General features: G+C 38.8%; 5 protein-coding genes across 5 annotated transcripts; 3 read left to right on the forward strand and 2 right to left on the reverse strand.

The window, feature by feature from the left end:
- The first annotated feature begins 258 nt into the window (after nucleotides 1–258).
- On the forward strand, nucleotides 259–4881 carry LOC122664248 (monocopper oxidase-like protein SKU5). Its single transcript, XM_043859994.1, has 9 exons — nucleotides 259–459; nucleotides 736–845; nucleotides 987–1257; nucleotides 1388–1526; nucleotides 2332–2698; nucleotides 2857–3222; nucleotides 3329–3407; nucleotides 4159–4362; nucleotides 4469–4881. The coding sequence occupies exons 1-8, from the start codon at nucleotides 319–321 to the stop codon at nucleotides 4360–4362; spliced, it is 1677 nt and encodes a 558-aa protein (XP_043715929.1). The 5' UTR covers nucleotides 259–318; the 3' UTR covers nucleotides 4469–4881.
- A 3998-nt stretch (nucleotides 4882–8879) lies between these two features.
- Nucleotides 8880–10478, forward strand: LOC122665995 (protein GRAVITROPIC IN THE LIGHT 1-like). The gene has a single exon (XM_043862112.1). It carries the CDS (start codon nucleotides 8880–8882, stop codon nucleotides 10476–10478), a length of 1599 nt encoding a protein of 532 aa, XP_043718047.1.
- Nucleotides 10479–13636: 3158 nt separating this feature from the next.
- LOC122665305 (protein YABBY 4-like) lies at nucleotides 13637–17904 on the reverse strand. Its single transcript, XM_043861421.1, has 8 exons — nucleotides 17616–17904; nucleotides 17234–17389; nucleotides 16989–17106; nucleotides 16740–16788; nucleotides 16536–16611; nucleotides 16299–16373; nucleotides 16120–16210; nucleotides 13637–13678 (listed from the first exon to the last, which is right to left on the reverse strand). The coding sequence occupies exons 1-7, from the start codon at nucleotides 17715–17717 to the stop codon at nucleotides 16142–16144; spliced, it is 645 nt and encodes a 214-aa protein (XP_043717356.1). The 5' UTR covers nucleotides 17718–17904; the 3' UTR covers nucleotides 13637–13678; nucleotides 16120–16141.
- Nucleotides 17905–34769: 16865 nt separating this feature from the next.
- Nucleotides 34770–47326, forward strand: LOC122665996. Its single transcript, XM_043862113.1, has 8 exons — nucleotides 34770–35169; nucleotides 35351–35489; nucleotides 37997–38088; nucleotides 38783–38885; nucleotides 43433–43638; nucleotides 45526–45792; nucleotides 46453–46718; nucleotides 46857–47326. Exons 1-8 carry the CDS (start codon nucleotides 34855–34857, stop codon nucleotides 47005–47007), a joined length of 1539 nt encoding a protein of 512 aa, XP_043718048.1. The 5' UTR covers nucleotides 34770–34854; the 3' UTR covers nucleotides 47008–47326.
- Nucleotides 47327–49313: 1987 nt separating this feature from the next.
- LOC122665312 (probable LRR receptor-like serine/threonine-protein kinase At1g63430) lies at nucleotides 49314–55698 on the reverse strand. Its single transcript, XM_043861429.1, has 13 exons — nucleotides 55441–55698; nucleotides 55083–55221; nucleotides 54314–54385; nucleotides 54071–54214; nucleotides 53833–53979; nucleotides 52800–52895; nucleotides 52607–52671; nucleotides 51922–52164; nucleotides 51618–51823; nucleotides 51356–51488; nucleotides 51087–51244; nucleotides 50318–50533; nucleotides 49314–49784 (listed from the first exon to the last, which is right to left on the reverse strand). Exons 1-13 carry the CDS (start codon nucleotides 55523–55525, stop codon nucleotides 49539–49541), a joined length of 1950 nt encoding a protein of 649 aa, XP_043717364.1. The 5' UTR covers nucleotides 55526–55698; the 3' UTR covers nucleotides 49314–49538.
- Nucleotides 55699–60456: the final 4758 nt, after the last annotated feature.

The raw sequence follows: 60456 nt of genomic DNA on the forward strand, positions 1-60456 counted from the left end.
AGACTCTCCCAGCTTAGAACCACCCTCTCCTGTCATAGATTATCTCTTTCTCTCTCTCTCTCTCTCTCTCTCTCTCTTCACAGTTTTGTATAGAGTTTTTAAGTAAAAGGAGAGAGTGTAATGTAGAGTGGTAAGAGTGCTAAACCGTTTAAGCTACACTCCCTCACTCCTCCTCTTCCACTGAAGCTGAGCTAGCTGTGTCTCCCATTCAGAAGTCAGATCATGTAAAAAACATAGATAGAAACGAGAAGCGCATTTCTTTGATTTTTTTGGGGAGGGCTCCAAATCCGTTGCTGAGATTCTCAAGATCTAATTTACATGGCTTCATTAAGGTTTTTCCCGTTGTTACTGGTCTACGTTTCTCCGTTTCTTAGCCTCTGTTTCGCCGGAGATCCTTTTGTTTCCTACGACTGGACGGTTTCTTACATCACCGCCGCACCATTAGGTGTTCAACAGCAGGTTTGCTCCTTAGATCTTTCTTTCCTTATTTTGTTTAGAGGTTTTAAGTTTTTTCCCCTTGTTGGAGCGAAATGTACTTTCACAATGTTCCGTTTCCACTTCACTCCGTTCTGGATCTGATGACTCTACTTACTCTGTGTTTGTTTTCTTGCTATGCTTTAATCATAAAATACGTTTTGAGTATTTTGAAGTTATCTGGATTCATATTTATTTGTAATTTCTTTCTGTTTTTTAACTCCTCTATTTCTGGTTCCCTGTATTTCTTTCTAACTGCAGGTGATAGCGATTAACGGAAAGTTTCCGGGTCCTATTGTTAATGTCACTACCAATAACAATGTTGTAGTTAATGTGCTCAACAGATTGGACGAAGATCTGCTCTATACTTGGTAGTAGCTGAACCCCGCTTTTATCTCTTCTTCGTTTATGCTTGCTGCTGCTGCTGCTGCTGTAGTGGCGGCGATATAGAAATATGGAACAACCCCTCTAAAGCTTTTTTAATGGTTGTGGACTTGTTTTTTTTGTAACAGGGATGGCATCCAACACCGTCGTAATTCTTGGCAAGATGGTGTTCTCGGCACTACTTGTCCTATCCCCAAGGATTATAACTGGACTTACCAGTTTCAGGTTAAGGATCAGATCGGGAGCTTCTTCTACTTCCCATCTCTCAATTTTCACAGAGCCGCGGGCGGCTATGGTGGCATTATTATTAATAACCGGAACATTATATCCCTTCCCTTCGCCACTCCGGATGGAGACATCACAATCTTGATCGGCGACTGGTACAACCGAAACCATACGGTTAGTCTCCCTGCAATGCATCTCATGCATGCTCCTTGGTCGCTTTTCTTTTGTAAAAATATTTACCATCAGGGGACTTGATTTAAGGCTAAGATATGATGTTTTGTTGCTCTTGCACTTTGGGTTTTAGGATCTGAGGAAGACCCTTGATGCTGGAAAGAGCCTTGGCATGCCAGATGGAGTTCTCATGAATGGGAAGGGTCCTTACAGATACAACACCACACTCGTCCCTGACGGCATTGACTATGAAACTTTCGAAGTAAAACCAGGTAATATTCATCACCCAATGTCAGGGTATATGTGTTCTGAGTTCTCTGCAATTTAGCCAAATTGGTTGGTCATCAAACAGCCATCCAGTACTTCATCATATATGCAAACAGTTTGTTCCTTGAATTCTGTTGGTGGCATCTTGAATGGGCCATGTTTTCAGAAAAAGCACTAACTACTACTAATGCATTTTCAATGAGCATTCTAATAATCAGTCAAACTTGGCTTTTGGATTTCAGTCTATCAAAGGGATATTTAGTATAGAGGTCATGCATTGAAAGCGGATACACTGCTTGGATACCTAGTACCCTAGTTTGTCATCAACCAAATGCATTGTATTCTTTAAAAGACATGCATCTGTTGTACTTTCTAAGGATTGGGGTCTCTTGCTGCGTGCACAGCTGCCCCAACTGCCCTGCTGCGCAGACATAACAAGACGCTAAATGACCGCCTTACCCCCAGCAGCCTTGCTGTGTCTGCGCAGCAGGGCAGTTGGGACAGCCGCGCAGTAGCCAATCCGGATCCATTTTTAAAGCACTGATATTTATATTTGGACACTCAATAATACCATGACTGATGGTTGTGAAAGCCAACTTGCATGCATCTCATGATTGGGATCATTTTAACTGAATTGAGACAGATGCTATAGAAGAGGTGACCAATTGGATGGTTGAAATTGATGATCTTGTGTTCTCTGTTTTATTTCAAAATCTTCCTTCTAAATATTATTTGCATATGCTTCTTTGGTTCACATTAAATATGTTTCTATTCTCAATTTAGAGTGTGCTTTGTTTGGTTTTGAGACAGGGAAAACTTACCGCCTTCGTGTCCATAATGTTGGAATCTCGACTAGTTTGAACTTCAGGATCCAGAACCATAACCTGCTTCTTGCAGAGACAGAGGGATCATACACAACGCAACAAAATTACACTAGCTTAGATATTCATGTTGGGCAGTCTTATTCTTTCTTGATAACCATGGATCAGAACGCAAGTACAGATTATTACATTGTAGCAAGTGCTAGGTTTGTGAATGAGTCTCTTTGGCAAAGAGTCACGGGTGTTGCCATCTTGCACTATACGAATTCCAAGGGTAAAGCCGGTGGCCCTCTCCCAGACCCACCAAATGATTTTTATGACAAGACATTTTCAATGAACCAGGCAAGATCTATCAGGTTCGTTCAAATTATCTTTTTGGTACTCATTTTCTTATTTCTATTTTTTTTCTGGGATGAATATTTTTCCTTTCTCTATAGAAAAAAAGGGATTCTTCCAAAAAATATGCATCTATTTTATCAACATGGTTTCTGAGTTGTGTTTCTGAAAATTTCAGGTGGAATGTGTCTGCTAGTGGTGCACGTCCAAACCCTCAAGGATCTTTTAGGTATGGCTCAATAAATGTGACTGATATATATGTGCTGGAGAACAAGCCATCCGTGATGATTAATGGGAATCGCCGGGCAACACTCAGCGGGATCTCATATGTTAATCCCACTACACCAATCAGGCTTGCTGATGATTACCATTTGAAGGGAGTATACAAGCTAGATTTCCCCAAAAGGCCACTTACTGGGTCACACCGGATGGAAACATCAGTAATTAATGGTACTTATAGGGGTTTTATGGAAGTCATATTACAGAACAATGACACAATAGTCCAGAGCTACCACATGGATGGTTATGCATTTTTTGTGGTTGGGTAAGCAACTTTTTCTCTTTGATGTCATTAATATCTATGAGTATGTGATTGCTTGCTTGTTATTTGTGTTTCTGTTCAGAGTCAGAATTTGATTGACTGATTGCAGGATGGATTATGGAGAATGGTCAGAGAACAGTAGGGGTACATATAATAAATGGGATGGAATTGCTCGAAGCACAATACAGGTATTCTGTGACAATTTCTTTTGTTCTTGTGTCAATCTATCAGAACTCTCACTAATTTGCTACAAACTGTTTATGTGGCTTTACTAATTCATGATCTAAGGGTGTTTGTTGATGTAAATGTTAAAGGTCTCTTTACCCATTGTCCATGGATGTAGTACTAGTCAACACTAGTTAATCTACCGTCTCTGCAGCACTCCCGTCTTTCAAATTGTTTTTGTAGTTTGGATTGATGCACAGGAAACAAGAAATTTTGATGCATAAATGTATGTCTCCAACTATATTGCTCTGTAGTGTCCATGAATTCAATTACATAGGGAGTTTTGACAGGTAACCCTGAAACCTTGACAAAAGCAAAAACTGTGTCAATTGTTTCATGGCTGACATGGGATTTTCCGACTGATGCATAAGTGATGCTTGGCCATCCGAACCAAGCCATTGTAATAATCATGAAATGTTTATTCGACACATTAAACAACAATGTAACCCATCATTAATTAGCCTGACTGCCTGGACCATTGACCAGTTGATCAGATTGCTGACCCACCTGTTTTTTAAAATATTGACCTGTTTGACAACTGTGAGGCTTAATCTGAAGAAGGTTTTGAATTGTGTTGTTGCTGGACATATTTAAAATTACATTAGATAAACAAGTTACGAAAATTTAGACAATAATAATGTGGAGCAAACAATATATTTGGTGGAAGTGTATATGTGTCAAGTAAATCTTAATGCTATTATTCTTGTCTTGTAGGTTTTCCCCGGAGCTTGGACAGCTATCTTAGTTTCCCTTGACAATGTTGGAGTTTGGAATCTGAGAACAGAAAACCTAGACTCGTGGTATCTTGGCCAAGAAACTTATGTCCGTATTGTCAATCCAGAGGCCAACAACAAGACTGAGTTGCCCAAGCCAGACAATGCCTTTTATTGTGGCCAACTATCGCATTTGATGACGTAGGAATCAAGTCCCTTCTAATGTTTAACTGTGCTTTATTTTTGTGCTGCAATTTGTACAACCATATATGAAGGATTAACATTCGTTCATTCACAACATGTTCAGGGCAAAAGCAAACCCGGCGTCTTTTGCGTCATCCATCAAAGTGGGAAGATCAAAGCTGCTAGTCACGCTGCAGATGTTCATCCTTGTTGCCATTTTTATTTTCCATTAACCTTCTCCTGTGGTGTTAGAATCTCTGATTATGACGGTTATGAGTTTTCTTCTTCGTGTTTCTTGTGGGAGAGATGCTGCTTGGAGGACTTTTTCATAGTTGTAAGTGTTTAGGTGTGCAAAACTAGCCTGTCAATATGAATTTTCGTGGTGATTTTGACCTGTATGTTTTTCGTCCATTCTATTTGTATGTCACCCCAGTTCCTTGTAAATTCAAGTTATTGGGGGATCTGTCATTCTTTTCTACCTTAAATTTGTGTACTGATGATCATTCACCAACTTTCAATACTAGCTAATGTTAATTGTTTCGGATACCAGAAAATGTCTTCTTTTTTTTTGGACAGTGTTTGTGTCACTCGTAAGATATTATGCATTCCATTGTTTGAAGCCCATGAACCCAGTTTGCTGTAATTTGCTGCCAAATGCCATATGTAAAGGCGAATGAGAATGTACCAATGTTGAGATGCTTTGTGGTCCATGCTGTTTTTGAATGTCTTTTGTTCTGTAATGTAGCAGTGTAGCTCTTTGTTCTTTCAGAAAAGCAATGCAACATTACAATATCTTTAGGAGTTGAATATCCAACCGAAATTAGATAAACAATTTCTTCTTCATCTGCAGCCATCTCAAACCCTCTCCCAACCCCAACCCCAACCCCTACCCCAAAAGGGAAAAAGTTGAGGCTTGTTTTGTTGCTATTTTCATTGTTACATCATCATACTTGCAAGATTCTGGATCGACCTACGTTTGTGTTTTTGATGGTGATTTTCCATTTCTGGGACCCCATGGGTATGGTATAATGTCTATTCAAAACTCTTATTGATCCTGGCCTTGTTCCTTTTATCATGTTGTTGTTGTTGTTGTTGTTGTAAGAGGGGTAAAGAAAAAGAAACTCAGAGGTCAAAGCCTGAAGCTGTACAAGGCAGAAAACAAAGTTGGTTTCATAATATTTTTTTTGGTGAAAAGAAATTTTATTGCAAAGGTGGGCAAGCAGTGCTTGAGACATCCTGATTACGAAGGCCAAGAAGCCAAGGAGAGGAAATTGGTCATTCTGTCTAGCTAGAGAGTGTGCAATGACATTTGTATCTCTAGAAATATAAGCAAAGGAACACAGGGACAACTTCGAGGCCATATGGCATATATCCTCCACTATATATACCAGCTTGTATTAATAATAGAGTCCGTTAATGTATGATGAAAGTAGTCTTTAGTCAAACAATGTAAATCAAACCAGGTAAGCAAGCTTGCTCTTGGATTAATAGCTTTAATTAATAGTTTTAACCTGAAGGCTATTAGACTAGCTACACAATTAACCGATACCCTCTTCATGCCATCCGAATGTCTTGGACTCTTGTTCAAGGTATTCTCCCCATAACCATGGCCGAAGGAATACCATCTTCAACAAACATTTGCAGTTCTGGAGCATTAGGCATGAGTCTGAGGGAGTGAAATAGTGATCTGCTTTGGCTGCACCTAATACATTTGTTAAGCCCAAACCAAAAATTTGTAAAGCTTTCATCTTCAACAAACATTATCAGTCCAGAAGTGTTTTCTTTCTTTTGGGGGAACTTTGAAGTTGACACTCCAAAAGGGAGTCGATTTTGGGTGGTCAACCACTGAAGCTATAACTTTGGCTGGACTGATAAGCCACAGAACTAACCTGATAGCCAAGCCCAGCCAAAGACAAAAAAGAGGACTGGGCCCATAGCCTCGGGAGGTTGACTTTGGGCTAGGTCTACTTTGCTTTACTAAGGATAACTGGACCCGCTTTTCCATCCCCTGCAACTCCTACGAGTTGGTGTTGGCACGTGAGAAGATTTTCTCTTCCCTCTTTCTAAAGTTCAAATGTTGTTGATCACGCCGCACGCGCTAAAAGAGGAGCATCACGAGTGTTACTCATTCCACTAGACGCAATCATTAACCAAAGCCTGTCTTGAGATAACATATTAACATGGGAGGGGTCCATGGGACATATCTTCCATTTAGAAGATGGAGTTATGAGTTATGACTTTGACTATGATCATAGGATCATAGGATGCCTCCCATGGTCCATTGTTGTGGGCCAGGCCAGGCCATGCCACTCCCCATCGTTCATCACCTTCACCTAGAACTTCTAACTGGGTTGGCCCATATTCTGGGTTTGAAATTCTACCCATTGGACTACAGTTACAAACGAAAAGTTACTAATTAATTACTATACGTTTGTTTTTGATAAAAACAAATGAAGATTGCTTGGCAACAAACATATAAAACACAAGTATATCTCAACTAACAACAATGGCCGATGTAAATCAAAATTATTTTATACCTGAAAAAGTCTTTAGTGGCCTACGTAAATGTGGACTGTGAGAGAGAGAGAGAGAGAGAGAGAGAGAGAGACAAAAGTTTATCTATTCTTCTACTCTAAGCACCAACTCTGCTTTATCTAACCTGCTCTCTTTTTCTCTCCCTCTTTCTCTCTCTCAATAGGGTGGTGTCCACTGCCCACCCTACTTTCCCTCAGATGTTAACAAATGGGCTTACTTCAAAATTGATTTGAAGATACATATGTAAGACAGACACACAGGAAAAAAGAGGAAACAAATTAAGTATGACCATATATGCGCTTTCATTCGTAGCTTTGAAGCGAAAAATGCCCCAACCCCACAATTTGCCCAATCCACTGCATCGTGTGGCTTTTGATGACCTAACCTGTCTTGAGGGACAGGTTCACATGCGTGGTGGTGGTGTACCTTTGAAAATTGAGGCTCGAGAGAGTGGTGTGGATTATTTGGGTGAAGTTAAATAGGTAGAGAGATCCTCTTTTAAGTATATGAAGGGGGACAGAACACCTGAACAAAACTGAGCGATTTTGTATAACCTTCAATAGCTCAACATTTTCCCTTACATGTAACTTGAGCGTAACTAGTAAGATAGAAAACATAGGGAAGAAGTTTTATCCTCTTCGGTTCTCTGTTCGGTACAATTGTCTGATGCCTCTAATAAGAGGGGGATGGACCTCACCCGAACAATGTGTTCGGGCAGGGGGTTAGGTCGTCATCTCCGCCCCCCTTATGAGAACCTGAGAGAATAAAGATCCCATAGAGAGGATAACAAAGAGATTTTGACTTTGATACTATATTGAGTGTCTAATCCAAAATTTTAAGGTATTCAAGGGAGAGAACTCCTCAAATATATGAAGACACAAGGATTAGAACATGTCGATGTAAAATTATGATTCTGTATAAAAGTGAGAAATAACTTTCAACATCTTAGGAGAGGCATTGAACTTCCATATCCAACCAAAATCATAGGATCAAAAGTAGAAAAGGAAAGGAGAACTAACTCTCATTTTATTCCTTTCTTGTGGCTTTCTAGTTTCCAGTACAATTATACCCTCACTTTTATGGATAACTTGGTGAACAGGCAGAAGAAATAAAAAACGATCTCCACTTGCTGCATTTAATTAAGTAATTAATCTTATATTATATTAGTATGAGGTGAACCATAAATATATATATATACTATTAAATGAAATCATTCATTTGTTCTAGTTAATTTTAATTAATTCCTGCGGTTGCTTAGCTGCATTTTTTTATTTATTTTACTAGGAGGTGCTCGAAAGAGGAAAAGTGCTCCAAAGAGAAAAAGAAAGAAAAAGAATCTGCAGAAAATTGGGATTGTGTTCCTGCACAAACCCAAATCCTCCTTAAGGAATAAAAAGGCTTCAACTGGTAATTTGCTTCCTAAGAAGATTCAGAAAGTCCAGCACAAGTAAACTGTAAAATGCAAACTTCCTTCATAGGATTTCTCGAGATCCTCCAGAGTCCAGAGACCCTTTGTAAAGGGCTTGTGAGTTGTGGTGGGCCTTTGTGGCCAGGCAAGAGGCCTTCCTTCCTTCGGCCTCTCTTCCTCAAACTTTCCAAACGCACAAAATCAATTCAAAAACATTCTCATTCTTTACTCCTAACACGTCCAAACCACAAGTAAACACACTTGACACCACACCTCATTGAGACAGAGACTCGCTAGCTCTTTACTTAAATAGTGGTGGCTACAGTCCCAATATAAAATTGAGAAACCAAATTAAAAGGCTGTTAAGTTTAATGGTCCTAATTCATTCAGTAAACCCAGAGTTCTCTCTCTCTCTCTCGCGAAAAGTCTACTCCTCGTTCCTTCCCCTATCTGCTTGGCGTTTATGCATCATTCGCTACCGTCTTCTCAGTTCTTAAAGAGGGAAAGACAGAGCAGTAAGAAGCTCTCCTCCTACTTCCCCTTTTCAAGCTTTTGGGTGTTGATTTTGAAGGGTCAAAACATTGAGAATGCCAGGGATGGATGGATCAGCGAAGCCTCCCCAAATCTCCGAAATGTTCCAGAAATTCGCACTGGCTTTCAAGACCAAAACCATCGAATTCTTCGCAGAAGAAGATGAAGACGACGATGCCGAAACCCTCTCCCTCCTCGACTCCACTGAAGAAATCATCACCGGCCAGCGTGTCGTCGTCCTTAAACCCGACTACCTCCCCAAACCAACCCCACCTACCCAACCCCAAACCCAACCTCAAGCTCAAGCACCACCACCGTCCCAAGCACAAGCACAGGCTCAACCACAACAACAACCACAATCACGATCAGAACAACAGGAACAGCAACATTTGGGTCATCCAAGTTCCAACGGCAATCACCAAGGCCAGACCCTCCAAGCCCTAATCCCTTCCCTGTTCGCTACCATTTCCAACTTTGAGGCTTCCTACTTGCACTTCCAGACAGCTCATGCCCCCTTCGATGTCGACAGCATCAAAGCCGCCGATAGAGCTGCAGTCTCACACCTTCAGAAGCTATCCGAACTCAAGCAATCCTACCGAAGCTTCCGTAAACACCCGACCCTCAACCCACATGGATTCCCTATGGTTTCTCCTCTGGAAGCGCAAGTGGAGGAGAATCAGAGCCTACTCCGTGGTCTCGAGATGGTCGTTAATAGGTTGCAGTCCGACATCGATGTCAAAGACACCGAGGTTTTCGCATTAAAGCAAAAGTTGGAGAGGATTCAGAAATCCAATTTGAGGTTGTCCAAGAGATTATCCAATTCCAATTCTGATTCGAAAACGAATCCCAATTCTTGGCCGGCGTCGTCTTTCGTTCCTGCTTCCCCCGAGGTCATGCTGTCCGTTGGAGTCTTCGATTCGGTGTTGCAGGACGCTTGTAGATCCTCGCATAGTTTTACCAAGCTCTTGATTGATTTGATGAACAAAGCTGGGTGGGATTTGGATTTGGCTGCGAATTCTCTTTATTCGGAAGTCAAGTACGCCAAGAGAGGGCACAACCGGTATGCTTTCCTCTCCTATGTCTGTTTATTGATGTTCGAAGGTTTCGATTTGGAGAGTTTTGGTTTGGGAACGGATGAGGATCGGTGCAACGGTGTTGAGTCGTCTACCATTCGGCGGAAAAAGTTTCTGAGGCAATTCGTCGAGCACGGAACAGGAGATGCAATGGAGCTTCTTGGTCGGGACCCTAGCAGCGATTTTGCAATATTTTGTGACAAGAAATACCAACAACTCGTCCACCCCACGATGGAATCCTCCCTCTTCAGAAACATGGAGGAAAACGAAGTGGTTTTGGATTCTTGGAGGTCATCCTCTGTTTTCTACGAGTCGTTTGTAACCATGGCTAGCTCAATTTGGATGCTTCATAAGCTGGCTTTTGCATTCGACCCTGTGGTTGAGATTTTTCAGGTTGAGAGAGGGGTTGATTTCTCCATGGTTTATATGGAGAATGTCACAAGGAAAGCTGTGTCGCCTGGTAAAACTCGACCCAAGGTGGAATTCACAGTGATTCCAGGTTTTCGAATTGGAAGAACAGCCATCCAGTGTCAGGTGTATCTAATTGACATGAGATGTGCAGAGCAAGTGATTCCCCATTCTACGGTGTAAAAAAACAAAGAGTTAGAGAAAACAACATTATATAAATATGGCTTTTCTATAGAGGAGGACCAAGTGGTGATCTGGATTGAACAATATTTGTTCCCTAACCTGCTTTTGGGCTTTGCAATTCGTTTGCATTGACAGCTCTGAAGAGCTCGTTTTGTTGGCCAACTAGACTGATTCCAGAATTTGGGAGAGGGTGTGGAATCCGGTGGATACCTCAGTTTGGTGCCAAGAAAGAATGCTATGAGATACGCATTACAAAAGGAGAATTAATTTTGGCCTTTTTCCCTCCATGCCGTTGCACTGTGAATCACTCTGTTCTGCAAGTTCTTAAGCCATCTTGTTCTCCTGGATGATTCTATTCGGTTTTCCCCTTACATCTTTCAATTGGGTTCCCTGGTGAGTTCCATGTAAAGCTGGTGTAAATCATAGTTACATAAATTTATTTTTTTTCAATCTTTTGTATTGGTTTTTGTCTGACACTAAAATAACTTACAGATATATATGTATCTAAATCCAAGTGATACCTCCAAAGAGAGTTATGGGTTCAGCTTATGAGTATTCCATGAGTGATTCTATTTGGTTTTTTGTTTTTTTTGGTCTATCTTTTTCTTGAGAAGTTTCTCTGTTAAAAGTAGTTTTATTTCCTATCAGTTCATTCATTGTTTAACACAATTGCCAGTTTCTTATCTGAATCAATTGACCAAAAATAAAAAGGAATAAGTAGTTTGTGACTATTATCAGTAATTGATCAGTAGCTTGAGCAATAAATACAAAACTAGGTTGGCATTTAGTATTATCAGTGTGCAACTTTAATTGATCATTTGGTTTTGGTTTTGGTTTTTTATGACTTTTTGGGTGTTGGGTGTCAATTTGTTTGATATGATTTTCATACTCTTTTTAATTTATATTTAGCATTATGAGCCTGTAGCTTTAATTAATCTTTTTGGTTTTGCTTTTTATGAGTTTAGATTTTGAGTGTCAAGTTCTTTTCCTACATGGGTGGAGTTGAGTCCATGTAGATTGAGGATTGGTAGGGGGACATGCATACTTGGAAGCTTTCTTTTCTGCATTGTTATGGTGTCTTAGTGGATGTTCTGATGAGGATCTTAGAGTTTTTCTGGGTTGGGACTTGGGAGCATCCAATGCATTCTTTTCTGTTATGCTTTCCTTATGGAGAGGTTTACATTGTACCTAACAGTTTGTGGGGTGGTGGACCTTTTCCTGTCAGTCAGTGTTCTATAGGCTGTCCAATTAAACTATTCATAGGACGAAAAGTTTCGGGGTCAAATTCCATCATTTAAGGGGTCTTATTTCATTTTCCTTTGTAAATCGATTCTGATCTCCTTATATAAGGGTTGTTTTAGACGAAATAAAATATCTTGAATTTTTTGAACGAAATTTCTTTGTTTGCTCTTCTTCCCTGTTGGAATTAGGGTTTTCTTTACTTTGAGGATTCAAGGGTTGTGAACGTTAGAACAAGATTTAACCCTCACACTTCCTATTGCATCACACATGGGGTCGGGCTTCACCTGTGGTGAATCATGAATGTGGACTCTGGTGTCCAACCTTTAAATTATTGTGAATTTGAAGCTCATGTCACGACTAAACAGAAAGCGCTGAGTTTGGCCTAACTTTTAGTAATAGCTGGAGTTAGGCTTGGAAAGTTTTGAACTACCCACAGACAATGCATGCAACTCAACTTGCTCTTAATTTTTGCCACCATTGCTTTAGCTTTGTGAACTGTCTTTTCGTGGCTTTTTATCAGTAATACAAATGATTATTACGGGACGGGTTCGTTCATAATAACACTTCAAAAGAATGTTGAAGAAGCCCAACGATTCAATTCCACAGTGACCGTAAAAAACATGTTTGTTTTGCCCAATGGATAAACAGAAGGGTCAGAGAATGCTAGAAATGACAACGAAAGTAGATTTTTTAATGATATTTTGAACGGCAATAAGGCCCAAAATGTCCATGAAATTTAGCCTAGAAGCTAATGTTGTATGCTACAGCATTCCAAAGTTCATACACATTAATAAAAGGCTTCTCGATGTCAAAAAAGATAAGTAATTAAAGTGGGAGAGTGGCAAAAAGGACTGTAAAGCCGCGTAGGACCAGTGACAACATAGTATTAGTATTAGAAAGACCACATAGTTGATGTTAGCCACTCAACCCATACCAGACTCTTGCTCCATTAATTAGCTGTAAATTTGTTGTTTCCTCTCTCTCTCTCTCTCTCCTACTTCTGTTAAATGTGGTGAGATCCATTCCATTGAGGCCCTTATATATTCAAGCTCAGAGCAAATTTGATTATGTTTCACTCTTTAAGACACAGGTTTTTGCCTCACTGTTAGTGGACCCCACAAGGCAGTAAACCGTAAGTTAGCACCTTTCGTGTCTATCTCTCTCTTCCTCCCTTTGAGAGGTAGTAAGAGAGTCATTTCAAAAGGAGGGGGGAGGGAAGAGAGAGATAGACACATAGGGTGCTAGTTTACGGTAAACCACTAGCATACCCATCTTTCTTCCATATATATATATATATAACTGAAGCGAACTCTACTTCTTTCTAGACGGAGAAACCCTTAATTTTCCTGCAAAAGAATAGTAGCTAGCTTTCGCCAAGAAATTTTCAAACCAAACCACACCCAATAAGACACTCAATATTCACGGGCTCGACGCTTTGGGAGTCTTAGAGCTATGGACTCAGCCCATTTTCAAGGCCCATTGATATGCCTTGTCCATTTCCATGTACTTTGGACCACGTAGCACGTAAGGCCCTTATTTATCTTAAAATCACCAAGAGATCTCCCTTAATTATTATTTAAAAAAAAAAAAAAACTATTTAAGACCTCATCAGAATCTATTAAAATTTTCATATTTGTCATCCTTGATTGCCTGTTATTAAAATTCTAAATGAGAAATTCAAACTTAGGAAATCAATATTAGTTCCATTGCTCTTTTTTAGACTTACAGTGTGTCCTTCTAGAGCCTAGCTAACACCTTCATCCAGAGGCCCTTTGTTATTTTTAGCATAAATAGGGTTTTCATGTGAGGGAAGTTAGGTCATTGCTAATATAGCCTAGTATTTTGAATATATATATATATATATATATATATATATATATAGAGAGAGAGAGAGAGAGAGAGAGAGAGAGAGAGAGAGAGAGAGAGAGAGAGAGAGAGAGAGAGAGAGAGAGAGAGAGGGCAATAAAGAGTGCTTCTCTTAGGAGTTAGGACAACCCCCCACTCCCAAAAAATTTTTTAAAAAAAAGGTTTTGATTCTTAATTTTACAGATATTATGAGATTGGGTTTTGGTAATAATTTCTTGTGTAATGGAACTGCTTCTTGAACATCTTCACCGCAAGAACATTAATCCATTTGGGTAATGTAGCGTTTTGCACATGCACTGCAAAATGCTGACAAGAGAATTCATGTGGGTTTTCCCAATTTTGATGGTAAACTTGACCCCGGCCGACACTTATGTTGGTTTGGTTGCTTCACTTGAAACTTTTATTAAGTAGAAAGAAATGACGAAGTTAAGAAAAGTTCTTTTTTTTTTTTTTTTTTTTTCCAGTTACCAAACTTAAAAGGCCATACACTACTTTGGTGGCAACAATATCAATAAAAGCGTGAACGGATAGAAAATCATCCCATTAGAACATGAGCGAAAATGAAATTAAAACGTATGAAAAATTTCTCCCGGATGATTATCCTTAAACCTTATACCATAAGTTTTGACATCTCCGTCAAAGAATGGTCAAATGTAAATGAATATACGGAGCAGTTTTATAAATATTTAAGTAGACTAACTTTGAAAGAAACTAATTAATAATCAAATGGTGGCTAGATACATTGGTAGTTTGAAACAAACTATTTTTCAAGATCATATTTTTATGCACCATGTCCAAGTATCTTGTCTTGACAAATCTTATTGGTTAACCTCTAAGGTCTTAGAAAAACTAATAAAAATATCACTTACTAGGTTTAATAAGTCTTCTTAAGGTGAGACTCTAAGGAAAGCAGGACTGTCATTCAACTCGCCCAGACCTAATTAAGCAGCTCAAATGACTTAAACATCCACTTCACATGAAAAGCCTAGGCTAAGAATAGTAGGTCATCATCATCTTCAAGTTGTTTGTGTTGTGGAGTAAAAGGTCACCGTATGTATGAATGTCCTAAGAAACATAGCATTAATGTCAATTTAATTTGATTGAAGATATGAAAAATAGTTGTAACTATAATAAGACCAATGATATATGATGATGATGTTGAAGCCTAACTGGTATGTCATGACCTCGATAGCGGAGCGAAATGCTTTGTCATACGATGAGTTTTATCCACACTAAAAAGATTGAAGTTTACCAATGACTTTCGGAATTGTAACCAAGCATCGTCCATTGATTCTATACCCGATTCATGATTAACTAGAAAGTTTCTTTGGTCTTTCACTAATTAATTTGGAAAGCTCAGTTGGTGAGCCGTGGTGCGTTTCATGCCTATGCTCACCAGGAGGTCTCGAGTTCGAGTCTCTTGGCTGGTACCTTATCCCCTCCCCGATTTGATCCCCCCCCCTCTCTATTCAAAAAATATATATAAAGCTTCTAATTCCAAAAAAAAAAAATTTAATTTGGAAAGAAAAAATTATTGCATCTTTCGGAATAGAACTAGGCCAAGACCTCCTATCATCAAGGATATTCACATGGAGATGGAAATCTGATCTCGTTCAAAGGGGGGACTTAAGTCCCCTAGAAATCTATTTTTGTTTGATAAATATTGGAGGATTGTGCCCTCTTGGAATCTTGGCTCTTAGGCTCGGGTTTGCGTTTAGGTCTCTTTTCTATTGCTCCTTCTGTTCTGGTAGGCTATGGAATTCCTTAGCTATTTCCCAAAAAAAAAAAAAAAAAAAAAAAAAAAAAAAAGGGGTGTAATATTTAGTATTAGAGTGGGATAGGATATTAAGAATATGGTTTTTTGTTTTTTTTTTTATTTTTATATTAAGGGTGTTACGGCTGTAGAGAATAATGATTTATACTTATATAAGTACGGATCCGGCCACTTTATTCCTAACTTACAAATCTCAGATATGGCATAGAATAGTAAATAGGATAGCAACAAAGCTAGGAAGCCAAAAAAAATTCCCCTTTCATCTCAAGGTGGTAGATCAGTTTTGAGTTCCATCCCAATTTACTACATGTCTTGTTTCTTGCTTTAATTAATGCTAAGTTTTAGAGAGGGGAGGGGAAGGATTGGATGAACAGAAATGGATGAGTTCTAGCTATATATATCTTGGAAGAATTTATGTAAACCAAAGTCTATAGGTGTTGCCGTGCTGGGGACAACACAATAATGAAGAAAGGATATCAAAATGCAATAATGCAAAGTAGTCGAGAGTAACTGCTAGCTAATAGTAACATAAATTATCATCACATCCAAACTTTAAGAAACGACGGATGTGGTTTTCCAAACAAGAGAGAAGACTCAAGATCCAACATTACTACATTCATACTCCTCATCCTCTATCAACACCACACAAGCATAGACCTTCATCATTTGCAGATTGTATTTGATAAATTAAATTAAACTGTTTAAGACTTCAACACCCTTCTTCCATTCTTGACACCAAAAACTAAAGAACCATGAATGAGAGAGAGAGAGTTGCTACTTCTTAGTAGGGGGAGACGCCAACATTAGAGGAAGCGAAAAACCCATCTTTCATGAGAACGTCCTCTCCTTCCTTCACATAACAAAACACAGATAAATGAGTACCGAGAATTTACTGAGTGCTAGAAGTAGAAGAAGAAGAAGATGATGCATAGTGGTACCTGCTGGCGCACGTTAGTCTTCTTCATAGTCTGGTCAGGCAGGAGACCAAAGTGGATGTGTGGGAAGTGGGCCCACTGAGAGAGATTAACAACAAAACAAAACAAAACAAAACAAATCAAATCAAGAAAGAAAGAAAGAAAGAAAATTCAGAAAAACCAAGTAAAACGGATAAACATGAAGAAACCCTAGTTTCTGTAGGTGTTGTGAACCCTAGCTAGAATTTTCTTGGATCTTACGTTCTTTGCAGCGGCGCTGAAGGCCTCCCTGTGTGTTATTTCTGGATTTCCAGCCTTGATGCGTTGGATCTCGTCCCTGCAGTGCAGATAGATTGGATTTATAGAGGATTCATGTCAAAGATCATCCAAAAAATTGAGGGAAAAAATTTTCTTTTTTTTTTTTTTTTTTTTGGAAGATGTTTAACACTTTTCATTATTCCTCACTTGATGAATCGGTTGTACGCAGATGGGACTCTCTGTCGCTTCTCCGGAGCTGAACAGACAAACACAGACGGACAGAGATTAAAAAAACCAAGAAACAAAAAAAAGAACTTCGCTGACTTTTGTGAAATGCTACTCTGATATGTTTTTTATATTATTCGTCTGTGTCTCTATCATCTACATTTCCGGGTGTAGAAAAAGATGATGATTTCTAGGGCTGATAGTGAAGAGATTGAAAGTGAAGCATCTCACGTCTATTAGCAACTGGAGGTCGAGGGAGCTCATCGGTGCCTCCACGAACGGAGTCCGTAAGGTCAGTAGGATTAGGTTGATCAATGAGCAGGTTCGGTTGTGGGCTTGGGGTTTCTTCCTGAAACACAAAACATACATGGAAAAGAGAGGAAAGAAATTCATGCAAGAATTAAATTAGATGTAAAAGACTTGATTCCCTTATTATTAATATTATTCTCTTTTTTGGTATATATATATATATATACCAGGAGATTATGAGAAGGAGAGAAGAAAGCATGGCCAAGGTGAAGCTGATTTGGTGTAGGGAAAAGCAAACCACGCATGTTGACGGAAAGGAGGTTGGTGCAGTGACCACATCGAACCGTAACTGTCTTGAACAAGCTGCTGCAAGGAACGCTTACCTACATGGATGATGATGGAACCAACAAACAAACAAACAAACAAACACATTAAGGGCATCATCTCTCTCTCTCACTATGCATGTACTACCAAGGTAGAAGAAAACAAACCCTAATAATAACCTAATTGAGGTGTTACCCTGAAAGAAGCTGAAAACAACAAACACAACAATAATAATATTAAGGGGGAAGAGGAGAATGATGGAAAAAAAGAAATTTGGATACCTACCGCGAGGACAGTGTCGCAGAAGTTGCAATGGACGTAACAGAGCTGCTCCGAAGGAGAGAGGTGGTCCAGTGAAAAGGTAGTAGTAGTAGAAGAGGATGACATCCTTGTTTCTCCTGATTTGATTTGATTTGATTTGATTTGATTGGATTGGATTGGATTGATCGATTGACTGAGTCCACTAATGGTGGTGGGCTTTTGATTGATTGATTGATTGATGGATTGACAAGTTAACCGCCTTGGATATGCTCTTTGATCCTCACTTCCTGAGGAAAGAAAAGAAAGAAAGCAAAAAAGAAAAGAAAGCAAGAAAGCAGGAAGAAAGTGGGCTGAGTGGGGGAGAGGAAAGAACAGCAGAAAGAGAAAGTGAGAGGGAAAGGGGAGATCTACTAATAGAACATCAGCCTCAGTGGTAGGAACACAGAAAGAAAGAAAGAAACCCTTCTACTTTTTTTATATATCCGAATCTAGTATAGTAGTTGTTGTTGTTGTTGTTGTTGTTGTTGTTTTTATATACCAATAGCTTATACATGGTAGTATTCCTTGTATGTAGTATGTACTAATTAGGAGTGTAGAGGCCAGAGGAAGACAGAAAAGGCATCGTCGAGCTACCTATCTCTAACATACGCCCGAGGTTAATAAGTAAGAAAATGTGTGGATGCCATTCCCGATGATGAGAGAGAGAGAGAGAATGAGTGAGTGTGTGTTGGGTTGGGAGCAGCAGAGGCGGCAGAGGTGGGGGAGAGGAGTAAGAAAGGGACGTGTGCATGGGGTGATTTGCTTTCGCTCATTCACCTGTTGTTTTCGGAGTTAAGAGGGGGGTGTTTGTGTTTGTGTTTGTGTGTGAGAGAGAAAAGAAAGAAAAGAGGCTTCTTTTTTTTTTTTTCTTTTCGAATTGAAGTGAGGTGACACTTTCTTGTAACTCCCGGGCAATAAGCCCACAAACAAATACCCCGCCTCCGTCTCCGCCTCCTCAGGGGACTGCTTTCTTACTTTTGGAGTTCACCATCTCCAAGATTTTTCTCTTCTACTTTAATTTCTTTCTTTCTTTATTATCAATTTCTCTGCCAAAGTAACCGGCCCCCTAAAAGCTTTACTCTTTCAGATTTGACCACTCGATCGATCTTACCACTCTTTCTCTCTCTTACTCATCTATACACACACAATCACACATACGTAATTCAAGTAACAGAGATCCTCTCTATCTTCTGCTTTTACCCTTGATACCTTTGCCCTTTTCTAAATTTAATTTTTTATTATTTTAACTTTGTTTGGGCTAATTTAGTAGGCCTTATACAGTTAAAATCCTTGCTAGCTTGCTTTCCACTTTCCAGTTTCCTCCACACATTTCGAGGGTATTTTTTTTCTTCTTTCTTTCTTTCTTTTCCCTGATAATTCTTCCCCTCCCCCTTCCCTTTCCCCCTTAGTCCCTTACAGTCTGTTTTGTTACAAATGTAGCAAAGTAGCCTCAACTTCGTTGAAAAAGATGGCTCCCATTCTCTTACATGACTTCTAAAACTATCACCATCCATCCACATGTAAGCAAGCATTGGGTATTTGGGTTTCCCTCTTCCCTAAAATTTCCCTAAACGTAAAGCTTCACTCACTCACACCAAACTAGCCAGGAAGGAGAGAGAGAAAAAGAATCAATCCTTGATATATATATTTCTAATTTTAAGGAAAGGATCCTCTCAGCTGGTGTGGTGGCCAGGTAAGGGAACCCACCAATGAGGATGGAGAGAGAAAGAAAGAGAAACTAGTAACAAGCATTGATCGAGAATCTTAGTACCCTTTATTTATTATATGTAAGAAGAAAGGTGTTTGATGATTCTTATGCAAAGTATTTTGATACATGTGACGTTGAGATCGAACTGATTAATGTTCAGTGTCTATGTCTAGAGACTCAAGAATCTTGAGGCTTTGTTGGTCTTTTAAGGGCCACAAATTTTGGGTCTAGAAATTGAAGATAATGTCCATCAAATGTGAATCATGCGTTTTGTGGGGGAGATGGGGACAACAGTGAGTGAAGCAAGTTAAAAGGTCCCCCAAAAAACATTAAATTCAACAAGTGAGACTAACTACTTGTATGGGAAGAACATCATCAGTACATGTACTACGAATCAACCTTTTAATACATATTTGATATATAACTCATCTATAACATTAATACAACCAACTTCCAAGATGAGTACGTAATTAATGATCATAATTAATCTTATCAACCATTAATGCTAGATCGATGGATAGGCCTTGTTTTTTTTTTTTTTTTTTCTTTTGAAGTTTGAGCCTGCTTGGATGAAGACATGGAGTGAGTGAGAAAATTATTATTTATTAATTGGAAAGGTGGCCACAAAAACCAATAGCTAAAGCTATATATATATATATATGATTGTACAATCATGACCCAGAAGAAGCAGAAAGGCTTTTTGAGATATGACTGTACAAGTGTGGGGTTTGTGTCACGCTGGACCGAAAGCTCCAAAACAGATACTAATGGTAGGTAGTACTGGTAGGTACTGTGACTCTGTGAGTTTAATACAATCTTTACGGTCTATAAGACTCGGACAACAATTCCACTTGTGTAGGGCAATGTGGATGCCCCCTGTTGAGTTGAATTGTATACCGTACTTGTGTTTTTTTTTTTTTTTTTTTTTTTTTTTAACACTTACACAAGACTGATCGATGAGACCTTAGACTTCCCAGAATGTCTCTAGAGCTAGGGACGCAGTGACCCTGAAATGAAATCTGACCCAGGAAAGGACAAAAGAGTTCTATTTTTTTTTTTTTTTTTTTGGCCTTTCTTTTTTACTGTTAGGATGTCCAATAATGATACACACCACCACACATATATACATACACAGAGTGGTGGTGCTTACTGTTTGGGTATCCGTTTCTACATCTCAAGCCCTGACAGCGTGCACAGTGATCAGTGATAGATTACTGGATACTGCAATGGGTTGAAACCCATACATATAACATCGCATATCCGACCACCACAACACATGATTGATGAACCCACTTGAGCAAAGACCGGGCTGCTGTGTATTCGGGCAGCCGGGCTGCAAGTGCAGCATCAAACTCAAGGTGGTGCGTTTTGACTACTTTACCACTGTTCAAGCGTCTTGTTCAAGCAGATGTAAGGCAATCAAAGCACAATGTCTTGAGTATGGCGTTGTACATGCAGCCTGACTGCCCGAATGCATAGGATTTTTTTACTCAAGGCAAGACCCCTCTCTCTCTCTCTCTTATAAACACAAGGATCGTCACTACCAATGTGAGAAGCTATATCTCTAACGAATCAAATTTAAATGATATATTTGGAGAGATGCATGCCTTGACTGTTGTTCCATCTCATGAGTCATGATATATATATTTGTCGTCTACTCTCTCTCTCTCTCTCTCTCTCTCTCTCTCCTATTGCATTTCAGTGTCTTGATCATGTTGGTAGAATGGGATCCCATGCTCAGCGTATGCATGCATGCATAAATGTACGGTTGGGTGAAGGCTATCACAGCCTGCAAAAGCCTGTGCTCAAGTATTGCTTCCCTCTGTTGGCTAGATTGTGGGGATCTCTCTCTCTCTCTCTCTCTCTCACACACACACACACACATATGGGCGTGTTGGGGTTGTGTGTTTGTGAGTCTGTGGTGGGGGGTAGACACCAATAAAGGTGAAAAGGAATCACCTGCGGTGTTTGATATTTTGGAGTTTCAGCTTTAGTTTGGTTTGCCTCGTCTGTGGCAATAGCGTTCGGGTGGTTTGGGGATCACTAAATACCCCATTGTCCACCCCCTCCCACGGCCCCACATGCATGGGAAGTACTGAAGGGAGTGAATGTTTATATACGTTCACAATTCACAGTCGTTCAGATGGAACATTATCATATAATAGATTCTATTTAGATTATTCACGTACGTGAACGCGAACATTCCCTGCTCACTTGATAAGTAGTTTAAAGGGAGTGTTGCAATGGACATTTATATATGTGAAATTGATTAATTCGTTTCAAAACGACGATACAAATAGGCAACCGCACAAAAGGAGGATGAGATAATGAGATACGAGTTCACGCTTTATCCTATCCTTTAGGCTATAGGATAGACAAGGGAAGAAGACAGCCCTTTCCAAACAATAAGACAACTCTCCGACCCATCAGGTCAATTCAGAAAGAAACAAATAATACAGCTCAGATGACTCGGCCCAACTTGGTTCCTTTGTGACCTATCTGGAGGTTGAGTTGGGATTTAGGTCTTCCGACTAAGACAACTAACTATGTTTGGAAACCAAGGAGGCAAAAAAAAAAAGGATTCAATTCAAAATTTTTTGAATTTGAGGAGACAAATGGTCAACATAAATCAATCATTGTGTCATTATTTTTTTTTCTTGGCCATATTATGTCTTTTCTTTTCTTAGCTTCCAAACATAGCCCATGTTTGGGTGTCAAGAAAAGAAAATTTGGAGATTAAACACATAAATCAATCATTGCATTATCATACTTTTGTCTTATTATGTATTTTCTTTTCTTTTATTTCCTTGGCATCCAAACAGAGCATTAGAGTTGGGATAACCATACGTATTAGCAAAAAGTGAAATAATTAAACACCATCCAAGTGAAACTATCTACATTAATTAACCTCCAAAATCAAATAATAATATAATCTAATGTTGTGATTCAAATCTAAAAGGCTATCACGCATCCTAATTGGCATCTTGTTGTTCCTGGTCACCAGTGCAGTCCATGCACTAACATGTTTCATTATTTGTGTCTAAGAATCATAATATGCACAGATAATACATGTATTAATAGGCACAACTTACACATATAAACATTGCATGAACTATGATCTAATGTAAGTACAATGATGCAAACACCTTTTTGGTTTTACTACATGTGCATGTTTGATAAGGGTGAGGAACACAACCGTTGATCTGACAAGTGCCATTTCTTGCATTACTCGATTGAGCACCACCAGGAGTCATATTTATTTTACCCTAGCTGATCGGACCGGGTCTGGGATCAAGCAAACTCCCCTCGTGGGAGATTTTAATCCGGTTCTAGAGGTGTAAGGGAATTCCTATCCATACCCTCATTCTGATTCTGGAGGATAGTGTACTCCCCTGTGGGAGGTCTTATCCTCAATTCTATTCTGGTGTTCTCATCCAACACCTAATCCCTACTAGAAAAGGGTGTAGTGTGGGTTCTAGTTCTGGATTCTAAGTGTTTGGATTAGGACCTTGTGTCCAATTTATTCTTTCTATTTTAAAATGAGATTCTAACATATGCTGACATGACATTTCATCACTCATTAATATGACCTTATGACACATACATAGCATATTGTTCATTGTAAAGCATGAAGCGTGATTCAATATTTGTAAACATCATAAACGATCACACAAAATCTCAAGTATAAGAGAATTCATGATTAACTGACTTAACATTATATAGGAGGCATATCAACCATGAAAAAGTCCATGATTTAAATTACCTTGATATTTGGATAGAATTACACCTTTCCCAAGTCTCTAGTCTTTCTCTCGTATAATGTATAGTCCCTAGGTATGTATTTTTTTTTTTTGGTAATAATCCCTAGGTATGCTCACCTATCATATCACATTAATATTTTCTTTGATCGTTTCTAAAATTTACATTTCTATCCCCATAGGGGTATTCTGGTCATTTGTGCAAAAATCTAGGTTTTTATGGCACTTAAAGTTGTTTTCTATGTTTATCATCATTTATGGTAATTCTGTGTATTTTGGAGTTCCAAAACTACCCTTAAGGTTAGTGTTTCATAGCATTTATGCTAAAATTAATTTTTAATGTCATTCTGCTAATTTTCATACTTTATGGTATTTTTTGATAGATGTCTAAAATACCCTTTGTGTCCCACATTATAAACATCAAAACAGAAAAAAACCTATTTTACCCTATTATGTCCACCGACTGAGAAAATATGAAATAAATACTTCTGAAACTCCAAATGGGTTGAAACTGATTTTATGAAACCTAACTCATAGACATCCCCCCTTCATACAAAAATCAAATCAGAAAATCCTTCCTAGCTAAGGTACCTTTCCTTCAAATACAATGTCCAGATTATGACAGATTTTGAGTAACAAAATTGAAACTTAATTTAGTCCAAAAACTAGATAAGAATTCAAGGTCTAAGTCGGCCCTTTGATAAAATTGCCAATCTCGGGTACAACAAAACATCGTGACAACAACCTATCTGGTACGTACGTACGTATGTACAGGGATTTTTTGACATATCAAATTAAATTAATTAAAATTTTAAGTGATCATATGCACACATATATATACCCCCAATAAATATCTTAGACCATGAATCAATTCCTGACCGACTATGGTCAATAACACGAACAATCTTGAGCTGCTATTCTGTCTGTCCAACTTAGAAAATGCTGACAACATGCATGCAAAAGCCCTATTTTCTCTCTCATTACCTCTCAAGTTTGAATTTGATCGCTTTTAGGTCATGATTTAAACTTATGAAAACAATAATAATTATAAAACCATGAAAAATACATGTGTTTAGCCATAGGAAACTCAGAATGTATTCGATCTCAAGCAACGAAACCCCTAGCCTACCCCCCATGTTGCATTGTATGAACTAAGTAGAAAAAAAGGGCAAGGATCAACATACCTCTTTGAAAACAAACTTTTCTCCACCAAGATAAATAAATAAAAACCCCTTTTGAAGATCGACCTTGAAGCTACAGCCTACAGGTAAGTGACAACAATTAATAAGCCCTCTCATTCTCCTTCATTTATTTTTTTTTCTATCTCCTTTCTACCTCTTTATCTTTTTCTCTCTCTTTCTCTTTCTTGCTCTCTCGATCGCTCTCACTTTTACGAATTTTGGGGGGGGGGGGGGGGTGAGGATTCACTCAAATTCGTGGGAGGCAGCTCCTCCGCACCTACCTCCTCATGTTGGTGTTTCACTCAATCTTCTCCCAATCACCACCCCTTCTATCTAATTAAGTCCAACCCAAGGGTCTACATACATTGTATCTATACCTAGCAATGTGTAATATTCCTCTAGTCCACTCACAATTACCATATTGGATTTGATTACGAATCTCATTTTCTTTCCCCATTCAAAAAATATCCCAATCGACTCTTCAATCAAACTAATTACTCCAAGATTTTCTTTACAATCACTCTCTCTCCTAATCATCCATTTCATTCATTCCATAATCAAAACAAAAATTCAAATTAAAGACAAGAAGGTTGCCCACTCAATTTGAGTGAGGTGAAAAAATAATATTTTGTTACAGAATTGCAACAAATTAAACCTTTGGCCTCACACAAGCAATGCAAGATCTCTAGCTACCATTAAGCTAGAGCCAATTTTGTGTATAAATTTGTGTTGGAAAAAAATTAAATGACCCAAAAACATATATGCAACACAAATACATACATACATGTACAAAAAGTAACAAAAGACAGGAATGCCCTTCCACATACATACCCAGATCAGAAGTTCATAACTTACTATAATTTCCTTCCTTCCCAAATTCTGTATCTGCATGTACACATGCACTAGAATTAGTGTCTCCCATGTATATGGGGTATTACAATTATTATCCGTTTACAACCTTCAGAGATGGACTCAAGCATCGCCAATTTAATAACCAACTATAAAAGAATTGAAAGTTTGTAGAGAAGATATTGCAAATAACAAGTAGCGAAACTTATCAAGACTGATGAAACCACCCTCTTTCTCTGTAATTGGAACACAATTCACTTCGAGGAAATGAACAGGTGAGGATGGTTCAAAATATACAAGAATGGCCATAAAAACATACGACGATGCATTGATATACATTAATGCTATTTGATTAAATTGAAATCTGAAATTTGACATGTGGGTAATTAATAAAGCTGTAAAACTAATCTCATGGTCAGTTGGGTAAACAAACACTTCGATCACATGACTCAAGGTGGTGGACCATTCATTCGGATAGGCTTACACGTAGATCGGGGTGAAAACAAACTTTTCCCCTAGTAGGTTAACGTTCCTTTCCCCCCCCGCCCCCCCTTATAATGTCTTAATTAATGAGGTTGCATGTATGGTTGTACTAAGGCTGCTGGAACTTCGGGTGTCTGTCAGCTAGGAATCTATACGCTGTAAAGCCAAGTGGAAGAAGCGAAGGGTAACTCCTCGAGCAGGCCAGGAGTGAGTGAGTCAAACTAGGTCTTATTGGCTTAATTTTGAAGAACAGCTAATGCCTCTGACGATTGAGACTTTAATAGTTCACATGATATCTGACTGAATCTTGTAGATATATCGCAGACCCAGATGTGCAATCTAATTACCTGACTCAGTCTACTGTCTGTTGTCAAGTAACTCTTGAGCTTGAAGCCGGCCACAAGCCGGGTGGGGGGGGGGGGGGGTGGGATTCAGATTTCAGATAGTCAACAAGATTCAAATATCATATTTTTTTGGGAAAGGCCAGGTTTCTTACGTTGTCCGAGTGCAGTTTCAGACAGATAAGGGAACGAACCCCATTTGGAATTTGACAATATGAGGAGGAGGGGCATTTATGATATATCACCCCTTCACGTGAACAGTGATATGTAAGAAGTTGCACAACTTCATTTTTTAGATGGCATTCTACACAAATTTTTTCCCCATGTTTTTATTTGTATGTTTTTTGTGGCATATATATATCTTTGCAATATCAATGGATGAAAACAAAATGAAAGAAGTTTGGTGCTTTCACAAGAACCTGCCCCAGTTTTCTTCCAGCTCCATCCCAATCCCTGTGGCCTTTGGAAATCATAAGTCTCTTTTTATAGGTGACTGACATTTCTAAAGAAATGTCATTTTCTCTCTGTCATAATCTCTACTTAACTAAACTGTTGCGTTTTTGGGCCGACAGGGCTTTTAACACCAAGTCGAGTTTTGTGTATAACCTCAATGTAAATTTGCCCTATAAATAATGTATACATTTTACTTTCTCACCAAAAAGAAAAAAGGAAAATGAAAGATGGACAAATGCTGCATAGTTTTTTTTTTTTTTTTTTAATCGATAGGGGGAAAAATAACAAACCAAATTAAACAACCCAGCCACCCAACCCTATGGTGCGGCCACCGCCACCAAGGGCAGAACACAGCCCAAAAATAGCCTTACCACCACACACCAACCAAGATGATGCAAGAAAAGAGAACCCCACAACACCCCAAAGTAACTCATCCTAGTCTACTTGGGATGAACTCCCCAAGAGGACGAAATAAATAAGTTTCATTCTTGGGGTCTTGGGACCATTTGGAGGGGAGGCACGACATAATTTTTCTACATCTATCCGGATATCCTTAATTATCAATGGCTTAGTCCGTGTTTTATTTCGGAACAGGCAGAGGTTAATTTCTCTCCGTCCAATTTGAGAGATGGTCCCATAGAATGCAAACTTGGCTATGCTCCCAATCGAGTCCCCCTTGAAAAGATTTGCAATCCAATCCGCTTCCCGCGTAACTGGTATGAAGAGAGAAAGGAAGAAGAACGAAGAAGAAAGTGGAAGAACAAAAGTTGAATCTTTTCTTGTTTTATTCCTCTATAATCAGGTATATTTAAAGCCAAACAAGACCGTAGTTCAAGAATACAGTCCCTCTTGCAACTAAGTAACAGAGTTCCTAACCACACAACTAATCTAACAGAATTTTTAACCAAATCCCTTACAACACACATGGTCTTTAACCAATTTCTTACAGCAACACATGGTCCTTGGTCCAGGCTGGAGCTTGTTTGGTTCTTACACTTCTCTCCCTCTTCTGCTGGCTTGGTTCCAACTGGCCCTATTTATTAACAACTGGATCTTGAGCATTCACAACTAACTCTGTTGTGTTAATTGGTATTTGCATCGTCATATCATTCCCTAACCCATCAAAAGCAACCTTGCCCTCAAGGTTGATAGTAGGAAACCAGGAAAGAAAATGCTCATAGTCCTCCCAAGATGCATCTTCCATAGGCAAATCCTCCCACTGGACCAGAACCTGGGGAATCAATCTGCCACTGCGGATGACTTGTCGGGTAGCCAACACAACAATTGGTAGGTGAACTGGTTGTTGATTGAAACTCAGCTTAGGTAGGGAGCTGGTACCCTCTTTAGGCATAGTTCCCAGAAAGGGTTTGAGCATGGAAATGTGAAACACATGATGTATTTTACTATAGGTAGGCAGTTCTAATTGATAAGCCACGGTTCCAATTCTCTTAAGTACTGGAAATGGCCCATAGAATCGTCTACCAAGCTTATGGTTGCTCCTCAAAGCCAGCGATAGCTGTCTATAGGATTGTAATTTGAGTAACACCAAATCCCCCTCTTTAAATGTCAGGTCCCTATGATGTGTATCAGTAGCTTTCTTCATGGTTGCTTGCGCTTTTAGTAAGTTCTGCTTCAGTTCTTGAAGAATGGCAGTCCTATCAGGCAAGTCATGGTCCAACGCCTCAAGCCTACTAGAGCCGGAAATATAATCATGTAGTGCAGGAGGAAGTCTGCCATATAGGGCTTGGAATGGGGTCATACCAATTGCTGTATGAAAGGAAGTGTTATACCAAAGTTCTGCCCAACTCAAATACTTGAACCACTGCATAGGTTTCTCATGCACAAAACATATAAGGTATTGCTCCAAGCATTTGTTAAGAGCTTCAGTCTGCCCATCTGATTGTGGGTGATATGTAGTGCTTCTGTAGAGAGTAGTACCACTCAACTTAAACAACTGTTGCCAAAACTGACTTAGAAAAATTGCATCCCTGTCAGACACCATTGATTTAGGAAACCCATGTAATTTAACTACCATGCTGACAAAGAGATTAGCCACCTTAGTAGCTGTATATGAAGCAGGTAAGGATCCAAAATGAGCAGATTTAGTGAGGCGATCCACTACGACCAAAATCACAGAGTAACCATGTGATTCGGGCAACCCAGTTATGAAATCAAGGGAGATGTCTTCCCAAACCTGTTGGGGAATAGGTAAAGGTTGAAGTAGACCAGCTGGTTTTGTTGTCAATGCTTTAGTCACTTGACAAACAGTACACTGTTGCACAAAAATGGTGATATCCTTTCTCATAGCCTTCTAATAGAAGCTTCTAGCAACTCTCTTAAAGGTCCTCAAGATGCCTGCATGCCCCCCCAAAGGACTGGAGTGGAATTCAGTCAATATCAACCCCTTAAGGACAGAATTGGAGCTGATGACTATTCTGTCCTTATAGTAGAGTAAGCCGCCCCTGACATCATATCCTTCAGGCCGAAGGAAACCCTAGTTCCATTGGGAGTGTAAGTGTTGTAACTCAGGACTCTGTGAGTTCTCAGCTACTAATTCTCGTGTAATATCAAACTGTGTAGTTGATAGAGTAAGGAAAAACTCCACGCGTTTTGCATCACTGGTTTGAGTGTCGGATTGTGCTACAAGTACTCTGGACAGGGCATCAGTTGCATCATTCTCTTTCCCTGGCCTATACACAATTTGGTAGCAATATCCCATGAGCTTACTGAGATAGTAATGCTGTTCTGGTGTTTGTACCACTTGAGGCATTAAGTCTTTGAGGCTTCTATGATCGGTCAAGATAATGAACCTTCTGCCCAATAGGTAATGTCTCCACTTGCCTACTGCTGCAGTAATAGCAAACAACTCTCTAACATATGTGGAAGAACCTTGCATTCGTGAGGACATTTTCTTGCTATAATATGCAAGAGGGTGACCTTCTTGACTAAGTACAGCCCCCACTCCCACGCCGGATGCATCAGTTGCAACCACAAAATCCTTTGAAAAGCTGGGTAAGGCTAGCACCGGAGCTGAAGTCATGGCTTGTTTCAGTGCTTCAAAGGCCTGTTGGGCTTGCTCAGACAAAGTAAAGGCATATTTTCTTGAGCAGGTTTGTCAAAGGGGCAGCAATTGAATCATATTGCTTAACGAATTTTCGGTAGTAACTCATGAGGCCTAAAAATCCTTGCAACTATTTCAGATTGTGGGGACGAGGCCACACAATCATGGCTTGGATTTTGCTGTCATCAACCTATACTCCTTGTCCTGACACAATGTGTTCGAGGTAATCAACAGAGGACTGACTGAATACGCATTTGTTGAGCTTAGCATATAAGTGATTGGACTGAAGGCATTGTAATACCAATTGTAAGTGATGCACATGCTCCGATATACTGCGGCTATAAACTAAGATGTCATCAAAAAACACTATCACAAACCTCCTTAGAAAGGGTCTGAAAATTTGATTCATGACTGCTTGAAAAGTAGAGGGAGCGTTGGTCAACCCAAAAGGCATGACGACAAACTCATAGTGCCCCTCGTGAGTTCGGAAAGCTGTCTTGTGAATATCCGGCTCATGTACCCTAATTTGGTGGTTTTCGGACTGTAGATCTAGCTTGGAAAATACAGATGCCCCATATAACTCATCCATTAGTTCTTCTACTGTTGGAATAGGGAACCTGTCCCGAATGGTGATTGTATTTAAGGCTCTGTAGTCAATGCAAAACCTCCAACTCCCATCTTTTTTTTTTACAAGAAGAACCGGAGAAGAATAAGGACTTGTGCTGGTTTTGATAATGCCTTGGTCTAACATCTCGGTAACCAATTTTTCAATTTCACTTTTCTGAAAGTGGGGATATTTGTAGGGTCTGACATTCACTGGTTGAGCGGCATTTCGAATGGGAATGTGGTGGTCAGTAGGCCGACAAGGGGGAAGACCTTTGGGAATTTGAAAAACTTGATCATACTCAAGTAAAACTGATTGTATAGAAGGGTGGACAGCAGGTTGCATATCTTTATCATAAATGATTGTAGTTAATTGAAAAATAGTAGCAATGCCATCAGAAGAAGCTAATCTCCTTAATACCTTCAACTGCAGGGGTTCTGCATTCAAGAAGGGTTCCCCTACCAAATGCACTTTTACTCCTTCATACTCGAAATCCATAGTCAGTAGTTTATAATCAGTGAGGACAGGGCCCAGGAGTTCTAACCATTGAATACCTAGAACAATGTCTGCGCCATCAATGGGTAAGACAAAAAGGTCAAACTGGAAGTTATGCCCCTGTAGCTGTAGTGGAACAACCTTATATTGTTATTTATAGACCAAAAATTCCCCATTCCCTACAAACACCTTGAACTGTTTACAAGGAGTAATGGTCAATCTCAGTTCATTAGCCACACTCTCCGTGATGAAATTATGAGTGCTGCCACTGTGGATTAGAAGTTGAAGGTGATGCTCAGCCAAAGTACCTTTCAAGCGAATAGTGCGAGGATTGAGGTGACCAGCTAAGGCATGCATACTAATCTCATGTAACACAGTAGACTCCAACTGGGTATCTTCAATGGGATCTGTAAAGTCTACTTCCTGCATGTCCTGTGGGTCACTAATTAAAAGCAAGAACCTGGTCTTGCATTTATGCCCCCTAACATACTTTTCATCACAGTTATAACAGAGGCCTTTTTCCCTCCGTGCATTCATTTCAGTAGACGAGAGCTCACGAATTCTAAAAGGGTTAGTGGTATTAGGGGTTACCTGATGAGGCTTAGCGGCTGTAGATGTAGGAGAGGGTCCAAGAATACCAGCAGTAAAGGAAGAGGCAGGTGCAGACCAAGACCTGACCTCTAGATATTTTTGTTCATATAATTTTGCCAAACTCATTGCCTGCAACAATGACACAGGTTGAGCAATGAGTATATCCCTCTTTAATTCAGGTTTCAAACCCAAAGTAAATATGCTGATGAGCAGGGGTTCTGCGATGCCAGTAACTTTGTTGGAGAGAGCTTCGAATTGATCCTGATACGCAGTCACTGTAGAGGTCTGTTGAAGATGAACCAGGGCCCCCTTATGATCCTCATACAAAGAAGGACCAAATCGCATTGCGATCGCCTGCAAAAACCCTTGCCAACCCTGGATCAAGCCACTGTTCTTCATCCATTGGAACCAAGTTGAGGCAGTGCCATCAAGATGGAAAGAAGCAATCTATAATCTCTATTCCTCCGAGGTTTGGTGAAAATCAAAATATTGTTGAATCTTAAAGATCCAGCTCTGCACATCATTGCCATCAAACCGAGGCACATCGAGCTTCAAAAACCTTGGCGTGGGAAGAACTGGTCCATCAAAGCGTGAAGGAGAGATGGTGCTCGCAGAAGATCCAGGTAAACCTTTAACAGTAGTTGTTAATGCCCCAATTACAGCCTGGAGATCGAGTACGGTCTGAGTAACTTCATCCATTCGAGCATCAATTTCATGGCGGAATGTCTCAGAATCCCTCTGAAATTGTAAGAGAGCGTCATCAAGACCGGCAGTTTTCTGTCGAGTAGCCATGAAGGCAAGAAATGAAAGCACCAATTTTGTTATGAAGAGAGAAAGGAAGAAGAACGAAGAAGAAAGTGGAAGAACAGAAGTTGAATATTTTCTTGCTTTATTCCTCTGTAATCAGGTATATTTAAAGCCAAACAAGACCGTAGTTCAAGAATACAGTCCCTCTTGCACCTAAGTAACAGAGTTCCTAACCACACAACTAATCTAACAGAATTTCTAACCAAATCCCTTACAACACATGTGGTCTTTAACCAATTTCTTACAACAACATGTGGCCCTTCAATCTCTTACAGCAACACGTGGTCCTTGGCCCAGGCTGGAGCTCGTTTGGTTCTTACACTTCTCTCCCTCTTCTGCTAGCTTGGTTCCAACTGGCCCTGTTTATTAACAACTGGATCTTGAGCATTCACAACTAACTCTGTTGTGTTAATTGGTATTTGCATCGTCATATCAGTAACACTCCTTGAAGGTCTACTGTTGGGGAAGCAAAACTTATAGATAGCTTCCCATACCCGGAAAGTAAAGGGCCATTTGAAGAACAAGTGATCCATGTTCTCACCTCCGTTCTAGCAAAATCTATAGAAAGGGGAAATCTGGATACTCTTAAAGAGCTGGTCTTTGGTGCCAAGAGCATCGAGAATGCACTGCTAAATAGTAAATGACTGACAAGGGATAGAAGACACCTCCTGTAGACACCTCATTTTGTTACCTTGGAGGTTGTTCTAACGAATGGGACCTTTGATTTTGAGAAATATATCCCACCTAAACCCTAATGGCTTGGTTACTTTAAGAGTTACAGTTGTGACATGGATGTTCAGTGTTGGCCTTCATGACTAGGGGTGTCAACTGGTCGGGCTCGATCGGTCACGGTCGGGCTCGATCAGTCACGGTCGGGCCTAGCCGGGCCTCACCAATTTTACAAGCTGCACCTTGTCCGACCATTTAGGCATTCGGGCTTGCCTTGGACGGGCATGGTACAGTTTCATTTTGGTCGATCGGTATTCGGTCTTTAATCGGGGCAGCCTTATTCAGACTAAACGAGCCTAAACCGAGTCTAAAACAAGCTAATGAGTCGTTTAACTCTAAATGGTCTCTAAATGGTGAGGGCTTAGTAATTGATATCTAACAAAGTAAGATCTAAAAACTAAAACTAAGCCTCATCTCACCTACGTCAAGTATATCTAACCAATAAATGTCAAAGACCAACAAAGAAACAAACAAAAAAAAGGAAATTTGGAGGGAAGGGAAGGGGAAGTTTATACGTTAAAGGGTCGATTGGGTCGGGCTATAACAGGGCGGTCTAGGTCGGGCTTAGAATCGATCGGTCCGGTCGGGCGCCCGATGGGCTAGGAACCCACACCAGGACCGCCCGATTACTAAACGTGTCAGGCTTAAGCCCGGCATGTTTAGTAATCTGGCCGGGCAGGGCCGGGCTTTAACCGGGCAGGCTCGGTTGGGCCTGGCGGGCTGGGCCTGGAATTGACACCCCTATTCATGACTTTAAATGACAATAGCTGTCTAAAATTCATGATCGGTTAGAGTTGATTGAGATCCCTTGCTCATATGTCAAGTTTAATCCATGGTTTGAGGTATTGGTATCAGATCTTTAGCCACCAATCCCAATACCATACTGACCCCGTGTCGATGGAATGGTACAGACCAGGGGTAAAACAATAAAAATACAAGACTAAAACCATGGTTTAAACCCTACAGGATTTTGCTATATATGTATCAAAACAAGGCTTTAACAATATAAAGTATGGGCGAGTTCACAATGGTGTGGTCGAAGTAGAGTAAACACGCATGAGACATACATAGGGATACATGCCAATATAGATTCTGTCTGTCAATTCCAATTTGATTTCGCTGGGAATAAGTTGGATTCAATATGGATAGATTCAGGTGTAATCGGGATCGATCCTTGATTGATTATTCCAAGTGGACGTCACTTGTGCAACCGATTCTGATCCGAGTTTTAAACACTGGGAACATGGGAATGGGTTCCTAGCATAGGAGGGTAGGAATCACTTCCCTACCCATACTGAACACCCAATTCAGCATAAGACATTCCAATGTCGAAGGCATGAAGATGCAGTAGAGGCTCTACTTCTCTAGTGTGGTCATTGAGTCCGGCCATAATTGGGCATAGGCCGCATTTGCATCTGCCGGACCAGCACATCAGCCTCAGGTTAGAAAGAGAGTTCAAATTTCCACTACTTGCTTGGTAGAGGAGACCTTGGAGGAGGAGGGGAGACCTAGGTTTGTCAAAAGTTGGCCCATATCGATAAGTCCGATCTGAATCGACTGGTTGAAGCTTGAGATGGGTTCAATTGATTATTAAAGACAAAACAAGACCTTAAATTGGTGGGATCAAGTATTCCCAATCGAAATCGATTGGACCGGATCCATTGACAACCCTAGACTGGAGACCCATGGGAGTATGGTTTGAGGAATTGGTATTGAATCGGCCAATCCGATCAATTCGTATCTGTATAATGATTCCTGTCTGATCCAGTGGATTGGTATGGAAAAGGGTAAAAATGTTTTAAAAAAAAAATTTATATATATATATATATATATATATTTTTTTTTAAAGAAAACAAGGGTAAACTTGACTTATCCAGACCAATACAGAGTACAGACTGATCCGAATCGATATCGGATAGGTACTGATGCCGATGCCGATGCCGATGCCGATACAGATACCTGTTTTTTTATGCAATACCGACACCGATTACTAAAACCCTGATATTGCGTAGTTGCCTTCATTCTTTAGGGTACCGCACCTTAGTTCTTATACCTCCGAGGGGCACTGTTGAGATTCGACGATTGAAGTCGCTAATTGCTTCTGTTAGTTAACTTGCAGAGCTCTTCCTCTGTTACTCATCAAAGTTTTGAAGCGAAGGGAAACATGGTGAGCAAAAGGCAAAAATTGGCTCGAAAACGATACAAGGAAGCAAATCCGGATATGTTTCCTGGATCAGAACCTACGGCTCCCAAAGACCCTAGCTCAAAAAAGAAGAAGAAGATGCAGAAGAACAAGTTCCAGCGCAAGAAATCAGAAATCAAAGGACCAAAGACCCTGGATAAGTCCAACAAACCAACCTTTAGAAAACATCCTCTCAGAGTCCCTGGAATGAAACCGGGAGAGAGCTGCTTCATCTGCAAAGCCAAGGATCATATTGCCAAATTTTGCCCTGAAAAGGCCCAGTGGGAGAAGAATAAGGTCAGAATTTTCTTTCCCCCAACAGTTTTTTCCTTGCTTTTGGATTCATTCTACTATTCTCTCACACTGTCCAAAGACCTAGAGTGAGGTTTGCACTCCAATGCTTGTATTTGGAACTGTAAATGTGATTATGGAACTAGGGAAGCACATAATTGATTGTAGTGGTTTTTTCCTCCCTCAGATTTGCTTGCTTTGTCGGCAACGTGGGCACAGTCTCAAGAATTGCCCGAATAAGAATAATAAAACCAGCGAGAAATACTGTTATAATTGTGGAGAACCTGGGCATTCACTTTCTGAATGTCTCCAACCTCGTCAAAATGGTTAGTATTCATCTCTAAACACTTCCTCTTAATTTTATTATTATTATTTTGTATTGCCTTCGCTACCCTTTTTTTTGGGATTTGTGATCCTCTGACCGTTAAGAAATTTGATTTAATCGCTTTTTCTCTTTGGCATTTTTCTTCAAAAATTAATTGCATACTGGTCTATTCGACTGGTGAAGTGGTGATAGTGGTGTGCAGTTGTTGATTCTGCATACTATTGATGTGGCAAAGTTATGTTAGCACGAACTCATCACATTGATGACTATCAGTTGTTCAATTTAGACTTAGTCAGCATTTGAAGTCTCTGGACCTTGTTCTCACCATGGTATAGATTTACCGTTAGTCTATGCCAGTTAGTTGATCCATTTTTCAGCTGTTCTGGTTTCCAAACTATGCAATTGTATGAATAAAATGTTTGAGATGAGCTTGTGGATGGAATGTGCAATTAGTTGCCTAAAACATGTCCAGGAGAAATGAAGAAAGGATTATTTTGGTGATTTTAATATACTCATGTAAAATTCTACATACGTAGTAATTTTGTTACAGAATATGTTAGTCTTACATTTAATTAAGATCTCATCCTTATTTGTGGTATCTATCTATACTTAGACTGTTACGGTTAAAAAGATGGTGATTTAGTAAGAACTGAAGGGAAAAGAGAGAATTCAATGTACTACACCCATACCCCCCAAAAACAATACAACAACAACATCATAACCTTTTCCCAACTTAATGGGGTCGGCTGCATGGATCCTAGAAGAGATTAGATTCATAATAAAGAAGTAAAGGGGGTGGGGCATACAACATCGACACAAACAACACAAACTCTAGGGCATCGACCATAGCTACGTACTGCTTCTTAACAACCCAACATCCTGCTCTAGGCCTCAAAATGGAGTGAGAAACAGAAAACAGCATCACATTATCATAGTCCAACAAAATGGGGTTGACCGCATGGATCTTTGTTCTCCAATCAACTCTATTTGGGGTCATACTAGGAACAAGGCTTAAACTAAGCATGTCTTTCTTCACCATTTATCCTATGGTTATCTTCGGCCTGCCCTTGGTTCTTTTGGTTTCGTCAATGAGGATCAAGTCACTCCTCCGAACTGGCGCATCTGGAGGCCTCTGTTGAACATGACCATACCACTTCAAACGACTCTCTCTAAGTTTATCATGTATCAGAGCTACTCCCAACCCAACTCTAATATGATCATTCCTTACTTTATCCTTTCTAGTTTCCCCGCACATCCATCTCAACATCCTTATCTCTGCAACAGCAAGTTTATTTATACGGCACTTCTTCACAGCCCAACATTTCGCCCCGTACATCATAGCTGGTCTAATGGCAGTCCTATAAAATATTCCTTTAAGCTATAAAGGGATACATCGATCACACAGAACTCCGGTCACACCTCTCCACTTCATCCACCCTATGTTAATCCTTTGAACAACATCATTATCTATGTCGCCTTCCTTAGTTATGATTGATCCCAAATATCTAAAGTGATCACTTTGCTGGATCTCCCTCCCATCAATATTCACCACCTCATTATCGTTTCCAGATCTGCTAAAGTTACACACCATATATTCGGTCTTAGTTCTACTTATCTTCAGACCTTTTGATTCCAAGGTTGTTCACTCCCACAAAAACAATATATAACCAACCAAAATATTGAATTGTTCTTCATGTGATCAAGGTAGCATAATAATTAGTACGATCTATACTAGGTTCAAGGTTCGAAGTGGGAGCTGGAGTAGAATGGTAATTTAGTGAAGTAGGCCAGCTTCGAAGGTGTCAATGTAGGTCATGAGAAGTGGTTCTGACAGAAACAAGCAGTTCTTCCAAAAGTTTTGTTGTGAAAAAGAAAGAACAGTTTTTGTTCTTCCTTTTCTCTTCTTAATTGTGTTTTAGATTTATGAATTGGAAAGTTATGGGTGTCATGGTAACTTGGTGGGCTAAAGTTCCTTTGAGAGTTATTCAAGTTAAGCTTGCCTTGACAGCCCTAATTATCTGCCTTGTGGCAGATAATTGGCTTTCAAGTTTTGTGGAGATGTTTTCCTTGACACCATCTAAATATTGGATATGCTTCAAAAGACCGGCATTTTCCTATGTGGCAATAAGATTGGTTAAAAAGTCAACTTTGGTTCAGTGACTGAAGGGATGAGGGTATATGTTCAATTCATGGTGGGTATATAGTTGAGATGCCCCCTCCCCCCCCCCCCAAAAAAAAATAAAAATAAAAAAATTCTTGACATGTGGCTAATACAAGCAGTGCACTCCCAGCCAATGATCAGTTTGGCCAGTTTGCCCTTCAAAGTTGCAATGTAACATTAATATTTGAACTTAATGTTATTTATTATTGGCATAGTGCAAATGTTTATGTTATTTATTATCGGCATGGTGCAAGGCTGAAAGACATTTTCATTTCACCTAGCAATGGATGCAATTGAATTGTAGGTTTCAATGGTGTTCTTGATATGGTGGCTCATTCTAAATGCAGGAGGTACAAAATTTGCAAGTTGCTTCATCTGTAATGAACGTGGACACTTGAGTAAGAACTGCCCTAAAAATACTCATGGAATTTACCCTAAGGTACTCTTAATTTTTTTTTTCATGTTTAGTACTCTATTGATTTTGGTTCAATGACAATTAATATATTGTTATTTGTTGAGAAATTTGTTTTCCATTGCGTGAGTTGAAATCAAAGCATCTCACTGAATGTGAAGTTTATTGCAAGAAAGAGATGTAGGATTACTCAATGGCTTCCTTCTTGTTCCCTTAGTGGAACAGCTTTAGCATTGGGTTAAATGATAGCCTGTCTCAGTGACACAATGTGGAGGTTGAAACACTCCCCTTCCCTTTTATAGCATTTATCTTTGATAACTAAATATTATACCATTGTTCAGAAGATTAATTTATTTACCATAATATCTTTAATTATTTTTTATTCATTAAAGCGTTCTTTAGTTGTTGTAAACATACTAGGAGTGTAAATGAATAGCCGAAATCTGTTTCTGTATGTGTCCGTATCCATTTAGCACTATTCGAATCCGTCCGAAAGCTAAACGGATGCGGATACGGATAGGCTATAGCTATCCGAAAAGCTATATTTGCATGTAAACGGATAAAATATCCGATCCGTATCCGTGTCTGTATCCGTTTAGCACTATCCGAATCCGTCCGAAAGCTAATCGGATGCAGATGCGGATATAGCATTATCCAAGCCGAATCTGATCCGTTTACATCCCTAAAACATACTCTAATATCTTGAGTTGTTTTTGTACAGGGTGGTTCTTGTAAAATATGTGGTGGTGTGACACATTTGGCAAGAGATTGCCCTAATAAAGGAAACAGATGTTCTATTGCTGCTACTGGAGTAAAAAAGACATGTAAGATGCTCCTAAATTACATTCTGTTGACTATTTTCTCTGGCACATCCTGTATTTTTTGTTGTTGATATTGTTTGTTGTTTATTTCATGGGGTTAGTATCAGTAAAGAAATGTACAGTGCTCTACTAAGATGTTTTATGTCCAAAACCTGAAAAATAGACGATGTCAGACTTAAATCGGTGATATTTGCGTGAAGACTTGATCATGACAACTGTAGTTTATGAGGAACTTTTAACCTGGGAGTTTACATGCATCGTATGGCTTTATAGCATTGACAGCAAACCAGTCTTTTGGAACACTTGAACACAACACGTGAATTATCTAAAAAAATTACACCTATTGGGTTAGCAGGTTAATAGTAACACAATAAATAACTTAAAAGCCAAAAAGTAGCCTTCAAATGGATTTTTGTGGGAAAAAAATAATTAGAAAAAGTTTGAGAAAGATCTGTAATGAAGATTGATAGAGTGAAGCTGATATAACTTGGTCTACCCTAGGAATTAACTGGAGTCTCTGTCATTAAGAGTTTTTGGATGCCTGGTTTTGAAGTAGGACCGACATGGTTTGCTATCCAATTCCATTTGCGTTGAATATTCCATCAGGTAAAAAGGGGGAGGGGTGATCTTTGTACTAATGGAGAATGATTTTTTGTAGTAGTGAAGGGGTTATGTTCCTTTTCTTTCCTTAGTCTTCTTGAAGGTGCTAGCTTGCTAAATTAGTAAACCATTGGTGTTCTCTTTTGTGCTTGAGAAACGTCTCACTGATTCTTCTGTGTGCAATTGGAGAAACTTTTGTAGGTCAGCCAAGTTGGAACAATGATTTCTGTATGCCTATGACACCCTACCACATGTCTAAACAGGTTGACTAATGCACTGTCTGTATCCGAATAGATGAAAAAAAAAAATCAAAGGATGATCTTCGTGGGGGGGGGGGGGGGTTGATCCATGGGGCTGACAGAACAAGGAATACTTTCCCCAAATGGATAATCCAGAAGATCTCGGATTATGGTGTGATAGTGCTGAATTGGTTTATCCCGGAGAGTGTTTTACCAATTATGCAGTTCTCGGCGACAATGTAGTAATTGGAGATCCTCATGTTGCGAAGGCCTATGAGGAATCGCTTGATGAACTCGGAGTCACAATATCACAACAAAAGTCACTTGTGTCTGATATTGGAGCTTTTGAGTTTGCCAAACGATTCCGTGTTCGTGCTGGTACTGTTGACATTAGTCCTGTATCAATGCAGACTTTGTGTGGGTATACGCACCCTTTCAGTCTGATGGCAATGTTTGAGTTGTATCAGGTTTCCTTGTTCTCAACATTGCTACGCATCGGAGGGGCTGGATTTCGGGTCCTTGCTAGGCTCAATATTAATGAGTCTCGTAAGGTCTCTCGCTTGAGGGCGATGTTTGAGAAACCTTCGAATAAAAGCCAGTACCCCTTTGAGTTGTGGTTGGGTAGAGGTCTTCCTTTATCCCCCTACTTAAAAGGCTTCTTGATTTCTTAGCTATTAGTTAGTGGAATCCCCATCAGTTAGGCTAGTTAGATGGATTGGTTATGGGATCTCCCATTCCAGTTCAAAGTTCAAACTGGTTTTAAGCTAGAGTCAGTTGGGGATTTCCTAATAATACTGATACGGATTCGGGGTCATGAAACCCTGTTCGGATCACTTATGGGCTGTTATTATCGCCAGTTGCAGGAAAGTTTGTGAAGTTGCAAGGTAACATAGCTCAGATTACTAGCAAACAGAGAAGGTAAATAAAGAATTGAAGAAGAAATAACAGAAGAGAGAGAAGATTAGAGTAGAAGAAATCGCAGGGAAGAGGAGAGAGAAGGGAATAGGTCTCACAACTTGTATCTATCGTACCACTCTGGTGACAATAAGAAACCAATTTTCATTAATTTAAATCTGAAAAATAAACAATGATTTCAAGAGTATTTAAAGATAAAATAAGAGACTCCTAACCCAAAATCCTAATCATTAACTAAAACTAAAATGGGACTCTAACTTGGACTCTAAACTGAATTAAAAGTGGGACTCAAAACTCTTTCAATGCTTAGCCGATTAAAACTAAAAAAATTACAAGATAAACCCAACTAATTTAAACCCTAATAAACAAGTAAACTAATTTCCTACAGAACCCAATTGGACCCCGTTCATCTTCATATGGATCTCCCAACGGGTTTGGGCTGGTCCAAGGAATTGCTCCTACATCAAATACTCTTAACTTTATTTTTATTATTAATAAAAGAAAACCATGAGATAATCCCTAGCTCACAATTTTTACAAACAACCAAGTTGTTTCTGCCGCTGCATGTCTTCTCCATTGAAGAGCCTTGTGTATGATCAAGGAAAGTGATGGTGATCCAATTGACACCTTGTAGTGAGAAGCCCTGGTGGATCATTCTATTGCTCGTGTTCTTGTATTGCTGATGTTCTACTGGTTATGCTGATTATTATTTTATATTCTTGCCATTAACAAGTAACTTAATCTGGAAATTCCTGCAAATAGAATCCTTGCTTCTAGAAGATCATATAAAAGACCGGACTTTGCAGGAGAGGTTGTTTTCCAAGTTTTGAACCCGCAACCAACAAATTGCAATAGCACAACTTAACCATTGTGCCAAGGCTCACCCACTTTCTAGAAAGATCATGTGCCACATGTTTTGGAGTGAAATCTTTGTAGCTCAGTCCAACCATCTGAATTTGCTCATATTTTGATCGAATCTCAAGAACCCTAATTGGGGAACTCGATCCAACTATCAGGCTGTTCTGACCAGCTGATTGTCTGCTATAGTGAAATGTCTGTTTTGCCCTTTTCTCAATTAAAGCCCTATTTCATGCTTGAATCGATTCTGATTTGCTGAACCTGTTAAATACTGATTGTATGTCTTTCTTCATGATTGATCCATCAAACTTTCTTAATTTCTGAACCCTAGATTTATTAGGTATATTACCGTTTACCCCTGCTCCTACTAGTACTAGGATTATTATCTCATAGGTACTGATTTAACCACCCGATTGGGTTCAAACTTTCAGCAACCATTCATCTACCCTTATACTGGACCAGGCTGGAGTCTTAGACGATTCCAAATGTAAGATTTTGAATTGTATTTCCTCACTTGTGTTGAGGCTAATGATCGTATTTATAATACGATTACAACAGTTTGAAATATGGTTACAACCGTGAGTGGAAGCCTTATCTACGTAACATCTTGAGAATGATTTATGGAGATAGGATTTGAATGGTTCTCATCTGTATCTGAAGACTTATTTTGAACTAAGTCAATAACCGTTATACACTCCCGCAAGCTAATCGGTCTGGTGTGAAACATTGAGCTTCACACTGTTTGAAAATGTGGAGCAGATAATCCTTTAGTCATGACATCTGCAATTTGGTCTTGACTGCTAACAAATTGAATACTAAGTCTGTTTGTTGCCGACCTGCTTGTGCACGAAATGGTAATCAATTTCAATGTGTTGTACGAGTGTGGAAGAGTGGATTAGCTGCTAGGTAGGTCGCCCCTATGTTGTCACAATAGAGTATGGGTGGCGGTGAAGAGATGCCAAGATCAATTAGTAATTGACTTAGCCAGAGTAATTCAGCAGCAGCATTGGCCTAATCCTTTGCATTCAGATTCAGTAGAAGATCGAGCAAACCATTATTACATTAATCTCTTTCTAGATGGATACGTCACTTAACAGAATTGTGGTTGGTGACACACTGTCCAGATGAGGGATTATGGATCACTATGTCAGTTTGTCCCTTGGTCCACATCAGCTCTACCCTCAAATTTGTGTCAGATTCTTCTTCAATCCTTAGTAATGGTAGTCCATGAAATTTCAAAATTTTGGATTGGAAAAATGCACATGAAGAGATCTATTTCCGCAATGGAGATATGGGCTATTGGGCTAAAAGTGGCCACAGAGAGATGATGTTCAGTTTAGCTGCCCTTTGCTGCCACTGCCGTGCCATTTATTTTTCTTCATCATTTTCAAGTAGCCAACCCATTTCCCAAAATAGGGGGTAGTGTTATTTTCTTGAGGTATAGAAGTTGAATATTAGATTTCCCATTCTATTTCAGTTGCAGTAATTTTTGTTTATCATAAAAAGAAAAAAATTCCCCATGCCTCAGACTCAAAATACATATGTATTTCCTTTCTTTGAACTGGCTGGTGGACAACTGCTTAATAATTATCTGAATGAGATTCCCAGGTTATACCATTACCTACCTTGGGTCATCTAGCATTTCGGATATTTTTGTTATGAGTGGATAGAAATGTATATATTTCTTTCCTTGAACTTGCTGGTCGACTGCCCAGATTTTAGAGTCAGATTTCCAAGTGGCACCATAAACTGCCTGTGCTCATCTAGTATTTCGGATGTTTTTGTTTGACCCTTGAAGAAATTCAACAAAATATTCATCAGCATGCTGAGGAGAAAGATATTTTATTATGTCCATTTGTTTTAAACCTCCAATTTAATGCTGAAGAAAAACTTGCAATTCTGTATGCTTAGTTATATATTCTCTTTTCCTTCTTTCAGTTTCAGCAAGCGAAGATGAAGAAGAATGGCCAAGAAAGCAGGTGCCTTCAATGGTAGGGGGCGATGAACTCGAAGATGATTTTTATCATCCTATCGTTGAAGATACTTCCAAGTCAAAACTCTTTTCTGTTTCATTAGAAATTGCAAAGAACAGCCATGTAAAACTGAAGAAGAAACAAGGGCCCAAAGTTGTGAATTTTGTGGGCTGATAATGGTTTTCGTTACAGTTGCTACCATTTGTTTAATGTGATAACTTCCTAGTAAATGCATAATTTCATGGTTAGCCCAAGAATTTGAAAGATGCATTGTTTTTGTCCCCAATTTCCTCATAATAGCAGTTTATGCATTTTTAAACCACATTTTTGTTATTCAGTTTCTATTTATTTACATGGGCTTATATATTTAACTAAGAGTTTATTTCAACGTTTTGATATATAAAAAAAAAAATAATTTGCCATAGAGATGCCATCATATGTTAAAGATGCAGTCTCAACTTAATGCCTTAATTGCCGTCCTGCCAGGGTGATCAATTACTGTCCATCCACTTTGTAGGCTATACCTCTTGGATGCACCAAGCACTATATACTCCGTGCCAACATAGTTAATTGCTGTCCTCTTCTCTGGTTGATAATTTTAATTATTGGATAAATTAAGTTGTGGGGTTCACTAATCCTGTTGGAAATTGGACAACTTCAGAAATAAATAAAAAAAAAATACAGACTTCTTCAAATATTCCTAGGATTATGTTTTCCTTCACCTAACTTCATGAAGTAATGGAAGAATTTCAAGTCTTTTTGAATTAGAGATGTGATCATGTGATTGGATTCTTGTTATTCTTAACTATGATAACGATAATCATTTTTTTTAGAGGGGTGGGATATTTTTTCCTCCACCAGAAATTTGGCCCTACTTGGTAGATATATACATATAAGGAACTGGCGGTTGAACCGGGTTAGATTGGCATATACACTAAAGGGATTCCTAGTTTCTTGTCAAACCTAATTATGTTTGTTGGCAACCTACACTTATGACCAAAAACTTGTTCGATTGTCGACCCTTAGGTCCCATTCTCACATGACAAGTTTTAGCTCTATTGGAGTTTGACACTTAATAATAATAATTATATTTTTAAAATCCAAGGCTACTGGGGAATGCACAATAGTGGTTGGATATTGTAGACATATCATGGCATCTCTATCCAATGGTTAGAAAAACCACATTCGCTACTCACATGGCAAAAGAATAATAGGCTTGTATCATCTCTTTTTTTTTTTTTTTTTCCTTCTTTCTCCCTTTCTCTCTGACTATTGATTCCTATCTTATTTCATTTTGAACATTTCAACAGATTTGTCAGCTATGTGGTGTGTTTCATTCATCTTTTCTACCAATTTCTTTCCAACCAAGCATATCCTCTTAGTTCTCAAATTGCAACAGGTATTTATAGAATCGTTATCGTCTCCAATTCATATGCCTTCTCCAATTTTTCCAATTCCTCATATGGAGACGAAAATGACCATCTTATCCCCTGTCCGAAAACACTACTCAAGGTGGAGTCCACTCCTCCTATTAGAGGAATTGGAGGAATTGGAGGAATTGGAGATGCCCGCAAATTGGAGGTGATAATTATTCCTATTTATATACATTAGGTGGTTTAAATTAAGGGCATGCGTTCTCTATGAGGGAGCGTGGCGCTGCATGTGTTGGGGTCCAATGAAAGCATACGTCTTGGCATCATAAGGGATGAGATTTCCATCTTTCATGGAATCTCATTTCGTCTCTCTGTGTCGGGGGCGTGAATGATACACACCCCCATAGATAACTTTTCTCCTAAAATCATTTTGCAAAAATATTGGAGACATACTGTTTATTTTTTTGAAGAATCTATTTTAATGGTTGGAAGTGAGAATTGATGTCACAACAAAAACCATCCTCCTCAGATCTATAATCAACAAACTTGCGAAATAAAGGGGGAGAGAGGTTTCAGAAATCCTACAATTAGAAAAAGTAAAAATGGAGTCAAAGCCCCCAAATATGTATAAACCCCAAAAAGAGAGAAAACAGAGGTTACCTTCCCCCCATCAAAACGTGTCTAAACGTGGCAACCAGAATGTTTAATGGTGGACGTGATCAGCCAAGCGACTAATAGACCTCTTTATTCAATTGCTGTCACCTTTATTTTCTCCCTCAAAAATCTCTCCTTCTCACCTTTTTCTGTTCCTTCCCTCAAAACCCTCCTCTCAATAACACCCAAATTCAAGGATCTCTCTTTCTCCTTAGTCCCAAATCTTTCTCTCTTTCCATTGATTCATTTCTCGTCTCTTTTCACCCAGGCGGCCCATCTCTCATTGGAGGACAGCATGGTACGTTTGCCAATCTCCATCTCCATCTCCCTTTCTTTCTTGTTCCTCTATGATCTCTGCATCTAATTTAATGGAAAAAGATATCATTTTCCTTTTTCATTGTTATGTTCAGACTGCAATGTGAGGGGGATAGACGCAAAAGATTTGGTTCTCTGGTGATCCTTATCAGAAACCAGATGTTATAAAAAAAAATTGGTTGCCCATAAAAAAAAACTAGGAAGGGGAAATTTTTTAGAGTTAGAGTGTTCCTTAATGGAAATCTTGTTTCAGTTCTTATTTCTTAGTTTTCACACATTAGATTGTTTCTTGCACTTCTCAATCCTCCTGGGTCTATCATGGATAGATCGGCTAGACTCTCCTGCATCCATACCTCCAGAATAGGCAATTTTAGATCTTTTCAGATCAAAACTGCACCATGATCTTGTGTCTCAGATGAATTGTCTCTGGTTTATGTTGTTAACAACAACCCAAAACAACATAAAACTACAGCCCAGAACAGCATAACCTACAAGTTAAATTTTAAGAAACACAGACAAACCCATGCACAGATGCACTGGAAACTGGAGAGGGTTCTTCATATAACCATGCCTTCTTTGCTTATTCATTTGTTTTGGTACATTTTTTTTTTTTTTTTTTTTTTTTTGGTTGGTATGAGTGTAGGCGAATTCATCATCTGGAATGGCAGTGAGTGATGAGTGTAAGCTGAAGTTCTTGGAACTAAAAGCGAAGAGAAACTATCGTTTTATTGTTTTCAAGATTGAGGAGAAGATCCAACAGGTGATGGTGGAAAAACTTGGGCTTCCTGAAGAGAGCTACGAGGATTTCACCGCTAGCTTGCCTGCAAATGAGTGCCGATACGCCGTCTTTGATTTCGATTTCATTACCGACGAGAACTGCCAGAAAAGCAAGATATTCTTCATTGCATGGTAACCAATTTCATATTCCTTGAGTAATAGTTCCATGGAGTTTCTGTAATCTTCAAAAGCAGAGAAGTTCCAAATCAATGGGTTTTTTTGATAGGATGTTTATAATTTCTTGTTGCATATATCTATATATATATATAGGTCTCCTGATACATCAAGGGTAAGGAGTAAGATGCTCTACGCTAGCTCCAAGGATAGATTCAAGAGAGAACTGGACGGAATTCAAGTGGAGTTGCAGGCTACAGATCCCAGTGAGATGAGCATGGACATCATAAAAGGGCGAGCCCTCTAAAATACCACACATTCTCTGTGTCTCCTTCAACAGCCTCAACCTCATCTCCTTGCTAGTTGCAACTGTTTTTATATTTTGTGAGCCTCTCCCTTTAATTCTTTTGCCTTGTTTTTAATGACTTTTATGTGGGTTTAGAGTCTTTAAAAAAAAAAAAAAAAAAAAAAAACCATTAATGGGATGTGAAACTAGCCATTTGTATTTTTTAAATTGGAAAATTTTCATGGTTACATTGCAAATTTGCAATCAGCCATGGGCCTCGCTGTATACAGACGATGACACCGATGGTACTGATGATGATATGAGGCTCTCTTTAAATCTCCATTTTTTTTGACCTTTTTCTTATTCTTGTCCTTGTTCTTCTGGGGTTTGAAACCAAGTAAGTTAAAATTAGGTTATGTAGTAAAAACTGAAATTGTTTGAGATGGAATACGATCATTTCTTGGTTCTTTTTCAACTACAATTCACCAAAAAAAAAAGAGTAACCTTCAGATTCTCTAAAACTACGCTTCTTGGCATTATTTACTCCAAAGATTGCAAACCTTCTCTGGGTTTTCTAATTCTTTTTCCTTTCCTATTTAAAAGGATTTTCAAAGTGTACCTGTACCTGCATTTTCATCTTCCGTTTTCCATCCAATTGGGTTCTAGAGACAATTGTTTTATCTTTTTTATATTTAAGGATCTACCTGCAAAAAAATGGAAATGGAATTGGAATCCGGTCAATCCATACTGGATTTCTAGGGTTCAGGTCGATTCCGGCAGATTCTTTAATCCGAATCGGCAGAGTCAATTTCGCTTACCTGAACCTTGAGTAATATGGACTTTAATCCATCTGCTAGGAGGAATTACTTCAACTTTTGCTGGTTCCAGCGTGAAGTTTTCGAGTCATTGCATGGAAATCTTTTGCAAATTGATAATTGCTTTGGAATTAACAGATAGAGAAGTAAAAATGGTTAATTCCAGAATTTTTTTTTTTGGGGAGAGGGAGTGGGGAGGGGTTTGGTTTCCAATGCCAAATTCCAGAGTAAACTCGTACTGGCCTCTTGAGGAATTTGGGCTCAAATATGAACTACATTGGACTGGGCCTTGAGCTAAGCCTCATTCACAACTCACCAATTGCACGATTAAACCAACTTGGCCCTGGATGCATCCCTACCTTCAGCTAAAACTCGGATTGGGTTGATTCCTCAATTCAATAATCAAAAGTTTTTTTTTTTTTTTTCAGTACATTAAAACAAAAACCAGTTTACAATAAGGATAACATTGGCTGGGTCAAGCTGTGTATATCTGGTCAACAAGGCAACCTGGACCCAATCCAGTTCTTTTTAGTCGGGTGTGGTTTTTAGGTTAATGTCATGTCATAGCAACAATGGTAACAGCCATGATTTCTTATCCTCTATAATGATTGGTCTGATAACAAACTCTGGTAGATCCACCAAAGACTGGGTTATACGGTGGAACTCACCCATAGTTGTCACGGTGTCTAGGTAAACTAAGGCATTAAAGGGGACTTGGACGTAAGATGACCAAGGTGACTCAAGGCATTGGAGGGGAACTGGATGCAAGGCGACCAAGGTGCTTGGATGCCTAGGCTCATCTATTTAAAAATAAAAAAAAGCAACTCTTGCTTCCTTTTGGTATAGTTTGCTTCCAAGTAAAAGCAGTGTAAAAGGAAAATTATGAAGTATCATTTTCTCCCTTTTGTACACATGTGACATCATCTACTCATGCTGATTTTTCTTCTAATCAATGTCTTTAGATCAAACTTTGAACTTGTAAAACAGTCTTGGTCTTGATTTCATCATTCCTGAGACCTAAATTTGTTGCCATGCAAAGAAATAGAATTAGATTTTAATTAGCAGGGAAGGGATCATGGTGTATCGAGATCAAAATTAATCCGCTTAATAAATATAGATCATCCAAGTAAAGCTTCACCCTGTTGACATCTTTGATCAGTGGCCTTTCTATGCGTCCTACTCTGTAGTAGAGTGAGAATGCACGAGAGCACACAATAAAGCAGGCCGATAAGTCTCAGGCTAGTCATTGCTTAGAATTGTGACCGAATCATGTGTTACTTAAATGTATCTGCAACAGAAATATGAAGTCTAACTAACTGTAATGTGAGAGAGATTGAACAATGTAGGAATGTTTTCTTTGACAAGTAAAATTAATGGTGATGTTTGTTGGCTTTTCACAAAAAGCTAATTCATCTTAACAATCCGCACTGGAATTAATAGTGTTTAAGGAACAGAAAAGCATCCTTAGAGCCAAAACCAGACCCATGAGAAGAATGAGATAACAGGCAAATGTAACAAATCCTTCCTTAAATACATTAGGGATCTCTCAACTTTCTTCATCAGTCATTAGTATACAAATATATTAGATTTGCAGTGCATGAAGCTGTATATTTCTTCAGCATGCAATCTTTTTCCCAAGAAAAAAAAAAGCAATAAAGAGAATAAAATGGAAAAAATGAAAGGAGAAAGTATTACAAATTGTATACTTCTGATTTACAGTATGCATCTTCAATAGGATTATGAAGATAGAGCAAGCTCAGCCCATGCCAAAGGACACTCTTTAAGATTAGCAGCTACTGAAATGTCGATTCTACTTTCTAACATGGGGCACAGCTCCTTCATAGATGGTCGCTTAGCAGAATCAGACTGGATGCATAGGCTCACCACCTCACATATTACTTTTAGGTCATCATATCTGAAATGTCTCAACTCTGGATCCACTAGATAAGACATTACTTCTGGCATATCTACATACTCCTTGGCCTGCACCAGGGAGATAAGAAACGTTACTTACTGAAAGTATTTTCGAGAGAAGAGTATAAAGTAATATCTTAGTTGCTCATGTTGTATTAACCACCAATCATAAGGAGAAAGAGGTAAGCAAGTTTCAAGGGATAAGCAATTTACTAGTTTTCACTCATGCTGCATCTGGCATAAGTAAATTTTTACTTAAGAAAATACCCAGTACCAATGAGGGTCACTTACTCTCATTTCATGAAGATTTGCGACATTCCAGAACGTATAAATTAAAATATTTTGAGTTCAGTAAACAATAACAAAGTAATAAGAATAAAATGCAGAGAACTAGTAACCCATGTCAGCAAAAACCAAATATCTAAGTTATCATGGGCTAAACCATACTAAACTAGCTACACACCCTTCTTGTCTGATTTAAGATTCACAACCTGCTGCAGAAGCGCATAAAACTTTAGACCCACAGCATAGGCCAACCATACTCTAGGGAAATTGTAAAGGAGGAAATCCAGCAAATACTCCAACCTAAAGTGGTTTCTTACCCAATCTACCAAGCACCCCCTGTCTTTGCAGTATGGAGGCCTCCCACTGATTATTTCTAATAAGAGTACTCCAAAAGCAAATACATTCCCTTGGACATCCAAATGACGTTCATCTAGAGAATCTTGAAAACCACATAATGCGCTTCCATTACCAATGGAACCTGAGTTCTTTTCTGATCTTGCTAGCACCATTTTCCAGCTTTCAAAATCAACAAGCTGCAGAATAGAGAGGAAAAAGTCATAAAAAGTCATTACAAGGCAGTACTTACAAAGCACAAACGAAATGATATGAACAAATAAGAGCTTCATATTTTACAGTCAAACAACTCAATAGTTGTAAGTTGGAGATACCTGTTCAATTGTGCTCTGTTATCACAACCTAGTTATTCCCTGCATTCTTACCAGAGTGGGGATGGGGAATACCCATCCCCACAAAGGTTGCATTAAGCCCAAAACCAAGTTCAATCAAGACCCCATAAAGTATCAAAGTCGAGTTTCTTTTCATGAAAGCTTCAACCAGGGTCCTCAATTTTAAAGTTTCACTGCCTCAGCCAAATCTTTGGTATTCTAGAGTCTTTTCTACATGTCGAGTTTTCTGGTACTTTTAGTTGTTTTGGTTCCTAGAGACATTTTGATTTAAGGTACTTTCTTGAGTTAGTAAGGTTTATCAGAATCCTGACTGAAATTCTTCCCTGAAATTTTCATTTTGTTTAGTTAAAAATGAAGTTATTTTTTTAGCTCAAGCTTCCGAAAATTGATTTGAGCATACCTTGGGAGAAAAATCCTCAGTAAGATATACGGCACTTGAACTTAACTCAGATACTGTGAATGGAGGCTCAAGTTCCATATGAAGATATCTTAGACCACGAGCAATGCCTAAAGCAATTTTCATGCGTCGGGTCCATGATAATTGACATCCTTCACCATCTGCACTTAAATTTTAAGGTCCAGCTTTTAGCTATCAGAAAATGTAGAAATAAACAAACTCCTTGAAAGTTAAAGCACAAGACAAGGATGCTCAAAGAAGATATCAATTACAGTGAAGGTGCTCATAAAGTGTCCCATTTGATGCATATTCAAAGACCAGCATCCTTGAAAACGGTTTGGTCTCCCTGCAATAGCCCAGTAATTTTCCTGTGTTCTCATGATTTAATCTCGCTAAATCTGCCACCTGAAGCAAGAGATAGAGAGAGATCTGCGTCACTCTCTTTAGAACCTTTGACGTTTTCCCATCAATACGAAAATGCACACTAAAGACACCACCAAGTCAAGTCTGGAAAATCATTCAAAGAATACTTACCTCTCTCTGAAAGTACAGCTCAAGATATCCCATCCAGTACTCTTCTTTTATGCAAAGTGATATCACAGCAATCTCTGGCCCACCCTTCATGGTGCCTTTGTACACTAAACTATCTGGGGAGGAGCCTATAATGTTGCTGAAATCCTCACAGGCTACTTCCAGCTCCTGTCTGCTAAACCTTACTATGTCTTTCAGCATTTCAGAATCTAATTAGAGATAATAACAACCAAATCAAGAGTTACAAACTGCATAAAAGACATAAGTCACAGAGGACAGAAACAGTAATATTCCATGACAAACTAACCAATGCATATAACCAACTGGTCTTTATAGTCCTTGCTGCTCGCAGTTTTCTTCCAGGGGATTATATCAGTAGATTTTGCTTTGCATTTTTTAACAGCAGTAAAAGCAGCAACAAGCAAAACGAAACCCGCAACTGTTCCAGTTACAATTTCTAGAGCTAGCAGCCAGGCAGGTTTTGACCCCTCATGATGCTTAGGCCCATTTTCACCATGGTTTCTTTCAGGTGGATTCACTGGAGAAGCACCTGCATAAAGGAACAAATCAAACTCTACTCTTAGATGGCATCAGTATCAAATACTTTAATTATGATTAACCAATGAATAATGGTTAAAAATCATCCTGAACATGCTGATTTTTGTGCCACATAATCATGGAGGTAGGCTATTAGTGGGTCTGATCCTCTGAACATGAGAGAGGTGATGAGTTATGAGTCCCGAAAACTCATTTAGCTAGCCATAGGCCCAAGAGCCCCCAATCCCAAAAAAAATAAAATCTTTGTGACATTTAAAAACATTTTCACTTTGATAGCTTGGAAGAAAATTTGTCCGAGTAAGCTACCCCAAAAGGACTTCTAAGGATTTATTGCTTTGACGAAATTTGAGAAGGATTCCAAGGCTACCATTGTTGTTAGAAATACAATTACTTCACTTTTGCAGTTCCACAACTATGGCTGGTAGGATACGCACCACATTGTATTGAAGGACGTTGTTTCGATTCTCTATCTTGGAAGCAGTTACCTTGAAAACTTGTTCTGTAGAAAAAGAAAGAACAAGATAGTTCCAGGGGAAAAAAATATATTACAGAGGGTCAAAACAGGTATCTAAAAAGATAACCCAGTTGTTAATATGACCTAGAACAAGAAGGGAAAATGAAGGGCACCTGGGAAGATAATTCAGGCACTGAGGTATTCTACCAACAAAGAAGTTGTATGAGAAATCTGCATTCCTTAACTGAGATGAGCGGCAGAAGCCATACCTAAACCAGCGACAACCGTAAGCTACTCATTTAAATCATAAAACTTTGAAGAGTTACATTCAACTAATGAATGCAGTTCTCTTCTGAATAGAGAGCTACATATAGATGAGATCCAATAATGAAATGTGGGTCAACATAATGTGAAAAGGCAAAAAGGCAAACCAATTGCAGAGAGTGAAAGTAATATGCCTTGCACATTTTAAGCCAATAAAAACCTTCAGAAAACAGAACCAGGAGCAGTTTCGAACCAATAATAATTTATTAAAACAATGTGTACCCAGTGAATTGCTAACAGTTTCTAACCAAGAATATGCACCGAAATAATACATTTTCTAATCATGCCATGGGCATATTCATTATTGCCTCATCTTACCAGGATCTTCTATATCTGATTGCAAACTGCAGATATGTGCCACACTAGGAGGGAAGTTACCAAAATTTAAAACAATAGAGCAATATATTTCCAGATGATATTTTTGTCTGCACATAGCCATCTTATTAAAATTCAAAAGCCTTTGCCTACCCTACCACCACCAATCCCATCCCCCCCCCCCCCCCAAAAAAAAAAAAAAGAGGCTTCCCAATAGAATATAGCCTAGAAGACAACAATTCTTCCATCAGAATAAAGTGTGAAACCATTATGTCAGATTCCAACTCACTAGTCTATTAGGTGGAGGGACTCACATGTATATGAAGACATGGATATCCCACTCCAAACCAATGTGGGATCCTAACACTCCCCTCTCACGTGTTGGTGGATCGGAAAAGGCCTGACACGTGGAAGGATAACGGAGGCAGGATCGGAAACCTGCTCTGACACCATGTCAGATTCTAACTAAAAAAAAGACTAGCCTATTAGGTGGAACGACTCATAGTTATATGAAGACACAGATGTCCCACTCCAAACTGATGCGAGATCCTAACACATTACACTTACATCTCTTGTGTGTTTGATGCAGAACTTGAGTTGTTGCCAGGAACAGTTCCTTGAAGCCTGTTCCTATCCAAGCGCAGTTCCACAAGATTTCTCAAATTGCCAAGCTCAGGAGGCACACTGCCAGATAATCCATTAGATTGAAGGTTTCTGCAACAGTCAAAGCAAACCTTTAAACTCAGAGAAAGCCAAAGAAAGTGGGGGAAAAGGAACACAATAACATCCATTTTACAAATCTTACATTTTCATGACACTGGTCAAATTTCCGGTTTCAAGGGGAATGGGCCCGGTAAGTTGATTCATACCCAGATCCAAGACCTTCAGATTTTTCAACATGCCAATTTCTTTTGGTATCGTCCCAAGTAGACTATTGTTGTGAAGAGTTCTGAAGAAAGCACACTATTAAAGCAGGCTCCAGTACTCAGTTTCAAAAATTAAACTCAAATGAATCCATTTTGATATTAATAAATTAAAGAAACCATACAATTCTTGCAGGGAGGAGAGGGAACCCAATTCTGGTGCAAGAAATCCCCTCAGACAACAACTAGAAAGGTTTCTGCAAAAAGCCACAGATCAATGAAGTAATCAAAATAGTTTCAACAGACATATTCACAAAACCACTTGCTCATGCATATAGATCTTCAGATAACATAGATAATGTAACAATGAACAGGGTAACGGACAACACTAATGAAACTTAGTTAACAGTTTCATTCTCAGGTGAGTCATTAACAAATTTTTTTTAGGGACACTGCTACAAATTCTAATCACTTAATCACATAGGAAACTTACACTGGTTCTATAAGATGGCAAGATGTTAGCCTAGTTCTGCATGTGATATTGTAGCATATAACTGAGATCTATATGTGGTGAACTAAAGTAGTAGGGATAGGTTCGGGTGAGTTGAGTTGAGAACTCGGATCCATTTCTGAAAAACATCTGAATTTTCTGTGAAATAGAGAGAATCTATTTTGGCTTATAACATGATTAGGACCCAGCGAAAAACGAAATGACTGAACAGTACCAATAAATGCATTTTAAAAGATAGTCTACACTGGAACCAACTAACAAAGGGAATAAACAATAGTAAGATTTTTATAACAGTTTGCTATTAGTCTCATCTAAACTAGCGTATGCAGTAAATTGATATTTGAACTGTATATATATCAGAAGACACTGGAGGACCAGATCTTGGCCTATGCAAAAAGACACAGTTGAATTGAATGTGCTAGGAAATAGATAGCTTCTCTTACAGCTTGATAACATGATCTTGACCCAGTGAACAGGAAATGCCAGACCAGTTGCAAGGATCTGCATCGTGCGCATTCCAATCTGATAAAACAGATAAAGGGTCCTCATAAATAGCTTCTCTGAAGGCCGTCAAAGCCCGAACTGTGAAAAATTTGCAAGGAAAAACAGAGGAGCTCAATTAGGATTGGACTCGAAAGAGTCTTTGCGGCAAATAACAGCAGCAAAAATCATATTTACAATGAAGAACAAAAAAAAAAAAAACACAGTTGTATTAAGGATCCTATCACTTTAAAAGCAGTAAAAGGGAACCTTGAAAAATCGACAGTAATCAAGATTCTAAGAAATAAAAACAAAATATACCTTCAGTGGTCACAAAAGAATCACAGGAGGCAAGAAGAACACCCCAAATAACCAAGAGAAGCAGAAATGAGCCGAATGATCCCATCTTGTCTACGAGCCTCTGCACTCAAAGCACTATCTTTCTTTATGAAGAAGAGTTTCTTATAAATCCCCAAAACAGGAAAAAGAACCCATCAACCCAAACATGGAAAGGAAACTTAAAACTCTATCAAGGTGGAAACAGGTTCATGAACAATGTTTCTTGCCTTTTTTTTTTTTTTGGCTCTTGCAGAGTTTTGCTGCTGTTTGACTTGTGAGAAGCCAAGTTCAAAATCAGTTTCAGCAGCGACTTACTAAAATGAAATCATACAGAGGAGAGAAGAAAATGAGGAAAAAAATAGAACCCAGATTGGGAAACAGTGAAAGTTGAGTGAGAACTGCAAACATGTAAGTAGTTATGAGTGACAGAAGAATAGTTTTGGGATTTTGAAACTGTTTTTAACAGGAAAATAAGAAGAAATATATAAAAAAAAGGACTGCAATATGAGATAAAGAAAGAGGGAAATGCGGGATGTTTTCTTCCGTGATGTTTTTAATATGAGCGGTTTTTGGATTGTTTTTACTTAATTCTTTCTGTATAAAATACTTTCTCCGTTAAAAATTTCAGTTTTAGTTTTGGGACTAATGATTGTTTTAGAATGGGTCCTATCTATTAATCAATTACTTAGAGCTTCTCAATTCTCATCTCACGATTTGATAATTGATAGATAAATATTAGAGAACAATTCAAAAAGATTAGGATTTTTTTTTTTTTAAAAAAAATGGAAAACAAAGAAGAAGAGATTAGGATGTTCCTCTAGGTGGCAGTCAAAACTTCAAGAGATCCTCCTACACCCGTTTAACAACGTAGATATCATCTAGCCCAAAAGTAGGTACCAATCGGGTGGTTCAGGAAGCTAGACATGAGAGACACATAGAGGTCTTGCGAATGATGCCAAATGAAGAAACCCTGTCCTGACATTTTCTAAATCGTGTACTGAGTCCCTTCCATTTACAGTTTCCTGTAACGAAAAGTACGGAGCCACGGATGTGATCATCATCAGAATCAAGCAGCGTGTACCGTTTGATCATTGACTCTACACACACGCGACACAGGAATCACGGATTGAGGGAATCTTGGAATATAACTCAATGCTGGCAACCCGGTTCCGCTTTAGGGCACGGTATTGGAACGGGTGTCGATCAACCCGGAAATCAATACAGTATCGGATCGGTATCAGTATGGCCATGTCAGACAAATCTGCCTTGATTCTTCTTTTAAAATTAGTTTTTTTTTTCTGTTTTTTTAATCAATTGTACCCCTTGTCCATACCGTATCACTGATACAGTATCAACACAATATCAGGAATGATCACTTGCAAAACTAGTATGAATTGCCAGATATTTTATGATGCGAGAGAATAAGATAATCGGATGGATAGGCATGGGTTTAGGAACCGGTATCAGATATGGCCGATATATATCAATATTGGCCATTGATATTGATACATGTAGCTTATGGATCGATTGGTATAGTACTGGAATATACTAAAACCATAGGTGGGATTTGTGAACTCTAGGAAGATGGGTTAACCGTCATTTATGAGTGGAGGGAAACTTAATCTTTTATTTTTTAAAAAAAAATAGGTTTTTTGATATTGTATCAACCTGACACGGCGGATATGTATGGGTTTTGGTATTAGGAACGGTCACACGGCCGATACCGAAAACTAAATCCATGTTCGCAAGTAATTTATGAGCTCTGCCGTTGAATCGATTCCAATCCGAGTTATCGGGTTGGGTTAGTAAGGAATCTACCGGAATCAGTAATAATCTACTTCAACCCTAGATTTTGCATATGAATATAGGCCGATTCGAATCGAAATTGAGATTGGACTGAACCCTAGAAAAAGTCGATTTTTTGAAGTGAGATCATGAATAAGATCAAGCCGATTCCAATCCATTTTGACAAAAAAAAAAAAAACAAAAAAGACGATTCAATTCTAAAACCATACTTAACCCTAACAAAGGGAATTAATGAGAGTAAAGGAGTAATCCCATAAAATTATCACGAGATGTTCAAAACTTAAAATATTAGTAGTGCCCTTAATTAAAGGTGGGGTGGTGGGGCCAGGATCTGACGAGTGGTTGAAGTGGAACTTATCCTTTTCACTTATTTTGATCTTTGATCTCTAAGGTTTTTGGAGTATTTTAACCTTGAGAGTGAAAAAGACGGAATTAATTATCTCTACAGTTATTATGATTTGTTGGATAATTTGATTTAGACCTTAAGTAATCCATGTCCAGATTCCAGAGTACCTTATAAGCTAATCAAACTTTGTGGATTCATAGAGAAGACATATACCACAGTATTGGGTTGTAATCTTCCATGAGTCAAAGTAGAGTTAAAGGGCAATTTTTGGAATTTAACTATAACATTAATTTCCAGTAAAGTCTTCCTGGTCGTTAGGGTCTTAAGAATTTTATATTTTTTAAATCTTTCAAAATGTTGGAAGAAGAAGATACCCTTACCATCATTTCTTTTCCTTTCCTACCTTCCTTTTCAGTTTTTTATTTTTTATTAATACAATATTTGTTAAATGGGAAGGAGTTGGACCACTGTGAGGTTTGAACTTTGGACTAAGGTATCTTGAGGCTTCCTTAAAACAAGAGCTGGAAAGCCACATGAATCTATAGGTGGAATATATATATATATATATATTAAGAATATATTTTTTATTCTTCCATTAATTTTATTACATCATTTAATCAGTTATGGTGACATAGAAAATGGAGATTATTTGGCCTTGAAGGATCCTCTTCTTTGACAATATGCTTCCAAGTAAAAACAACTAAAAACAAAAGAGTGCACAAACCAACCAACCAAACAAACAAAGAAAGAATGGGGGTTAGAGGAGGGGGGGGGGGGGTGGAAGTGTGAGGAAAAGGTGACTGAGATGGGTTTTGAGTAGTTTATCGGAAACAAGGAAAGTTAAGCCTCTTGTTTTCCTTTTGAATTTCAAACATTGGTGGATTAGACATATTGAGGCTCCCCATGGAACTTTATTACTTTGTGGAACTAAGTTAGGTTTGTTTTCTCTCTCCTACCGTAAGGATTCCAATTGTGTGGTGTCTGACATGGGTTCGTTTCATTTTCTTTCTTTAACCGATCGATGTGAGAATAATTAGTTGTAGAGGTCTTCTTACTAGAGGAGACATTGTGTCTCTCTAACATTTTCTTTCTTCAACCGATTTGGAATTAAGTTTCCCACATTCAATTCTATACACTCCCTTCCTCTCTTGTCTCCATGACAATAAATTAGTTGAACGGTATGATTATGATCTTGGGTCTTAAAATGATGGAGAATGGAGAGTGGAGACTTATTTGGCCGAACCGAAACTGATTGAGATTGACTGATTGACACCCCTACACCCATATCTTTATAGAGAAGGGCCATCTCTTTTTCAAATTTCTAAGTTTCTTCACTCTTAAGATTTTTGGACATAAATTTCGTTTTCTGCATGATCAGATTATTCATTTAAGGTGGACAATTTTTTTGGTGGGTTTTGCTTATGTCATGGGGGTACGATTATGTGTGGCATCCCCACTTGCAACTCAGATCGTACAAAAATGGTTATCGTACAAGAACATAAGCCAGCCTCTTAGATTTGGGCCCATAGTCTTTTTATATATAGTCTATTATTTAATCAAATCTAGATCAATGGATCATGCCTTGTCTAGCTAGAAGCATCAAACAACGTATATAGTTGGTGTTTCTCTTTTATATATGGAGTAGGTATTTATATATATATATATATATATGCAATTTTCGTACACATATATATGCGTTGTAGGGAGTAGGGACCATGAAATGCAAATGTGTCTGTCCAATGATTGTGTGTGAACAAAGGGGATTTAATTAGACACAATAGAACATGAAGGCATCTGCAACGAAGTTGGGCAAAATTACAAGTGTTTCCATGCATGGTTTTTGTCCGGGCCAAGGTTATTAAACTCAGAATCGGAATCAGGGTCATCAGGTTGAATCGGATAGTAATAAGGCGGAATCGACTATAATCTGTTCTAACCCTTACGTGCAAAATGTCGAATAGATTCAGCCATTCAGGTGGGGAATGGCCTCTACTGATTATTTTTGTTTAAGTATTCAATTCATATATCCATTTTAATAAAAAAAAACCATTAAAAGACATAACCCTATGAAACCGTTTAAACCGAAACCATATGTAAATGGTTTCAGTTTTAACATGTGAAATTGTTTATTACAGTTCACTTTCGGTTTTTCCTACAAACTTGCATCAAATCCAATTGAACCGAGTATACCGGAATCAAACTCTTTGACCGAAGCAATCCATTTATATCATAATCAAACCATTTGACAAGGATATTAAAGGGTTTTCAAAAATAATTTGAAAGACAAAAATCCCACCCCCATGATGCTTCCACACGCGTTCTCATTGACCCCGTGCGCACAGGGGCCACACTCTCCCATATTATATATATATAATATATAAGAGAGAGAGGACAAGGAATTATCGAAAGAAGACCTATTTATTCATACACCTACTTTCTGTGATCGGTAATTTAGAACTAGATTCTTCTTCCCCCCCCACCCCCTATCAGCATCGGGGCTTCTTCTTCGAGTCCTGTGATCACGCACGCGACTGGAAAGAACTTTGCAAGCGTCATTGCCTTCTTCGCTTACACGATATTGCTAGATCGAGTAGAGAGAGAGAGATTTTAAAATGCCACCTAGGGGATACAAGTCGGGTGGACTAGCGTCTGGGCCTGGTTTTTGAAAACCCAAAACCAGCCCAAGGTTCTAAATGCCCAGCCCAACCAACCTGGACCCTGGGATTTCCCAAATCCCAACCGTAGTGGCCCAGCCCAACTTTCCAATCTTGGTTCAGCCCGACTTTAGATCAGGCTGGATCTACTGGTTGGGCATGAATGATCTGCTGGTTGGGCATGAATGAAGT

Source organism: Telopea speciosissima, chromosome 6, assembly GCF_018873765.1.
Source record: "Telopea speciosissima isolate NSW1024214 ecotype Mountain lineage chromosome 6, Tspe_v1, whole genome shotgun sequence".
NCBI classification, from domain to species: Eukaryota; Viridiplantae; Streptophyta; class Magnoliopsida; order Proteales; family Proteaceae; genus Telopea; species Telopea speciosissima.

Bases quoted from the DNA above. Each gene is read 5' to 3' on its own strand.
- LOC122664248 (XM_043859994.1), top strand. From the start codon at position 319: ATGGCTTCATTAAGGTTTTTCCCGTTGTTACTGGTCTACGTTTCTCCG. The intron at 1,258-1,387 runs GTTAGTCTCCCT...TTTGGGTTTTAG, and splicing joins GGTACAACCGAAACCATACG to GATCTGAGGAAGACCCTTGA. The intron at 3,223-3,328 runs GTAAGCAACTTT...GACTGATTGCAG, and splicing joins TATGCATTTTTTGTGGTTGG to GATGGATTATGGAGAATGGT.
- LOC122665305 (XM_043861421.1), bottom strand. From the start codon at position 17,717: ATGTCATCCTCTTCTACTACTACTACCTTTTCACTGGACCACCTCTCT. The intron at 16,374-16,535 runs GTAAGATCCAAG...AATCTCTCTCAG, and splicing joins TCAGCGCCGCTGCAAAGAAC to TGGGCCCACTTCCCACACAT. The intron at 16,211-16,298 runs GTACCACTATGC...TGTTATGTGAAG, and splicing joins AGACTAACGTGCGCCAGCAG to GAAGGAGAGGACGTTCTCAT.
- LOC122665995 (XM_043862112.1), top strand. From the start codon at position 8,880: ATGGATGGATCAGCGAAGCCTCCCCAAATCTCCGAAATGTTCCAGAAA.
- LOC122665996 (XM_043862113.1), top strand. From the start codon at position 34,855: ATGGTGAGCAAAAGGCAAAAATTGGCTCGAAAACGATACAAGGAAGCA. The intron at 38,089-38,782 runs GTACTCTTAATT...GTTTTTGTACAG, and splicing joins CTCATGGAATTTACCCTAAG to GGTGGTTCTTGTAAAATATG. The intron at 46,719-46,856 runs GTAACCAATTTC...ATATATATATAG, and splicing joins AAGATATTCTTCATTGCATG to GTCTCCTGATACATCAAGGG.
- LOC122665312 (XM_043861429.1), bottom strand. From the start codon at position 55,525: ATGGGATCATTCGGCTCATTTCTGCTTCTCTTGGTTATTTGGGGTGTT. The intron at 51,245-51,355 runs GTAATTGATATC...ATTTAAGTGCAG, and splicing joins ACTTTATGAGCACCTTCACT to ATGGTGAAGGATGTCAATTA. The intron at 50,534-51,086 runs GTATGCTCAAAT...TCTATTCTGCAG, and splicing joins CTGAGGATTTTTCTCCCAAG to CTTGTTGATTTTGAAAGCTG.